This window comes from Xenopus laevis, chromosome 2L, assembly GCF_017654675.1.
Source record: "Xenopus laevis strain J_2021 chromosome 2L, Xenopus_laevis_v10.1, whole genome shotgun sequence".
NCBI classification, from domain to species: Eukaryota; Metazoa; Chordata; class Amphibia; order Anura; family Pipidae; genus Xenopus; species Xenopus laevis.
In genome coordinates this window covers 34,221,439-34,293,527 of record NC_054373.1, presented here as the reverse complement: position 1 = coordinate 34,293,527, position 72,089 = coordinate 34,221,439, and the positions used below count along the sequence as shown (strand labels likewise).

The window sequence follows — 72,089 nt, the reverse complement described above, 5'->3', positions numbered from 1 at the left end:
CTTATCAGCACAGGTGACTTACCTAGCTTGTTCTGGATGCCAACAAAAAATTCCAGGGGGACAGGGGGAGCCGCTGTGCAGGTCCTGCAACAAGGGGCAGGGGGAAACCACTGCTTTAGGGGGGCTTCCAGCAGAGGTAACAGCTGTGCCTCGGGAAGAATTAGGAGCGGCAGCAGAGCCGCCTGCGCCACTATGGGCAGTCCACCTCTCACAGTCATTGGCAGCGCTACAAGGTTTTCTCTAGTCGGCCCTCCTGTCAGTGCAGACGTATGGGTTATGTCCAGGTTCACCTCTGGAGGCAGGACAGAAGAATTGGTCTCTTGGCCCCTCCCTCAGGATATATAGGCTGGCTCCACCTCTGTTCCTCAGTTCTTTTGTCCTGCCTTGGAGGTGAAGGATAGAAATCTCACTACTACTTTTTTATTTTTATTTCTTTTACAGATGGAGGCATGCAGTGCTGTCTCCCAACATTTGTCTATTCCCTCCTTGCTGGCATATTGCAGCAAGTGGAATATTGACCACACATCCTAAGGATATATTCAAGCAATATATCATCACTATACCTGTTCCCTCCTTGTTAGCATATTGCAGCAAGTGGAATCAGAGGGCCACAAGCCATCGGGTTTGTTTGGCTATTTCCTCACTGGTATGCCTATCTATCCTTGCTGGCAGTTTGCAGCAAGTAAATTCAGGAGACTACATTCTCTGATTGTATCCTCCTTCGTTTGCCTATCCCTCCTTGCTGTCATTCCAGCAAGTGGAGTGGTGCTGCTTCAATCAGCGCCCTGGCAGGTAGGAGTTGTGGCTATCAACCCTGCTCATGTCTCACTTGGCAGATCGCATGGTGCCCTTTTTTTCCTAAGGGCGCGCCCTCCACAGCGACCCAGGCCGTTCTGGGATTCCCTGGCGTGGTGAGCGCGCCATTCGCTGATGACGCGATCATAATGCGCCTTTGGTTGGCGCGCCTAGGTCGCGCACATGCGCCTATCCATATATGGCGCGGCGCGATGACGTCATCGCCGCCATTTTGTTTTACCACGAGCGCATAGCTGCAGGGCGCGCAGTATCCTCTACCTATTTTGGCGTGTTTCCAGCTACACAGTTAAGCTGCGCACGCTAGGAGCAGCATCTGGCAGTGTCACAGCAGCAGCCACCAGCTTCAACAGCACACAGAGTCTGGTAAAGGCATCATATTTCTTTAATATGGAGAGGTCAGATTCTTTGAAAGAACTCAGGGAGGATATCCAGACTGCTAAATCTATTAAGAGACCAGCTAAAAAGCCTGTTAAAGGGGCCAAGTGCAAGAAATGTAAGCATACACTTCGTAAGTCAGAATCCACATACTGTACTGACTGCAGCCCCATGGAGCCGCCCATTCTGTCTCCTCAACAACTCACAAATAGCAATTCACCATTGTTGGAATTACACAGTAATGATAATTCCTTGCCTCATACACCAACCACAGGCAGCGCAGCTCCACAAGTTCCTCCACAACTTGGGGACTTCTTAGAATGGGTAAAGACTGCGCTTCAGCCACCCACTTTTCAACACACTAAGCGCAAGGCGCTGGACTCAACACCTGATGCTTCAGATTCTGAGGCAGGTCCTTCCTCCCGCATAGATGCCATGTCCTGTTTGGACTCAATTGCACCAGAATCAGGGGAGTTGAGCTCAGACTCACAGAGTGATTCAGACACTGAACAGCCTACTTTTGCTAAACCTGATATTTCAAAGAAACTCCTGAGAGAGATGATGGCTACTTTAGAAATAAAAGATGAAACTGTGCCAGTCTCAAAAGCAGATAAGGTGCTGGGGGTCCATCAAAAGAAAGCCCGTGCATTTCCTATTTTTACGTCCATCACTAAAACTATTGATACAGAATGGTCACAACCTGACCGCCGTTTTACCTTGTCAAAACGTTTTTATGACACCTACCCTGTTCCTGAGGAACAGCGCAAAGTATGGGATAAGCCTCCTAGGGTAGATTCGGCCATTGCTAGACTCTCCAAACAAACTACATTACCAACTGAAGAGTCCGCATTTAAAGACCCCATGGATAGAAAATTAGAGTCTTCCCTCAAACGAGCATATTCTCAATCGGCAGCAATCCTCAGACCAGCCACAGCGGCAGCAGGCCTTGCTCGCACAGCTAGACACTGGGCACAAGAAATTGCCCAGAACCCTCCTACTTCAGCCCAGGAGTTAACAGGGGACATGAGTAGACTGAACACGGCCCTTTCCTTTTTAGCCGATGCTGCGTTAGAAATTATTCGGCTAGCAGCAAGATCTTCCGCAAATTCGGTGATGGCCAGACGAGCTCTCTGGCTTCGTCACTGGTCAGGGGATACCGCCTCTAAGAACAAGCTATTGAAACTGAGCTATACTGGTGAGTCCTTGTTCGGCCCTGACCTCAAGCAAATCATTACGGAAGTCACCGGTGGGAAGAGTACTTTCCTTCCACCAGGAAAAAGAGGGCGCATGGATCAACCCATCAGATCCACCACTAGGCGGACATGGTCCACTCCTAACCGCAATTTTCGTTCCTTTCGCTCGCCTAACTTTCGTAACACCGGCTCAGACCAGGGTGCAAGACGTAACAAGACGCAGTGGCAACAACCGGGTAGGCACCGAAAGCCTACCACCACTAAACCCACCTCTACTTGACTGCCCCCACCTCGACCCAGCATCCAAAGTAGGAGGTCGATTGTCAAACTTCCTGTCATGCTGGGAAACTCACGTCCTAGACAATTGGGTTCTGCAAATTATCCAGAATGGCTACAGAATTCATTTTACCAAATTGCCCCCAAGAAAATTTGTTCCATCCGTAGTACCTCCACACAAACGACAAGCCTTACAACAAGCCGTCCTGGACCTACAACAATCTCAAGTTATTGTCCCTGTGCCACACCTTCAAAAATTCAAGGGATTCTATTCCAATCTCTTCCTGGTTTCAAAAAAAGAGGGATCCTTCCGACCAGTACTAAACCTCAAGAGGTTAAATCAATTCATTCACAACCACAAATTCAAAATGGAGTCGATCAGGTCGGCCATAGCCTTCATGGAACCCGACTGTTTCCTGACGTCGATCGACCTCCAGGATGCGTACCTCCATGTTCCCATCCACCCCAGTTCTCAACCCTTTCTGCGTTTTGCAGTCAACGACCAACACTTCCAGTTTGTGGCTCTCCCATTCGGACTTTGTACAGCTCCAAGAGTGTTTACCAAGGTGCTTGCACCGTTGATCGCTCACTTGAGAACAATGGGGATTCATGTGTTACCATATCTGGACGATCTCCTGCTCAAAGCTACGACTCAGGAGCAATCTGTCAGGGACACAGAGATCACTCTGCAAACCCTGTCACAACACGGTTGGCTAATAAATCACCGCAAAAGCTCCCTCCTTCCTTCCCAGAGCATAATTTTTTTGGGCCTACAATTCAACTCCCAACGCCAGATAGTACAGCTTCCCGAGGACAAGATCAACAATCTTGTCAACAATACCACCAAACTTCTACAGCAAACCACTGTGACGGCCGGCGATTGCCTTCAGCTCTTAGGGTTCATGGTATCCGCTCTCGAAGCAGTTCCGTTTGCAAGATTTCATCTGCGTCCTCTACAACGCAATTTTTTACAATGCTGGAACAAAGATCATCAGGATCTTCAGCAACCCATTCCCATCTCTCCTCACACCAGGAGCAGCCTTTCTTGGTGGACCAACCGCTTGCACCTACAATCAGGAAAAAGTTGGGCTCCAGTCAAGTGGGAAGTGGTGACGACCGATGCCAGCCTGTTCGGCTGGGGAGCTGTTTACCGCGAACACACTCTGCAAGGTCGCTGGGACCCCCAAGAATCCCAACTACAAATCAATGTACTGGAACTTCGAGCAATTGTGTTGGCTCTTCAGGGCTGGACCAGCCTCCTCCGGGCGCACCCGGTCAGGATTCAGTCAGACAATGCCACGGCAGTAGCCTACATCAACAAGCAAGGGGGAACTCGCAGCAAACAGGCGATGCTGGAGGCTGCCAAGATCCTGACCTGGGCCGAACTCCATGTTCCGGCCATCTCAGCGGTGTTTATCCCAGGAGTCCTCAATTGGGAAGCCGACTTCCTCAGCAGACAAACACTAGACCAGGGGGAATGGAGTTTACATCCCGAGGTGTTCTCCCAGATCACCAACAAGTGGGGAGTACCAGACATCGACATTCTGGCATCCCGACACAATTTCAAAGTTCCATGTTATTGCTCCAGAACCAAAGATCCCGGAGCAGCGTTCACAGACGCGTTAGTGATTCCCTGGAACTTTCACAAGGTATATGCTTTCCCACCGCTTCCGATTCTACCCAGAATCATTGCCAAAATCAAACAGGAAGGGTCGACCACTATCCTCATTGCTCCGGACTGGGCCAACAGACTGTGGTACTCAGATCTGATCAGCATGTCCATTTCCAGACCCTGGAGACTGCCCATGCGGTCCGACCTTCTCCTGCAGGGACCAGCACGTCACCCCAATCTACCTCTGTTGCGTTTGACGGCCTGGCACTTGAGACCAAGTTGTGGTCCAAACGGGGATTTTCCCCGGCGGCTATAGATATTCTGCTGCAAGCACGTAAAAAGAATACAGCCAAAGCTTACTACAAGGTGTGGAAGACGTTCATTGCCTGGTGCTCCAGCCATCACCACACATGGGAAAGTAGCACGTCACAGATCATTACTGACTTCCTGGCTGCAGGTTTTGCAAAGGGTTTGGCACCTAGCACTCTTAAGGCTCACATCTCTGCCCTTTCTGTTCTATTCCAATTGAAGTGGGCGGATCATCCGGATATTCAGCAGTTTTTCCAAGGGGCTTTGAGGGCCCGGCCTCCATTTAGGAACCCCACGCCTCCTTGGGATCTGACATTAGTTTTATCTGTTTTACAAAAGGAGCCGTTTGAACCTCTTCACAGCTGTGACCTCAGATGGTTGACTCTTAAGGTTGCCTTTCTCATTGCGATCACTTCCGCCAAGAGGGTGTCTGAGATAGCGGCATTGTCGCATAAAGAGCCTTGGCTGGTTATTCACAACGACAAGGTCGTACTTCGCACTGTTCCTGGTTTCCTCCCTAAAGTCGTCTCGGCTTTTCATATTAATCAGGACATTGTTCTTCCCTCATTCTGTCCGAATCCGCATAATGACAAGGAGAGTCAACTTCACAAGTTGGACGTTGTGAGGGCAATTCGGATTTACAAACAGCGAACGGCTGGTTTTCGCCGATCGGATTCTCTTTTGGTTTCCTACTCACCTGCACACAAAGGCCTAGCGGTGTCCAAACGCACTATTGCCAGGTGGCTCGTAGAGACTATCAACCAAGCCTACCTGCTCAGCCACCAACAAAAACCGTTCAGAGTGCTGGCTCACTCTACTAGAGCACAGAGCACCTCATGGGCTCTCCAGAATTCAGCTACACCAGAACAAATCTGCAAGGCTGCTACATGGGCTTCGCCCAACACTTTTATCAAGTTTTACCAGTTACACGTTTTTGCTTCTATGTCGGCAGTGTTTGGCCGTAAAGTTTTGCACACTGCAGTTACTGGTAGACAGGTCTGAAATTCATTTGGCTTAAATCAGCTATACCCACCCAAATTATTGAGGGACAGCTTTGGAACGTCCCATACGTCTGCACTGACAGGAGGGCCGACTAGAGAAAAAGGGATTTATACTTACGATAAATATTTTTCTAGTAGGCCCGAACTGTCAGTGCAGTAAGTCCCACCCAGGCTGATTTTAGTATGGGTCTGGGGACTCTATTCTCTTGTCTCTCTATCTCTCTGTGATCCTACTGTTGTCTCTTGACCTTCCTTCATATCTGCTGTCTCTTCAACCACCTCACTGAGCTTTATAACAGAACTGAGGAACAGAGGTGGAGCCAGCCTATATATCCTGAGGGAGGGGCCAAGAGACCAATTCTTCTGTCCTGCCTCCAGAGGTGAACCTGGACATAACCCATACGTCTGCACTGACAGTTCGGGCCTACTAGAAAAATATTTATCGTAAGTATAAATCCCTTTTACCTGCTCTTGCAGAAAATCTAGGCAAAACACTAGTCAGGCTAAACCACAGGACTAGTGGCAAACGTAGACGAATAGAGGATGCTAGTGTGGAGGTTAGGAATCCTGAGGCGTCTGACGACGCATCTCCTGAGCTGCTTTCTTCTCAGTCAGAGGGGGAAATTTGAGTCCCCTGGGTCTGACTCGGCTGATGAAGAAGAAATTCAGGATGAAGGAAAGGATCGTGACAGTCTACATGACATAGACGGCATAATCAAAGGGGTGCTTGAGGTGCTTAATATCTCGCAAAAGCCTAAACACACTGCAGAAGCGTCAAATTTATTTAAGAGACAACACAAATCTTCTGTTTGCTTTCCGGAGAATGACCAGCTTCAAAGTTTGATTCAGAACGAGTGGAACTCACCTGAACACAAATTTCAGACGAATAAAAAGTTTAATAAACTATATCCATTTCCTAAAGAGCTAGTGAATGTTTGGTCTAACCCACCAGTAGTCGATGCACCTGTGTCTAGACTTTCAAAGTCCACCACACTGCCAGTTACTGATGCAGCGGCTTTCAAAGATTCCTCAGACAGACGGCTGGAGGGGTTTTTACGTGCAATTTACTCATCTGCAGGTTCGACGCTGCGTCCATGTCTAGCGTCAGCATGGGTGTCCAGGGCTGTTCAGGCATGGTCAGAAGCTCTGGTGAAAGACATTCAGAATGGTACCTCAAGGCAGGAGCTATTAGAATCGGCACAGGCCATTGCCGAGGCATCTAGCTATCTCTGTGATGCCACTCTGGACACTGCACAAGTCACGGCCCGGACATCAGCCTTGTCTGTGGCGGCACGCAGAACTTTATGGCTCAAGAATTGGTCGGCAGATGTCAGCTCCAAGAAGTCGCTGACTTCGCTTCCCTTTAAGGGGCAAAGACTGTTCGGGGAGGAGTTAGAGAAAATTATCTCCCAAGCAACGGGGGGTAAGAGTACCTTCCTACCGCAGGCCAGAAGTAGAGCAACCACCTCAAATAGAAGGGGAAAATTTTTTCGTGGCAGATTTAATAGACGAAGCAACTCCCCACAGCGATCTCACTTTCGGTCAAAGGCGGGAGACAAAGGTAGATCCACATGGAAGACCAACAGGCCACACATCAAACCCACAGGAGAGAAGCCCGCCTCAGCCTGACGGGGCACTCCCTCCGGAATCGTTGGAGAAAATAGGGGGCAAGTTACTTCGATTCCGGGAGGAATGGATACATCATTCTTCGGATGTATGGGTGAAAGAAATTGTGACAGAAGGATATCACATAGATTTCAATACCATGCCCCCCAAAAGATTTTTCATGTCCAGGGTTCCTCACAATCCGCAGAAGGCACTAGCTTTCCTAGAATGTATAGAAAGACTGGAGCGGTCCGGAGTAATCAGGCCAGTACCAACTACAGAGAGATTCTCAGGTTTCTACTCAAACCTTTTTACAGTGCCAAAGAGGGATGGGTCGGTCAGACCAGTGCTCGATCTCAAGGGTCTCAACAAGTTCATCCGATCGGTGAAGTTCAAGATGGAAACATTGAGATCAGTCATTCGGGGGATGGAACAGGGACAACTGTTGATGTCCCTGGATATAAAAGATGCATACCTTCATGTCCCGATATGGCCGCCCCATCATCGTTATTTACGTTTTGCCTTCAAGAACAAGCACTTCCAATTTGTGGCACTTCCATTCGGTCTGTCGTCCGCCCCCAGAGTCTTTACGAAGTTGATGGCAGCAACAGCGGCCACTTTAAGGCTACAGGGGATTTCAGTGACACCTTATCTGGACGATCTCCTTCTAAAAGCCAGTTCAGTGTTGAGGGCCAAGGAGGACCTGAACAAGGCGGTGCAATTACTCCAGAGATTCGGATGGACTGTCAACTGGTCCAAGTCCAACACGGAGCCCAGTCACAGAATGATGTTTCTAGGCCTGGAGTTCGATACGATAAAACAAACTGTGAGCTTACCCACAGACAAGCAGACCAGAATCAGAGATCAAGTCCGCTGCTTAATCACCAACCAAAGCACAACGATACACAAAGCAATGCAAGTGTTGGGGACAATGGTATCAGCTATAGAGGCAGTTCCATTTGCGCAAATACACCTGCGACCTCTTCAAGCCAGTATCCTAACAACATGGAAAGGGGGATCTCTTTCTCGACCTCTGTCGCTGTCACAGCAGACAAGGACGGCACTTCAATGGTGGTTGAGCCACAAGAACCTAGCCCGAGGTCAATCATGGGCAATTCCGGAATGGGTGGTGATATCCACGGATGCCAGCCTCCAGGGATGGGGGGCGACATGGGACAAGCAGTCGGCACAAGGTCGATGGTCTCCGGAGGAAGCCAGACTACCAATAAACATTCTGGAATTGAGAGCAGTGAAGCTGGCCCTAATTCAATGGGAAGATCATCTCAGAGCATGCCCAATACGCATTCAAAGCGACCACGCGACAACAGTGGCGTACATAAATCGTCAGGGAGGAACAAGAAGTCGGGCCGCGCTGACGGAAGCCAGACAGATTCTGCTCTGGGCAGAAACCAATTCAGTAAAGTTGTCTGCGATACATATTCCGGGAGTGTCCAACACAAAAGCGGACTTTCTCAGTCGGAATCAGCTGGACCCCGGGGAATGGGAGCTACATCCAGAGACATTCCAAGAGCTTGTAGATCAATGGGGGACTCCCAGCATAGATCTAATGGCATCAAGAGGCAATCGAAAAGTAACAAGATTTTTCGCCCGTTGCAGAGATCCATTAGCAGTGGGGGTGGATGCCATGACACAGAACTGGCAGTTCAACCTCGCATATGTCTTTCCGCCGCTTCCCATGCTGCCAAGGGTTCTGAAGAAGATCAAGCAATCTCGGTCAACAGTAATAACAGTGGCCCCATACTGGCCTCGGAGAACCTGGTTCACCGACCTGCAGGAGATGTCCGTAGCACAACCAATTCGGCTAAAATGCAGGCCAGACCTGCTTCAGCAGGGTCCCATAGCTCACCACAACCCGGGTCTCTTCGCTTTGACGGGATGGCTATTGAGAGGTCCGTTTGGCAGAGACAAGGATTAGATGAGAAGGTCATAACCACTATGCTGAAGGCTCGAAAAGCTTCATCGGCCAAGTCATATCACAGGGTTTGGCAGTCCTATTCCAAGTGGTGCGAAGAATCACATTTTCAGTTTCTGGAACTGCAATTGCCTAGGATATTATCCTTTCTACAACAGGGGCTACAACTGGGTCTCGAGCTCAGTTCTCTTAAGGTCCAAGTGTCGGCTCTGTCAATTCTGTTTCAATCCCGGTTAGCGAATGAAGACTTGATTCGCACGTTTTCAAGCCACCAGTTGCTAGCTGGGACCTCAATGTAGTGCTGGAGGCAATGCTGGAACCAATGCACGCAATATCTGATACATGGATAACCTACAAGGTGGTGTTTCTAGTAGCAATATCATCAACTAGAAGAGTGTCGGAGATTAGCGCCCTGTCGTGTGTCCCTCCTTACCTAGTTTTCCACAAGGATAAGGCCGTTCTTCGCACGATTCCTGAATTCTTACCCAAGGTAGTATCGGCATTTCATGTAAACCAAGAGATTGTTCTTCCGTCTCTATGCCCAGATCCTAAGAATGATAAGGAACGCAGATTACATAATCTGGATGTTGTTAGAGCGCTAAGATGGTATGTGGAACGATCAAAACCTTTCCGAAAGTCTCAGGCTCTGTTTGTCATCCCATCCGGCCCCCGTAGGGGTCAGGCAGCTTCCAAGTCAACTATATCAAGGTGGATTAGAGAGTCTATAAAACAAGCATATTCCGCAAAGGGAAGATTTCCGCCAGAAGGACTCAGGGCTCACTCCACCAGAGCGGTGGGAGCCTCCTGGGCATGGCGAAACTCTGCTTCCTTGGAACAGATCTGTAGGGCGGCTACCTGGTCCTCCGCTCACACATTCTCTAAATTTTACAAAGTTAATACCTTTTCTTCCGCCGAGGCTGCCCTCGGACGTAAGGTGTTGCAGTCAGTGATTTCCTAACTCTGCAACCACGTAAACTTTACTGTTAGCTCGTTCCCACCCTGCTGTTTGGGACTGCTTTGTTAAGTCCCCATGGTTCCCTGTGTCCCCCTAAGACGACAGAGAAAACAGGATTTTTTTTGATACTCACCGTTAAATCTGTTTCTCTGTAGTCGTAAGGGGGACACAGGGCTTCCCGCCCTTGACGAGCTTTGACCGGTTTGGTCGAGTTTTTTGTTCAGTTTCACTGGTTGCTTTCTGCCTATTAGGAAAGTTGTTTTTGAAGTTAACTACGATAGCAGCTTTTGGAACAAACTGAAGTGGAATGTACAGTGTATGGGGTAAAGCCTGATGGCCACGCCCCTTTAATTATTCAAGTGTCCTGCCTCCTGGAGGATGGAGCTTAACCCCATGGTTCCCTGTGTCCCCCTTACGACTACAGAGAAACAGATTTAACGGTGAGTATCAAAAAAAATCCTGTTATATGGGGCATCATGTGATCAAAATGATTACTCCCTTATTTATGAGCGAGCTGCCTATGTATGGTATGCAAAGGTAGCTCCCTCATTTGCTGACCAGTGTATAAACTGCAGATGCTTTCCGATGGAATAATCTGAGCCAAGAATTAGCTGTGAAATGTCTCTTTGAAATTTGAGATGTAAATCTGGCCACAAAGAAAACATTAGTAACTACCTGATAGCTGTATGTCTTTCCTTACACTAATACTTAAGTTGCTGTGTTTGTTTATTTATTTTCGGGCCTACACCATTGTATGTGAAACCTTTAGGCAAAAGCGATGTTCACTCTTGCCTTTTAATAATTGTCCTAACTCAAGATTAATTCTGTTTGCAGAATGGCATTGTTCCCATTGTAGAACCTGAAATCCTTCCTGATGGAGAACATGACCTGAAACGCTGCCAGTATATAACTGAAAAGGTGTGTAACAAGAGCTAACAAAAGGAACCCTGTACATAGGAGTTTAGACCAGAAGTAATGCATGAGAGAATGCCTTTTTTTATTGGAAATGCAGCCCAGCTGGATGCCTACAGGCTCCCTTAGGCATTTTTATAACAAACGGCTGGGCTGAAATTAATAATGGGCCCTGGCATTTCAAGTACACAGGCCCAATGAATAGTGACTGTCTATGGCCTCTTACAGCAGCCCTTCAGGCATCTACAGATAACAGTCTGTCTCTGAGAACCAGATTTTTGATAATACAACTTATTGTTGTCTATTTTCTATTTCTAAGCAGAATCAAAGTTGTCGCACTCATAAGCCAAACTTCTATCTCCAACCTGTTTTCAAAAGCTAGTCCCCTTTTCTGTAGGGCCAGATGTTGTACTTGTGCCATGGGGCAAACTGATAAAAACCTATAAATATCACTGGGATTATTACTGCTGTCCTAGACTGATGGATGTGTGTGTGTGTATATACTGTATTCCCAGCTCCAAATGAATAAATATGGGAGTAACACTTTTGTAGCTAAAATCTGACCCCTACCCTCTTTTCTAGGTGCTCGCTGCTGTATACAAGGCTCTTAGTGATCATCATGTATATCTGGAAGGCACTTTATTAAAACCTAACATGGTAACTGCTGGCCATGCTTGTCCTACCAAATACAGTGCAGAGGAGGTTGCCATGGCAACTGTTACTGCTCTGCGTCGCAGTGTACCCCCTGCTGTGCCAGGTAAGGCTAACCTTTGCATTTCACTTCTCCATTGCATGTGGACTGTCTGTGTATCCCAGGCTTCTAAAGATGCTAAATGTGCTAGCTCATTTCTTTTAGTTCATTGTAAAACCATTTCTGTTGGGAGACGTAAGTGCTTAAATGAAATTAAAGTAAATGCAGCATTGCTCGGAGTACTATTCTAAGCACTCTAGCAACTTTACATTCCCTTTTCGCATTTAAAGTAATCGTATACCTTCAGAATGCATACTTAAACAAATGTTTGTAACCGCACCTTTCTTCAAAAGGAACCTTTGTAAGACCGTGTTTCATAAAACTGATCAGCAGGGGACCACATTTTTCTAAAGATCTTGGACTCTTAAAACAAAATGTCAATGTTTTTTTTGTTTTTTTGTTTTTTATTTTGCCCTCTGGTATAGGAGTTACTTTTCTATCTGGTGGACAAAGTGAAGAAGAGGCAACGATTAATCTGAATGCCATCAACAACTGCCCTCTTGCCAGACCTTGGGCTCTCACATTCTCTTATGGCCGTGCCCTGCAGGCCTCTGCACTCAATGCCTGGCGTGGCAAGAAGGACAATGAGGACGCAGCCACTAAGGTGTTCTTGACAAGAGCTGAGGTAAGTTGGGATGTGGAGCATATTTTCACACTGCAGTTTGCTTTTGCTCTTGTAGTTTGCAGTATGGAGCAATCTACACTGTCTTGTGTGCATAATAAGTAGTGTGCATGCTCTTGCTGTGTCTTACCTTACAGGGGGTTCATCTGAGTATCCTCTTGGAATAACTGCACATAGTTATTGCTGGCAGCGGAAACTTTGCTTCCTAGAACCTATTAAAGTGTGGGGGGGGATATATATGACTGTTGTCCCCTCTTTAAATTAAAAGTGAAGATTACAATCTAACTGGTATTTTTTTATTTCAGGCCAATGGTCTTGCAGCCCTTGGAAAGTATGAACACTCTGGGGATGGAGCTGGATCAGCTGGACAGTCCCTGTATGTTGCAAACCATGCATACTGAGCTCTCGCCTACAGAACAGCTGTCCTCCTCCTGCAAGCAGCCTCCACATGGACATCCCCTGCGGCCAAAGCCTGCAATAGCCACAGCCATTTCCTATCTAGCTTATTGCCCTAACCTTATGTTGCTAATATGATCTTGATGTAATAGAGGTGGGGTTGTGAGTGAATTGATCAGGCTTTGCCCATTCTTGCCGTGTAATGTACCTGGTTGTAGTATATTTTCCTAACGTTTTTCTTTTTGAAGATTCTGCTTTACAGCCATAATAAGAGGAGTGCAGATATCTCTGTGGGTAATCCTTCCAAACTGGTTATAGTGTGTCAGAGGAAATTATCCTCCTGCACAATAACAAGCTGCACACTAACATCTACTATTCATCCAATCCATGGCTTACTCACCCAGGCACTGTTCTGTCTTGCACTTTGCAGTACTTCTATAGTTGTTTAGTGTGAGAAGTGTTGTGCTTCCTATTCCACTAAAAGCAGGTCCTTCCCACTTCCCTAGGGCTTTGGCAAGGAATTGAGATACTGAAAGGAGAGAGATTGGGAAGGGTAACGAACGGCTGTGCATCTTGTGAAAGTAGTGTTGTCTGTCTCTGTCTGACTAATGTACCAAATAGTAAGAAAATAAATTATATATTGAAAAGAGGTTTTGGTCTCATTGGAAAAGGGTCTCTCGTTAATATGGGATAAGATGTTACTGACTCCCCCAGCTACATGTGCAATTTTTTTTGTTTCACATTTTTTCTGAAACTGGTGTTCCCATGGGACTTGAATATTAAAGTGATGATACCAGAAAAGATTGTCTAAATACCCATATGTCATTTTTATATTTTTTTAAAAAAAATCAAGGTAGTTCTGATTGGATGGGGGGGGGAACATGTGTAAAGACACAAATGACTCCCCCCCCCCCACCCCTATAATAACCATCCTGCCTTGCTTAGTAGGGTTCTAGTTATATCTATATACCTAGTTTCAATTTCAATCACAGAGGAACAGAAGGATTTCAAGTGAGTATGTAGTGGTTTTCTATTTTCTAGAACCGAACCACTGTTGCATTGCCATTGGCCCAACTTTTTAGGGCATTCTATCCAAGACTCTGGGGATTGCTCTTAAAAGGAGTGTTTCTGCATTCTACAGTAGCCCCATAAGTAGACAAGGTTGCCATAAAGAAGAATTGGATGTGTTTACTCCGGATTTCCAATGTGTTGCAACACTCGAGTCATGGCACTGCAGGACAGGAAAAAAAAAAGACTGCAGCACACAAAGCTTGTACAATTCAAGGGACAGAAATAGTGCAAGTGTTTGCATCAACTGTCCATTCTAGTTGCTATGGGTTCCTGAGGATGGGGCAAGTAATCGCTCACGTTAGTAACTCATCCAAGTTATATGTTTTTCTCTTATGTGGGATGTAGATATGGGCATGATGGTCATAAAACGATTAGGTGGCCATATGCTGGGTAATACGGTTAAAGGTTTGGTCAATTTCTGCAAAGTTAACCTCTCTAAATAGGGAATTTCTGCAACGTTGGCTTCTCTGAATAGCAAATTCATTCTGTTGTCTTCAATAAGGATAGAGGGAGGTAAGCCTCAACAAACTACTCAACTGGATTCAGTTTTCCATGAGTTAGTTCCATATATCCAAATAAATTGCAAATTCCATAGAAACCAGTGTCAATTGCTCATAATATGTAAAAAAAATAATTCAATATTGTGGGCATTAAATACAGTTATATTTCAAGCCCCCCCCCCCTGGCAAAAGGCTGTGTGTAGTGATATAAGCCAATAAAAACAGGTTTGCTGTGAGTGTTTTGGCAATAGCCATTCTATTTTTATTTCATTCCATTTATATCTGAATTACACTGCTAATATATTGATATTGACTGAGGGTTAAAGAACTTATGCAGGCAATGTCTCTGTACGTTTCTTAACACGAATAAGAAAATAAAGGGAAGCTGCCCAAATTTTGTGTAGAACACTGAGCAATTTCTTTTTGGCCTCTCGTTCCCAGGCTTGCGTGTGTATTTTCTCGGCACAATCCACCTGTTTGTGCAGTAACAGGCGGATCCCGTTTCTGTTACCATATTCACAGGGTGGTATTGGCAAATTTCCATCGGCAGAGAAAACCAATCATCCAACATTACCCTTAAAACAAGGAAAGCACCATTCACTGGGGGTACCAATGTCAGGAATTTGAATCCAATCATTATGATTGTTTCATTTTACTTACTTTTCCCATGTATCAAAAGCAAGGACTAAGACTTGTGCATGGGTAGTGCACAAAAACATTACTGCACCTGCCCAAGTCTAAAGCTGGTCATAGACGTGCAGATTGTTAGCCTATGTCAGATGAACGATTGTCTGTGCCAATCTTCCAACCTGCAACTAACCAGATTAATATAAAGTAGTAAAGAGAACAAATCACACAATGCTCAGACAGCAATCATACTTCAAGGGCATGTAAAGGCAAAAAAATAAAATCCCATTTTTACGTTCTTTAATGAAAAAGAAACCTATCTCCAATATACTTTAATTAAAAAATGTGTACCATTTTTATAAGAAACCTGACTGTATGCAGTGAAATTCTCCCTTCATTTACTGCTGTGGATAGGAATTGTCAGATGGTCCCTAACTGCTGAGCAGGGAAACAATCAAACTTATGAACAGCAGGGGGAGCCCCCGCCTTACTTCCCAGCCATGCAGAACTCAAGCAGCTTTGTTTATGACGATCCCTAAGCAGCCCAGACCACACTGAGTATGTGCACAATCTTAGTCTTGCAAAGATGTTTAACAAAGTTACAAGATGGTGACCCCCTGTAGCCAACTTTGAAAGCATAAATTATTTGTGTGATTAGGCTTGTGGTGCAGTAAGTTCATGTTTATATTTAGTATACAAAATACAGCATTTCTAGCTTTATTCTATTTTAGACTTTACGTGCCCTTTAGGTTATGTCTGACAAATAGACAGTTTCCCAGTTTCAGGACCCCCCGAGCAGAAGCATGTGTATGCAGGAAGAAGAAAAGTAGCGCAGGGTGTGGATCTGGGCCGGGCGGGGACCACCAGGTTTTTTCCCTGGTGTCCAGCTGGCCCAGTCCAACCATGAATACATACAGAGATCTCATCATTAGCTCATTCTTTTAATCTGTCCAATCAACTGATTGACCAATTGCCATGGTATGAAAAATGTTAGAACACTCCACACACTGTCCGAAAATCGTACAAAACCTTGTATAGTACGATGGTATCTCTGCGTCTATGGCCATCTTAAGTCTGATAACAGATCCCTGGGGAAGGAAAGATGGTGACACAGTGGTGCAATAGTGAATGAGGCATTCCTTGTCCATCATGGAGCACTATGTCAAAATACCAACAACCCATTCATGTGTTTACTTTAATACTTACCAATGGAGCTTCGGATTAGGTAATGTCCGTGCTGGGATAGATTTGTGGTTGGACTCTCTGCACTATGAGAAGATGTAATATTCCCCTGTGGACTATAATGAATGTTATAAGCCTAGTGTTATTCCCATTCTTTAATATTCATTACTTTTACAATTACACTGGAGTTTACACAGTATCCATATTTGGATACTATTAAATCGAAGCAACAAACCTATCCATAAACTTTATAGTGAATGCAGTACCCCTTCTTGTAAAATATAAGGATATTATAAGTTACTGAGTTCCATGACTATATACAGGTCATGGAACTTCGAGATGATGTCTAATGTCCTCATATTTTGCAACAGGGGATACTGGTATTTTATAATACACAAGTTTCAGTGAGTCATGTGACAGCAATTACATCATTAACCTCCTATTATAACCGATGACCTTACTAAGCACACACACTGGTTCATGGACATGGTTTGGCTAAGAAACCCATATGACTACAAATGTTGCTCCACCACCAACACTGGAACAGAAGAAGAAAAATGCAACCCACCAAGGAAAAAACAAATGCAGTGCCATTTTCTTACCTTTCCCATTTATCCCTCTGCAGACTTTGATTTTTCTTAAAGGTTTCAGATTTGCTTTGTATGTTTGAGACTTTGTATGAGGAACCCTGAGAAAAGTAAGACTGTGGAGATACTATTTCCCAAGGGTGGTTCCTCCTAAAATGAGCATTGGTATAAAATGAATTAACTGGGAGTGCCTCACATATTGGCACCCTCGATTAATTTGCATTTTCCTTTAAGGAAAAATATGGAAAAGGGGAAGCAGAAGGATAGAACATACTAGAGGAAGAAAGATGGAGTTGGGTGATGGAAGGAGAGATATTAGGAATTAGGAAAAAAATATACTGATAGGGAGAAGACAAAACAAATGAATAGAAAGAAGGAGAAAGGTGAACAAAATTTGAGTAAGGGGAAAAGGAAGGCATGATAAGGATAGAATGCAAGATGAAGGAAGAATAAAGCAAATGCTAAAGGGAAAGAAAAAGGCCTAGAGAAAAAAAGGTTAAGGAAGAAAAGAATGAAAAAGATGGAGATCAAAAGAAGTTGGCAGAGGAGAAGAATCAGAGGAGCTCGGCCAATGCAAGCGAATTTCTCAACTCGCCACACAGACAGCGCCCCCCTGGTTCCATATTTCAACGCGAAAATTCGTCTCTTCTAGTGCAGAGAGTGCGATTTCAATCTCTGCACTAGCGTCATGGACCCCCCGACCCCTTCCGGTGCTGAAAAGGTGAGTGCCATGGGGAGGGGGGGGGTGGCAGAAGGAAGGCCCACTCGGGCGGCAAAATGACCTGAATAGAATGAAAGTGGATGTAGATGTCTGTGTCATATTTTTGCTGATATCTTCTTGGATTTAAAGGGGTTGTTCACCTTCCAACACGTTTTTCAGTTCAGTTGTTTTTCAGATTGTTCCCCAGAAGTAAATACTTTTTACTTTCCATTATTTATTTGTTACTGTTTTTCCAAACGTTAAGTTTAAAGTTTAATGTCCCTGTCTCAGGTGTTTCAGTCTCACAGCTCAGTAATTCAGGCGCAGACTCTAAACTGTTACAATTTTGCAACATTGAGTTGATACATTTCTCAGCAGCATCTCAGGAGTATTAGTAACTATTGTATCAATTCTAACAGCTGCCTGTAATGAAACCCAGGGATTCTGCTCAGCAGGGACAAAGATAATAAATGTATCAACTAAATGTGTCCATTTAGAAAAGTTTACAGGGTCGCCGACCCCCCTTCCCCAGAGCTGTTTTAGAGGGAGTAACTATTAATATGATACAGACTGATAATCTGAGACAATTTGCAGTTGGTCTTCATGTTTTATTTTTTACGGTTTTTGATTTATTTAGCTTTTTGTTCAGCATCTCTAGCTTTGGCATTTCAGCAGCTGCAGTTAAAATGCTCAGAAACAACAGAGCAGGGGACAGGCAAATTCTTTCCAAACCAATGTTTTCGTTCCATACGGAGAATTACACCAGTATTACGTGGAAATTAGAAAGAATAGTAGTAACTGCTGCATTTGCATTTCTCTCCAACATTCATTTGTTCAGTGGCAAATGCCATGTCATGTCTAAAAGAAATGTTGGAAAGAATATATGATGTGTGGTAAAACCTTAGTTCCAGCATAACTCTACTCAATCACTGTGTAATTAGGTATTTACAATATATTATACGTGTCCACACCCATCACAGACAGAGGTAAACGCAAAATGAGCCGCGCTTCTTGCCGTAGAGACTGGGTCCCTCTCAGTCTCCTGAGCGTTTGTATGATATTTCGCTGTTATACCTTGCGAGCGTTGATTGGTTAACCGGTAAGTTTCTGTTGCTTGATTGGCTTACACTTCTCCAATGACCAACAAGCCGCATTGACAAGACGGAAGAAGAAAGGCAAAATGGCAGCACCCATCAGAAGCTTTGATGCTATTGGTAAGTGGGGCTAATAATGCGGTGTATGGCGAAGCGGCTGGATTGTATACACGTGTGACAGTAGATCACTGGGTATTTATTCTTATTTCCTTAAAAGAGACTTCCCGAGGGAAGCGAGCGGTGATCGCCATCGCCTTGATTACTGCTGTGCTGGGACTTCCCTTGTGGTGGAAAACTACTGAGACGTACCGCGCCTCGCTGCCCTATTCCGAGATCAGAGGGCTGGAAACCTTACAGGTGAGACCCTGGGATACAACTCTCAACATCCACAGGCAGACCTTGGGCATTCCTTGCATATTATATGGAATATTTCTTGAGGTCTACATCACACTCTTTTCACTAAGGTGGGACTGCAGAATCTTCAACACAGGGGAGGAATGGTGTATTTCCCTGTTGGCACTCCCCCCCCCGTTGACAGGTGCAACTCCCTGTGCTGCCACAATGAGGTGCAGTGAGTTGCTCCTGTTATTATATGCAGTGTGTGTGTAAAGAGGGCTCTCCAGGGCCGGATTTACATAGCGGCACCCCTAGGCCACTGACGTTCATCACCCCACCCCTCCCCCTCCCTTTTATTCAGGAAAATGGGGACTGGCACACTGTAAATTCAAAAAAATGATTGTATCTCCGGTGCATCTCCAGTGGTTCTGAAACAATGTGGGTGTGGTTGGACAGCATGCTGCCTCCCAGGGTCGGACTGGGGGGCTTGGGGCCAACCGGGGCTACTGCCCCAGGGCCCCCTCCGGCCCTTGCTGGCGTTCTAGTGCACCGTGTCGCGTTTCTGCATACGCATGCGGGTGCGGCAGTGGCGGAACTACCTGGGGAGCAGGGGGTGCAATTAGGCCAGGGCCCCCCGGCAGCTCGCGCACTGCCGATTTCTGGCCATATCGGCCGGTTTTGGGGAAGATAATCTGGTATGGAGGGGGGCACGGCACCACGTCAGTGCGCACAAGCAAAATGTTTATTTTCCTGCGACCCCCGCAACACTAAGAAGCGGATCTGGCACGACGGGGCCAGAAACTGCTGCCCCATTAAATCCTGCCGCCCTGGGCATTGGTGGCCCTTGCACAGATCCGAGCCTGGAGCTCTAAAGAACTGCAGAGATAAATGAAGGTCCAGTCAAAGTGGACAAGTTTTTTTTTTTTTTTATATTGAATGTGCCCAGACTGTAAGTATAAATTTATAACTGGAAGCACTGACATATTCCACAGCATGGCACATACTGACAAACCAATACTTTGTGCAACGAGGGTCCTGCTTGCAAGGGCTTACCGTCTATAGGGGCTCTTCTCTAATTGTTGTCATGTTTTCCATCAATTAGCTCCAGCTGACTGTGCCAGTTGAAATAATATTTGGGAAAGCAATACTGACAGCAGAGCAACAAAGAAGAATTCCCTCAACATGGTCACAGGAGACCAAGACTGTAATAAATGGTAAGTGTGTATTTTCGGCAGGGCGTATTACATTTTACCTTTCAAAATCAAGAACTCTCCAGTACAAGTGGACAGCAGTTTAAAGTGATACTGACACTAAAAATTTTCTTTTTAAAATATTAATCTACAAGTTACCTATAGGTCATGTTGATCATTTTTTCGCTGATAGTTGCATTAAATTGTCACTTGAAGTTCCTTAACCTGACTGTTTTGCCAACCTGACTGTCCCATCTCAGCCTGTCAGTTTCTAATGCTAATGGACTCCTGCGAGACGAACAAGGTAGTAAGAAAGGTAATGTAAAAGCATCAGGAAAATACATTTTTGGCAAAAATAGCATTCAAAGTCAATGTTACAATAGATAAAAAAAAAAAAGGTTATTTTCTGATGTCAGTATCTCTTTAACTTCCTCAATGTTCTGTTGCAGTCAGACAAGAAAGTTCAGGTTCCTAAAAAAAAAAACATTATTTGGATATCCTGGAAATATTGCTGGATTTATCTTTCCATAAAGTATCTATTTAAAAGGCAAAGCAAAGACAAGGACAAACACAGAAGAAAGACTCTTTCTACCATACTAGTTACACATTTTATGGTGCATGTAATCTTTAAGGAAATTACTATACAGTTATTTCAGCACAGTCACCAAGACTTCATGTTATTATTAGATCTACATCTGAAAATGCCTACAGAAGGTCTAAAACTGGAATGCATGATTGTTAAGTATTGCTGGTAACTACTGTCCAAACATACTAATGTAACTGAAATACAAGACTAGACAAGTTCTGTTAGATCTTTTACATCTTTAAACCTATGAAGTGTATGCATTGGTCATATAATTGATATTGATTGGAAACTATGTGCTATTGCAATGTATAATCTTTCCAGTTTATTTTGCTTGTTTTAATCTTAGATCAGACAAGTATTACCCGTCATTATGAGTTCAAGTATAGAAGGACAAGCAATGAAGAGGAGGAAGCACTTGGTCTCCAGAGTTTGAAAGGTATTGGGGGTAGGGGGTTTCCTTCTTTATACTAAGAAGAAAGAAAGAAAATTTCTTTTTTTACAATCTGAATGGATGTTTTCAACTGTTCTAACCTGCAAAAGTAAAGACAGACATTAGACAAATCTCATATAGCGATGCATTTTCCGAATCTTGCCACATGATGGCATTGTTGAATATTTTTTGTTGCAAAATAAATATGTTTTGTAGGCATAAAATTTATTAGCAGTTGGCAATAATCTTCATTATTTCCCTGTAATGTAGATGTCACTTAGTTCTTTCTCATATGCCCAGTATATTACCCTTGATAACTAATAGTTAATTGATGTATTCTCAGACATTACATTACTTATCCAAACTGAAAAACTTGGCTCACTAATGATTGACATTAAATAACTAGAAACTGCACAGCCACAACCTTTAAATGGAGAGTTTAAATAGAAGAATGAATACATTCCTATCTTCTTTTAGATGCTGATAATGCTCTCCAGAAGCTAGGTGAAACGGCACAAGGTTCTATTACTATCTTCATTTTACAAGAATCTTCCATTCTTCTACCTAAGGTACATAAAAGCATTGCATCATTTAACAAACAACCTGTTCTTAATTCTGTGCTGGTACATTAATTTTTGTTTTAATTGGACAGCAGCTCTCCAGTGTTTCCCCTATTTGGATTTGTTAGTTGTTTCTGTTATTTGCATATTGTAATGGAAAGGGAAATACTAAATTACACTGGCAGCCATACTATAAATAGTTATATAAATACCACTTTACATGTGTTCTTTTTGGATTGTCTTAACAAAGTGTCCTATCGGTACTTACATCAAAATTCTGAGTAATTGTGCCCTTGAATTTTATCATGATTGTTTATTGGAGTGCAGTACTGTGTGTGCATGTTTAGCTCCCTAATCATCAGTGACTTAACTAGAGGGATGATACGGTCCTTGTGGTGGGAGCAGGGGGAAACAGGGGTCTCACTGGGGTGGGAGGGGGGGTTATAAATACAAATATAACAAATGAAGGCACAGACTATATATATGTGATTGATCCAGTGTAATTCTTTTTTCTAGGGCATCAGTGTTTATATTGGAAAGCATCGCAGAGCACTAGTCAAGTGTACCTTGAGTCCATCCTTGAGTTCTGAAGACATTCTCAACACCGTCTACAAGAAAGTAGAGCATGTCATTCAAACCATGTCATTTACAGATGAAACTGTCACTGCAGCGTTGTCTGATAGGATTCCCACTGGCAAGTTCAGCAAAGAAGACTTTGAAAATAGCAGGCGTGCATTTAAGTCGAGCGCAGGTACATGCATCTCTTATAAGTACAATTCCTGTCAGCCAAATGTGGTTTTGAGGGATTTAATTTATAGAGCAGTGAGTGACACTTCCTTCCTGTTTGTCATCCGCTTTATATTTTCAGTAAAGCTGCATCTTTCTTCTACATAACAGCATAACATATCTTGCTCGACAGGAAGCACACCTGTAAAATGGATGAAGTGATTTTGAGCTTTGCATTAAATACATTACCCCCAAAAATGGATGCACCACTTGTGCTTGCAGTGCTATTTGGAGATGTTTTATGGGCTATTGTACATTCAGATATATATAGACAGAATGTTTCATTGTTTTGTTAATGTATAGTGGCCTAATGACCTGCTTTCTGTTTTTCAGGTTATGAAATTACATTCAGCTTGCTCAATCCAGATCCTAAATCCCATGACCTGAGTTGGAACATAAGCTCAGCTTCAGACCAGTTTATTCAGCCATTTTTAGACAAGCTGCAGAACGTGGCTAACTTCTCTGTGGATTCTCAGGTTAATAACGTGTGAATACAATATTAGCTGCGCAGAATTGACATTATTTATGTTTCTCTAGCCTTGATGGTAATTGCCATTTACCAAAGAACTTAGTCCCTAATGTCTCCTCAGAGTAAGCATTAATGACAGCTTTTCCTTGCACACCTTCCTTTGCAACCCCAAGTTGCATGGAGCATCTTTCTGACAACATGTTGCCCTTTGCTCTTGCTCTAGGCCCTGAAGTGAACAAGTATATCCAATTTTTTTTTTGTTACAGGCTGTAAAGATGGCTATACATGCAACAAATACTATCTTTGCCGCTATCATTAAAGGGATACTGTCATGGGGAATTTTTTTTTTTTCAAAATGAATCTGTTATAAGTGCTGCTCCAGCAGAATTCTGTACTGAAATCACATGACCAGGGGCAGCTGGGAAATTGACAAAATGTCTAGCCCCATGTCAGATTTCAAAATTGAATATAAAAAAATCTGTTTGCTCTTTTGAGAAATGGATTTAAGTGCAGAATTCTGCTGGAGTAGCACTATTAACTGATGTATTTTGAAAAAAAAACATGTTTTCCGATGACAGGATCCCTTTAAGATTGTTCTATTTCTCTACATACCTTAAGAGCTGAATCGTCAGATATGCAGGTAGAAACAATAGAATTCTACCTCTGTTTGATGATTCAGCATTAACATTTTGCCAGTGTCCGGGCACCTTATACAAATTTTTTCCATCCTCTCCAATGATATCCAAGGCTTTTGCCGATATTGGAAACTTTGTTTCATATGATGAAATATGTTTCTTTTTCTGTGTTTTACTTATTATTTCTCTTTAATTGCTGTAAGACAAGCTTAATATACCCTGATCAAACAATCTTGATTATTAGTAATATAAAGCAAAAATGAGCAGAGAACTGTGTCCCTTCTATGTTCTGCTACAAAAGTAATTTCCCACATCACCAAACAACTCTCCGAGGAGAACAAGTCAGCCCCTGTCTTGACTCATAAACTTACCTTGTTCTTCCTTTAGGGCGTGCATCTATAGCGGATTATAATGAGGATAGTTGGGTTTGGAAGCTCAAACCCCAGAGAGACCAATCTTTGCAACAATTTTCAGTTTAAACTGCAAGCGTGTACAGTATGTATAGCTTACGCCCCTGTGAGCCCGTCTCATTAACCCAAGACTGTGGCTAGCTAAAGAACGGGACAGACAGAGTAATTGTTCAATAGATGAATATGCTTCATCTGGTGACCTGCCAAGCCTTCTTGCATCACATGGGAAAAATAGTTTGGTGTGGGTTAGGTATGCAATGAGCAATGGGATGGCTGCTAACATTAAGGGTCAGATTTATCAAGGGTCGAAATTCGAGTCCATGGGAGTTATTTAATACTTTCCAACAGTCCTTCCAGTTGGAATATGAAAGCAAATATCTGACTTCCTGTGCTTGTAAGTGAGAATTCAGATTAGTGACGAATATGTGTTATTGCTTTGTTTTTCAGACTTTATATTATGCCATGCTCGGGGTCACACCTCGCTTTGAGAAAACAACATCAAGCTATATACTGAACTTGCACAACCTACCTCATGTCATTAACCCAGTGGAGGCTCGGCTGGGTAAGGGTGCTGATCATCATTTGCCCGGAGTTCAGACTATTTCTGATAAAACCACTAAGCTGCCCTTATTAGATGTCTCATATATATAGATAGATAGCTAGATAGGTAGTTAGATAGATAGATATCTATATATATATATATATATATATATATATATATATATATATATATATATATATATATATATATATATATATATATATATATATATACATACACACACACACACACACACACACACACACACACACACACACACACATTTGTACTATACACACTTATGGCGGACTTTTCTATTCTTTTGCAGGCTCCAGTGCTGCCTCACTCTACCCAGTGCTGAACTTCTTGCTATATATTCCAGAGTATTCCCACTCTCCTCTTTACATCCAGGATAAAGATGGAAGCAGAATTCCTACAAATGCATTTCATAGTCCCCGCTGGGGAGGGATCATGGTAAATTCTGCTCACAGTTGTGTTTCCTGCAGTAGAATATTATGTTTGTTTAGACATTTTGACTATTGATTGTTGATGCATTTATACTATTTTTCATTATAACAGCAGTTGTAGTTATTTTATAGCTGATCACAGCTGGCCCATTCTTAGGATACCCTACAGGTGAGCCTACGGACAGCTCAGATATTTGTAACATTTGGCTATGTATGTGGATGCTGCAAATCTATGTTAGCCAATAAACCCACATTGGTCAATAGGATTTTTACTTTGGTGTGTCTACAGTACTATTAAATTGGCCAAATCACAGGGCAGGGGGACCAGGCATAGATTGATATTTATACATTTACAGTTGGAAAATGGCTGTATGCTGTATAAATATGCTTTTCTGGCACTATGGGTAGTCACAGCTGATTTCATTTCTGGTTGGCTGCTTCTGAATTAACACTCCATAGTTGCATAGGCTGGCTTGGGATGAACTCGCCAAGACATATAAGGGGGCCCAGGTGCACATGTCCCAAACCTTCAGCCTACAGAAGTTTTAGTCTTTGTAAATTCCTGTAGTGTGAAGGTTTGAGGCATGTGCACCTGGGCCCCCTTATATGTCTTGGTCAGTTCATCACAAGAAAAATTGTTGGACTCTCTCTCTCTTCCTCTCTGTTCTCTCTCTTCCTCCCTCTCTCTCTCTCTCTCTCTCTCTTGCTCTCTTTCAATCTAATTTTTCCAGTGTGGAAATCCATTCAAATAGCCGAGTCTGGTGGAAGGTTTTTGAAAAATGTTGCCAACAAAGTTATAGTTGCCTAAAAGTGTGCTTTGAAAATCATATACAATTGATGGGCCTTCTTTACAGATTCTGAAGTGACCATATCCTTCCTGCATATTTATAGAACTACATTTACATTTATAGAACTACATTTCTATATAGGAGACAGATCGAGCCTAAATCTAGTCTAGTCTAGATTATGACGGCCAAACTAAGAAATAGAGATTTCAAAGAAATAAGCTCCAGGTCATAACCATTTATTATGTCTGTGTTTCTAGATATATAATGTTGATTATGGAAACGCTGGAGAGCTGCAGTTCCCAGTACACATTGATATTGACATGGTGCGAGTGATGGAAGTTTTCCTGACACAACTGCGGTAAAAAAAAATTGCTTACATTGAAGCTACCAGTACTAATTAACATTTCCCCTACTGAAATATTTTGGTGCATACAATCTTTTTATTAAAGCAAAACATTTGTTCTTTTGTGTAATTAGAGGGTTGAGCAGTTGTATATTACTGGCTCAGTGTTGAGCTAGAGTTGGTTTCCCCTTACACTTAGGCAATGTACATTGTAACCACTGCTGCTTTTTGCTTTCCAGCTGATGGGACAAAGGTATATTTTAAAATCATAATACCTCTACAACTGCGCCTGAATTCTTACTATTCTTCCTACAGCTAAAGGGCAACTGAATACTATAAATGCCTCCTACCATAACTATTATTCTTAATTTATATATCACAGATCTTTACAGAGATTGTACAACCCACTGCAGCATAGACTCATGTGAATGATATACAATGGAAATCCCTATCACGTTCATGTACATTATCGTCACTACTGCCAAAAGCCAGTTAAGCTGCTGGTATGTTTTTGGAGTGTAGGAGGAAACTGGTGTACCCGGAGGAAACCCACACAAGCATCACATACAAACTCTTTGTAGATAATGTCTGACTAGAATAAAATCTAGTACCCCAGCATTACAAGGAAGCAACACTGTCCCTAACTGAATACACCACCTTGCTTTCTTCTCTTCCATGTGTGAGATGCCTTAGTCCATGGCTTATGTTATCACAGCTTTTCCTGAGGAAGACACGGCTCTGTTTCAAGGGGAGAAACTGTTAATTTTATAGTTGAAGAAAAAAAAAAAAAAAGAAACAACCCTAAGCAATGGTTTCTCTTGATGCTTCCCTGCTCATTTCTAGTGTTTACTGTTACAGAAGAGGCATCAAAAGATGCTTCCTGCTTCAATAAAAGCTTTTTGCTGTTCTGCCCATGCTTAACAGCAGGTGATGCTCAAGTTGTACATTTATGATATTATCAGTTTAAAAACTTCCATCTTATTATGCTTAGTGTACATGTCTCCTTTAATACACAATATGTGTTTAATTTTTTGATCTAAGGTTTTTGTATATATTTATATTCCCCCAGATTACTATTGGGTATCACAAAGGCCACTGTGCCTGAGAACTACCAGCTTGAAAGCCCAGGAAACGAGGGTCTGACTGACTGGGAACTAGACCGCCTCCTTTGGTCCAGAGTGGTAGAGAATATTGCAACAGTGGCAACCACATTAACCTCTTTGGCTCAGCTGCTTGATCAGATCGGCAACATAGTGATAAATGATATTGTTGCTTCGGAGGTAAGTGCAGTAATCTCCTTCAGCATTAGAGCTTTTTATATAAGTGAAACATACACAGATTGACTACACTGGACACAATCCGCCTGTTTGCAGAGCATTAGCCGCAGTTTTCAAGGAAAACTTTACCCCCAAAATGAATACATAAGCAACAGATAAATCATATTAAGTGGCATATTAAAGTATCTTACCAAACTGGAATATATATTTAAGTAAATATTGCCTTTTTACTACGACAATAGGATAAAGTGAGTGATAGATGCCAATAAACAATAATACAATTATGTATGAGAGCCAATGGGCCAGGGTGTCCACCAACTAATATGTAAATCTGTATGCGCAACCAAATGGGACTTTGTATGCTGTATATGCTGTGTATGCTTAACCCCTTGCCCATATAGTTCAAATACACTCAATTGCCCTTTTACATCTCTTGCCTTGAACCACCATTTTGTGATGGTCTGTGTGCTGCCTCAGAGATCACCTGACCAGAAATACTACAACTCTAACTGTAACAGGAAGAAGTGTGGAAGCAAAAGACAGATCTCTGTCTTTTAATTGGCTCAAGAGACCTTACATGTATGGTTTGTTTGTGTGCACCGTCAATCCTAGGATCCCAGGGGTTAGCTCTTATTTTTTAAAATGGCAATTTTCTATTTAAGATTACCCAATGGCACATACTACTAAAAAAGTATATTATTATGAGAATGTCCATATATTGCAATATATATTTAAGCTGGCCAACTACATCAAAGTTAACCCATATATGGCCAGTCCTATGCTCAATTTTCATCTGATTCATTAAGAATTCAATTGCTTCATTATACATTTTACAAAGGGACTAAGTTTTACCTGCAACTTACTTGCTGCTTTCAAAGTAAAACTCCCAAACTTGGCTGCCCTTTTATTAGACACCAGTGGGATCACCTGACTATAGTTGGGAAGGGTGGGAGCTACAACATGGAGCTGGTCACTGCTCCTGTATAACTATAACAAACAAGGGAAAGTTGTGCTCAAGTTTGGGAGTTCCATTCTTACTGGAACTCAAAACTTGGATACCTGTGATCTTCCAGATATTTCCCACCTTTATGTGAGATACAGAGCAGTTTTTCGTACCTGTCTGTATGTGTGCATTAATTTGTTTTCTTGCCTAGGTGTACCATGCAGTGTCCTCTGTTCAGATTGCCTTGTCTGAGCTGGAAGCAGGTCACTTGGAGTCGGCATTTCAAGCAAGCAAGGAGGCAATCAGCTCTTCTGAGAAGGCATTTTTTGACCCCTCTCTCCTTCACCTCTTGTACTTTCCAGATGATCAAAAATTTGCCATTTACATTCCTTTATTCTTACCCATGGCCGTTCCCATCTTTCTGTCTCTGATAAAGATTGCCAAGGAATACAAGCAAAGCAAAAAGGAGCCCATGAAAACGGACTGAGGGTTTTACCATTACTGAAGATAACTACTTTGACTTGTAGGAAGCAAACACTCTTGCCTGTGTTCATTCAACATTATGGAAATTGTACCGCTGCCCCTTTTTTAAAGCGGTAGAATCTCATGGGCGGTGCTTCATTTGACTTTTGGTTCAATTTGGTTTTTCCCTTGCCACTTGCCTCTGCTTGTGAGGATCAGTGTCATTGCATGCTAATTTATACTGCATGGAATTCACCTGTACCGCCACCAAAGCTGGTACTTGCTTCACAGTCTCTCATTTACGTTTAATCCCACAGAGAGGCTTGGAAACGAACAACAGAATCTCAGGGAACCAAGCCTTGTGCATTTATTTATTAATTTCCTAGGGAAGATAATGATGGATTTGTGACAATGAGTTTGCCTTTGGATAAAGCCAGAGCCTTAGTTACCCTTAACCTTTCTAACTCCTGTATTATATTTGAAATGTTTGTAAATTCTGTATTCCATCAACAGATTTTGTGTGCTGGTAAATACTTGGCTCTGAGCAGAATGATCAAGGTTATTTATAACCAGCTCCGCAAACAAGAGCAAACCAGTAGGCCCCACTAACTGGAATAAAATGCACTATTATGAATACACAGAGGCACGCAGGCTTGTCCCCCAGAACCTAAATAAATGTCATTTTGTGTGACTGTTAATAAATAGGTTAAACGTCCTGTGCATTGTGTGGCTCCTGCTTTCAGCATACTTGTGCACATTGTTAGCACACCAAGCATATAGTTTACACACTACGTGAACATTTCCAGAAATTGTGTGCAAGGACTGTACTGTACATTGCTGCAGTTCCAGGGTTTTCATCCCCAATTCCCTTTAATAATAGTTCTCGGCTGTGGATCTGAATGTGGTTTAGTGGAGCAAATATGTAAATGACAAAGGACTCCCATTGGTCACATTGCAATCCAACAACTACTAGTGCACCCTCTGGGTAAAACTAGCTTCATTTATGAATGCTGACCAGTCTCCCTTCCATATTTTATCCCCCTGCCTGTATATGGGCTTCAATGACCTGGGTATTACTGTTTGGTACCTGGTGCATGAGTCTCATAGTTTTCCTGTATTATCTTTAGCAGTGATGAAGTCACCGGCCAGTAATCAAGTTACTCTTGGATCTTCCCATTGCCTGGAATTTTTTTTCTTTACAGTCTTCAATTTCTATAATTCAATTTCCTCCACTTTCAGTTTTCATTTTGGATTGTTCTTTTGATGATGCTTTATTAGTGTCCAGGACATACTTTAATGCCTGTATGTCACTAAAATGGTCAATATGGGTAAATACTTTTAAGATAAGCAAGTGTATGACCTTTTTATATCACATATAAAGTTGTCAGTGGCAAGTGGATCCCTATGAAAACAAGCCAACCTTTTCTCACTTTTTTAGAATTCATACCCATACATTGTGCAGCCATTTCTTTGGCCTGAACCTACCACTGACATCACAGAAGGTTGGCAGGGAGGTGTATAAAGGTTAACAGCTAAGGGGGAAGGGCAGTTCCAAATGTGGACCCTCCCCAACACAATTAAGACTGAGGTCTTGCAAGCATCTCTGTGCAGATGGACATCTCCAATCAACTATTTGCATATTTAAAGGACAAAGGAAGGTAAACTCACTGGGAGGCTGCCAGGTTGCTTGGCATAATTCAGTGATTCTACTTGCTCACCTGTTCCCTTGGCTGGTGACCCTCTTGTTAAAAAAAATCATGGTGCAATTCTCTTCCACTCTTCTGTGGTTCCCGGTTAGTAGGGATGCACCGAATCCACTATTTTGGATTCGGCCGAACCCCCGAATCCGCCAGAATCCGTCAGAATCCTGAACCAAATCTGAATCCTAATTTGCATATGCAATGTAGGGGTGGGAAGGGGAAAACGTATTTACTTCCTTGTTTTGTGACAAAGTCACGTGATTTCCCTCCCCACCCCTAATTTGCATATGCAAATTAGGATTTGGTTCGGCCAGGCAGAAGGATTCGTCCGAATCCTGCAGAAAAAGGCCAAATCCCAAACCGAATCCCTACCTGTTAGTTTGGGTGGGTGCAGCACAGAACTTTTCCCGAAACTTCTGCACTACACATGTGCCCTGCTAGAATTGCTGAAAAGGTGGCTGGGAGAAGATAGAAGATTGGCTAATTGCCCTCCCCAACAGTAACTCAGGCGTACCAGGCCATGGTAAGTGACTAGAATAATTGGGCTGACATTACCTCCCAGTAATTCTACCTTTCCTTCTTCTCAAGCTGATCAAATACAGCAGGAACCGCTTATTTGGCAACATCATCATTAAGCCGGTTTTTGCCAGTCAAACAGAGGAATGGAGTTCTGTGGGGCCAGACCCTATGCATGTCCAAGTGTGGTTCCCATACTGGCCAATAGGCAGTATGGGCCAGTAACACCTCTGTGGAAGCAAGAAGAAACAAAACCTTAGGAGTAGTCAGACCTAGGCAATACAGCTACTGTATTGTTAGGTTTCAAAATGGATTATAAAAAGGGGAGACAGTAGATTTTAGTAGATTGAAGTCATGTTGCTCCAAATTATGATGAGACCCCGAGTTTTAAGCATTCTGCATAATTGATCCTATACCTGTATATCTCACTTTTGGCTTATACAGCCCTGCCATAGAGTTTCTGTTGAAATGAAAGCCTTTCCTTTAAACCAGTGATCCCCACTAATCCCCATGAGCAACATGTTTCTCACCAACCCCTTTGGTGTTGCTCTCAGTGGCCTCAAAACTGGTGCTTATTTTGAACTTAAGGCAAGTTTTGGTTGCATTAAAACCAGGTGTGATGCCATACAGAGCCTCTTGTAGGCTGTCAATCCACATAGGGGCTACCAAACAGCCGATCACAGCTCATATTTGGTATTCCCAGGGACTTTTTCATGCTTGTGTTGCTCCCCAACTCTAATGTGGCTCAAGGGTAAAAAAGGTTGGGGACTGCTGCTCTTAACTTACCCTATGGAAAATCAGAAAATGAATGCAGGTTATATAAGTGAAAGCAAGTGCAATATAAATAAACCGTGTTGTAAAACAGGTGGAGTTGCTTCGCTTTTCCATTTAAATAAGCACCTAATCTTTAAGGGTAGTGCACACGGGCAGATTCAGGGAGATTAGTCGCCCTGGAGACAAGTTAAAGATTTTATCTCGGAATCCTTGTATGTCCTTCTCTAGAAAAGATGGAAACATTTCCTCATTGTCTAGTGTACATAACTAGTTAACACTGCGGCTAATTATTTTATCCATGTTCCTAAATCCCGCAAAGCCATGGGAGATGAGGAGGGGGCTGGGTGCATGTTGTGATGTTGTTGTATCTGTGCTCTGAAGTTAAAAAAGACAACCGATGACACACATGAAAGAGTCATTAATTAACCAGCTAAAGAAAGAAGCAAATCTATTTTTACTGCTCGTGGTATAAAGAATTAATGGGAGTTGCGCCGCAAACTCTGATATAGAAACATGTTTAATTCATCTCGAATGCACCTGTTGTTCGGCACTGTAAAGGCAGCGAGTGGGGTAAATAAACAAGATATCCGCAGGGTGCATTTAATAGACCTCTTCAAGAACAGGAATGCAGATTGTGATGTTTTTCATTGTATTTTTGCAACTCGTATAATTTGAGGCCAATTGGATATAGTTTTAAATATGCCTTGTAAATAGCATAAAAGTGATGTAAATATTCCAGGCATTGCCACTAGTCATTGATTTCATGTGACAGCTGTTCCCTTGTGTAACAGAGCAAGCTCCGGCCTAATTATGCACTCATGCTATTGGAGCCTGGACGAGCACAACACCACACCATCCAATAACTGTCACTCACAATGAGATCTCAATGTTTTGATGGAAATGCAAGTTTCTGCAATTATAGTAACACACCCCATAGTACAGTACAATCCCCTTGTGTAGTTTCTGTACTCGCGGGACATAAGTCAAGCTTGCTGAATGCACATAAATGATTCAGGACTCCCGCTTCTGCATATGAATAAACAATATGTAAAATAGCTGGGAAAAAAAACAGTTTAAGAGAATTCTGTATCCCACATTCATGTTAAAAGATTACAAATAGCATTATTATGTGTTTAAAAAAAACTTTTGTAAAAATAGACAAAGGGTGTGTTTATGCACAGATGTAGTGCGTAGTAGCGGATTTGAATAGCGAATCTGTCCTGTTTAGCTTTGCCGCAAAATTTGTGAAACGTGAAAAAAATTTAGAAAACCATTGAAGTCAATTTTGACTTTAAACACGTGACTATTTTGTCCAATTGCATTAGTCAATGGGCGTCTGAATAAATTTGACAAAAATTGTCGCGCAGCTATTTTTTTGTTGCAACGTATTTTTTGTCTCTCCGGATTTTTGCTGCAGTTTCGTGAATTATTTAGCGGGCAGTGAAACGTGGAAATTTGCAGCAAATCCATGCGTTCTCAATTTATTCGCCCATCACTAGATTTGAACCTAGTACTTGTGAATGTGCATAGTTTGTCCACCTAAAGGGACAGGCCTCAGGAAGTCCCCTTAGGAATCAAAAACAAACACAGATATAGGTATACTGCTATACTGCTATAGAAACAATGAAAAAGCATATTACACTCAAGCCAATACACGGATCGGTTAAACACATGGCCTATCTAACTATCTAACAATCCCTAGACAGTCTCCAACCTTTGGTTGCCTTGCTGTCTAGCCCAGTCCCCCTAAATTAACAGACACTTTGAAGAGACAAATTAACGGACACTTTCAAGTTCAATATCAGTCATTTATAGGCAAAGTTCCATCTATAACTTTTTATAGACCAAAAGGCAGAATTATCAAGGGTCAAAGTGAAAACATAAAGTAAAACAATTCGAATTTCGAGCTATTTTTGTGTACTTCTGTGGACTATTGAATAGGCCACAATTCGATTTGAATTTGAAAAAAAATTGACTATTCGAATATTGAAATTTATCATGTACTGTCTCTTTAAAACTTCGACTACGACCTTTTTTGGGGCAAATACTTTGTTTCGAATTTGAAAACTTGAATTTGTTAAATAAATTTCGATTGGTCTTTTTTTATTGGAATTTCGAAGTTATGGGAGTTCAAAAAAACTCCCATTACTTCGAAATTCGACCTTTGATAAATCTGCCACCAAATGTAGTGCGACAATTCCTCAGTAACAAGGCTGGTCCCATATACTGCACATGCTTAGGATTTTATTGTAGCCATAAAGTACAAATGAATTAAAGGCTTTGACACATTAAAGGGGAAGTACACCCTTTTACTTATTAATATTATGTTACAGGTATGGGTTATCCAGAAACCCATTATCCATAAAGATCCAAATTATGAAAATGTCATCCCACACAGACTCCGTTATAATCAAGTAAATCTATTTTTTTTTTTTTAAAAAAAAAACTTGTCATTAAACATTTTGACAGCCAAGTGTTGAGTCCACTTTGTTTGTTGCATATCACATTATTAGCAGAAAATACAATTTTCTTTCAATCATGCAACAATCTTATATTTTCCATAGGCTGTATTATATAAAAAGAATGAAGGAAAAAATAAGGGGGAGGATAGTTAGGAGAAAGAGTAGGGGGGTGGGGTATAGGGCTCTCACCGGTCTTGTTAGACATTCGTTGTCTATATAATTCTTATATAGTAAATCAAATTTTTAAAAATGATCTCCTTTTTTCTGTAATAATAAAACAGTACCTTGTACTTGATTCTAACTGAGATATAATTGATCGTAGTGCTATAATTATATACTATAATTAGGTTTCATAAATGTTTAAATTATTTTTAATAAACGTATGCTATGGAGATCCATATTACGGAGAGATCCCTTATCTGGAAAACCTCAGGTCCCAAGCATTTTGAATAACAGATCCCATACCTGTTTTTGATTGGCCAGTTTGGCAACTTTATCATTGGTTTTATTTAGGAATGCACCAAATCCACTATTTTAGTATTCAGGAGAATCCTATGTGAAAGATTTGGCTGAAAACTGTACCACAATTTGCATGTGTAAATTAGGGTAAAGAGGGGGAAAGGAAACTATGTATGCAAAGCAAGTTTAAAACATTTTACACTTCCTTGTTTGTTTGACATAGGGGGGAATTCACAAAAGTGTCGGTAAAATAAGTCACCCAGAAGTGGTGGTCAACAAATTTGTAAAATGACGTACGAACGGCAAATTCACAAAGGCAGATGTTACCATCTCTGAATGTCTCGTAAGTCTGTCAATTTTCTAAAATGTCGTATATCTTTTCATCGTACAAACGACATTTACCACGACTTTTTAAAAGACAATTTGACTGACATTTTCATTTTGGAGAGCCTAAAGTGTCTGAAAAATTGTCTGTAAAAAAAAAGGAGTTTACGAGTAATTCATAACAATGTCGGGAAAAGTGGCGCCGAAAAAGCCACGCCCACTTTTAACGACACTAATTCAAAAGTGTCGTACATGTCGGGAAATTGGCGGAGAAATGCTCTGTGAATTTGTCGGCTGTTGCTACGACACTTTCTACGACATTTTAAAGACATTTTTTCGTTCCCGACACTTTTGTGAATTCCCCCCATAAAGTCACGTGATTTTTTTGGATTCGGTTGGGCCAGGCACTTCAATTCAGCCGAATCTGAACCCTGCTGAAAAAGGTCAAATCTTGGCAGAATACCGAAACAAATTATGGATTCAGTGCAATTTTTTGTTCATCACTTTTAACTTGTCTTCTCCTGACTCTTTCTAGCTTTCAAAAGGGGGTCACTGGCCCCTACAGCCAAAATAAAAAAGATTGCTCTGTGAGGCTATCGTTTTATTGTTACTTTTTATTCCTTCTCATTATTCATTTTCCAGCCTCTCATTCAAACCAATGCCTGGCTGCTATAGTAATTTTAACCCTTGCAAATTAGTTAACCAAATTAATAACCAAAATGGGGATCTGAACAAGCTAAATAATTCAAAGAACACAAATAATAAAAATTAGACCAATAAAATATTGTCTCAGAATATCAATCTCTACATCATACTAGATAGATAGCTGAATAGGTGATGACAACCCCCGGTCCCCAGTCTCAATTACTATACATGGTTGTGGATGTTCTTCCCTTGCATGCAATCAGTGGTAATGCAAAACCTGTGCGTGTATTCGGGTGGTGCTCAATTTGGAAACCTTGGTTTCAGTAATCCGTATATAGTAGAAAATCAGATGGCACACGCTCTGGCAAATGTGCAAAAAAATTGACGTTTATTGAGATCCACATGACGTTTCGGAGGTACAACTTGAGAAAGGAGGTTGTACCTCTGAAACGTCGTGTGTGGATCTCAATAAACTACAAGTTTTTTGCACAATTGCCAGAGTGTGTGCCATCTGATTCCCTTGCATGCATTATTGTTTCTCTCTTCTATGTGCATCAACTGATTACCCTGCCCCCTACATGTGCTAATCCTCTTATAGTGTAAAGCCCTTGTGTCTGGTTCTTATGTTATGGGCATTAGGTTTTTAGGTACTGTATTTATTGCCAGAGGTAATGATTGTGTATTTCATTTCTTTTCACTTGTTTTTTTTAAACTAGGTAAATTGGCTACAAATATTCCAAATGTTATTTTTTTTGCTTCTTCTGTCTGTATATTTGGATCTCAATCAGAAAATGTAGTTCTCTCTGCTATGGGGCTACAAATTATACTCTCTTCTGGCCCCCCAGTGGTAGCCCCGCTGGTAGCCCCGCTGGTCCATTTCACTGCTTATTTGTGTCCTGTGTGGTGTGAGTTAAATTATCAATTGGTTGGGTTGCCATTCTCTGCCTTCTTCTGATTTATCTGTGACTTTCAGCATCCCAGCCCTGTATGTGGTCTAACTAGTTATTTTTATTTACAGTAGTAGGTATCATAATTCTTGCATCCTTCAGATCAACTGCTCTTTTTATACTTGCTGGCCTCATTGGTACCCAGCATTCAATCCTGTCCCAATCTGAATATAATTATAATTAACACACATTTATATAGTGTCAGCATATTGCACAGCTCTGTACAGAGAGTGAACATCAAACATACATATTACATACAAATACTAACCATTATACAAATACATTCCCTTACATACCAGTTTCCTACGTATATAAATGTTCTTTAATATACTGTAACCCTAGTGTCCCAATTTTATATAATATTCTTTGATATAAAACAGTATCGACAGCTTTATCAAAATATTATACATCAAAAGCTTTGCCTTGATCCTATTTACTGCTTACATTGCCATATAAGCAAGTAGATATATTGGTACAAGAAATACTGCATAACCTCATGTTGACTTTCTGTAAAAAATTTCAATATGCTTGACAAAGGGGTTTGCCCCGAAATGTTGCACCTTCGCAAAATAAACTCAGCAAGTGCTTGTACCTGCTTGAATTGAACCTAAGTGCCAGTGAAATTCTTCCCACTTATGAAATTTGAGGTTTTCGAGGCCTCCTTCACCGAGCACCAGGTATTCATTTTCTGGAGAGCCAGGGTGTGCCAGTGTGGTAACCTTTTATCATTCCTAAAGATGGGGTTGCCACCTGTGTGGTTTTGAACTGGGCATCAACACTTTAAAACATTGAAAATACTGGATAGAAATCCAAGCAGTTGCATCTAAAGGTGGCCATACACTATAAGATCTTAACCCGATATGCCCAGTAACGGCTGGGCAATATCTAATTGGGGCTGATTACAATGCTATGAATGGGCGCCGACGGGTCAGGGGACCTTGGATTGTTAAAAAAGCAAACTTGTTCGATTGATATCTGGAGAATTTTTGGCCTATCGATTGGGAGGACCCATTGGGAGCCCCCACACATGGGCAGATAAGCTGTTAAATCCGTCTAAAGGGCCGATATTGGCATCTTTAATCTGTCCGTGTATGGCCACCTTAAGTGATGCAATAACCTTGCCCTGGTGTCATATCTCCACCAACATCATTGTGCCCAGCTCTGATGTCATCATGTCTGTTCTTACATCACTGCCCCACCCCCAATGTTATCTGCCCTGCCCCCCGTGTTCGGGTAAAGCCATCAGCAAAGATGGCAACCCTACTTCCTATATATTTATCCTTTTTCCCTATTATTAACATTGGGATCAACCATCATCTTTACCAGCCAGGTGGCAACCCTAGTCACACAGAATACAGTTTAACCATGAAAATGTTTTAAATATGTATTTTATATATTTTTTCAAAAAGCCAATTCATGCTGATTAATGGCTGACGCACACACTAGCTGGTATATCTGAGTTTAAGGGTTAAAGCACACGGGGAGATTTAGTCGCCTGGCGACTAATCGTCTCTTCTGCGGGGGGATAATCTCTCCGAACTGTCTTCCCCCTTCTATAATGACAAAACGACAGCGCCTATGCACTCGCGGCGCTTCGATTCCCGAAGTTGCCGAAGTTTCCTCATGAGGCAACTTCGGAAATCGAAGCGTCAAAGTGCATTTGCGCTGGCGTTTTGTCATTATAGCAGGGGGCAGGCAGGGGAGAAGGCAGTTTGGGGAGATTGTCGCCCCGCAGAAGAGGCGATTAATAATTCTCCCCTAATCTGCCCGTGTGCTTAAACCCTAAGGCTAGGGCCACACGGGAAGATTCAGGGAGATTGGTCGCCTGGTGACTTATCAACGCGTCTTTGAGGCAACTAATCTCCCTGAATGGCTTGCTGGTATCTCGCACCTGCTAGCGCTAAAGTCGCCTGCGCCTATTCACACACGGCGATACGTTTTTCAAAGTCGCTTTTCGAGCAACTTTGAAAAATGTGTTGCCGCGTGTGAATAGGCGCAGGCGACTTTAGCGCTAGCGGGTGCGAGATACCAGCAAGCCATTCAGGGAGATTAGACGCGGCAACTAATCTCCCTGAAATCTTCCCGTGTGGCCTAGCCCTAATAGTCTGTAAGGCAGCAGGTAAGGGACATAAATATATAGTTTCTTCCTCATAACATATTTGCTAATGGACCAAGGCCTTCTGTTTAAGCTACTGGTTTCTCTCCTGTCAGCTTTATTAACTGCTCTGCCTGTTTGTGTCAGGGATAACTACTGACTGCCTAAACAAGAGAGCCGGTAGAGAGTGCAGCCATTATTGTTTTATTCAGTAGCTTGTTGCCAAAAGCAGTGCTTCCATGAGCTTATTACAACGACACCATTGTTCTACCTTCTCAGCCAATCAGAGGCCTTCCGGGCTATTCCTGTACATCAACAGAAAGACAGATCGCTTTTCAGTTTATAGAGTAACCCCCGCCCCCTCATATGTCCTCGTTACTATGTAATTACATGGGCACTGCCCCTTTACAAAATCCGATGCGGAGGGGCGCGTGCTACATTTCATATTGATAAAGCCTCAATTCCGGCGCAGGTAGTCGCCAAAGCCAAAAGCGCTTGTCGTTCTTATGTTTGTGGCACATCAACTAGATCAATTGTGAGTTGGGCGGGTGGATCAGTCAGTCCCACCTCCTCCTCCGCCACTTGTGCGCTCTTTCTTTCTATCGGTACGTGTCTCTTTCTCTCTCTGTTTTAATTCCTTCCTTCCCCCCGGCGCACTTTCAGTTCCCTTCTCGGAGAATGAGCTCTTCCTCCTTGGGCACAGACACTCTCCCAGGCAGCAGGACGCAGCAGGAAGGCGGCATGAAGGTGAAGCAGAGCGGGGGGCAGGTGGTGGCCGCGGGCATTACAGAGGAGCAGCTGCATAGGAAGCCCCATATCAGCCCGGAGGATGCGCTGGGGCTGCAGAAGATCACATCAGGTCAGTAGCATCGGCTCCTACTTTTATTGCACCGCCAGAAAAAAATGTCATTTATTAGAGAGAGAGGCTGAGGATGTGCTACAGGCATAGGCAGAACCTGTTGAGAAAAGAGGATTAAAACGTGGACGGGATCAACCTGTTTCAGTGTCCGGGAACCATTTCATGGATGGGACTATATTGTCATATTCCTCCTCGGCCCTTTCACTCTGGGCGCAGGTGTATCATGTGTATATGTGACTGTGCAGGTGTATTAGTACAGCCATTAATATATGTGTATGTACAGACATGTCTGTGTATGTATGTGCTTATAACATTTACCTAAGAGCCATAACCAAACCATGGTGGACTGTTAATGAGATGGAAGCCTGTTTATTACTGTACTTAGTGCCATTGCTGTGCTGATGCTCTCTAAAGTGCTGAATGTGCTGGGGGGCCGTCCTGGACACAGGAACTTGCATTCTACAGAGGCTTGTCTTTCTTACTGCTATCTGAGATCTTGCTTTGCATTGTTTTCTGTGCAGATAAAACACATAGGGAGCCCCTGTAACATGAATTTTGTGCTTCTGGGCCTTTGTGATAATAGAATATAACTCTAAGGGCAGAGACACACTGCTTTTTCGGGAGATTAGTCGCCCAGCGACAAATTGCTTTTTCTTCGGGCAACTAATCTCCCCGAACTGCCTTCCCGCCAGCTAGAATGTAAATCGCCACTGAGATGGCACTCGGAACACTTCGGCTTTTCGAAGTCGCCCGAAGTTTCCTCGTGAGGCGACTTCAGAAAACGAAGCTCTCAAATTACCATCCCGCTGGCGATTTACATTCTAGCCAGCAGGAAGGCAGTTCTGGGAGATTAGTCGCCTGAAAAAGAAGCGATTTGTCGCTGGGCGACTAATCTCCTGAAATAGCAGCGTGTGTCTCTGCCCTAAAGCTGATTGAATTTGATAATTCGCCGCACACGTGTAATACACTTCTCTGCACTGGTGGTGCTGGCTCTCTGACGACCTGGCCGGGTCCCTTAGCAACAATCGTTCAAAGACGGATCTGCACACACACACAAGTTGATGCAGTCGGGGGGTTGACCCATTTTATTAACCCGGTTTCCCCCCCCTCCGAAACGTTGATACTGGTGGCATAATAAAAGGAGTCAACCCACCGACTGCATCAACGTATGTGTGTGTACGGATCTGTCTTTGAATGATTCTGTCCTAAAGCTGGCCATAGACGTGCAGATTATTAGCCTATGTCAGATGACTGATCGTTGATGCCAATCTTCCGACCTGCAACTAACCATTCAGATAATATAAAGTAGTAAAGAGAACAAATCACACAATGCTCAGGCCATTAATTGACAGGCAGCAATTGTGCAAAAGTTATGTACGACAAATAGTCACCGTTTCCCATTGATATCGTCAGATAGGCAATACATGCAGAAATATTATCGTTAGCCTATATAAATCTTTTAACCTGATGATCGACTAAACAACCTATCGCCATGGTACAGGCCCAGACTGGCAATCTGTGCGTTCTGGAAAATGCCAGAGGTGCTGCGATAAGATGCCATAGTCACTATTTAGTGGGCTAGTAGGGAGCTGATTGGGCCTCTGTGTACCTGAAATGCCAGGGCCTATTTTGACTCCCAGTCCAGACCTGCCATGGTGTGAAAAATTTCTGGGGCAATCCACACACAGCCTGAAAATTGTACAAACCTTTATTTTGCATGATGGTATCTTTGCATCTATAGCCAGCTTACCGTATATACTCGAGTATAAGCCGAGTTTTCCAGCACCCAAAATGTGCTGAAAAAGTCTACGTCGGCTTATACTCAAGTCAGTCAGGTCAGAATAACCCAAACCGCATCAATTGCGCTCATTAAATCTCCTCCTGTGCCCCACACAGCTGCCTCGTTCCTGGCTGCCGGCAGCCATTTTCCCTGCATTACCGTACATTGTTCCTGCTGTAAATGGGCATGCCCCTCCTACTTGACCTCTCAATTCAGTTTGAGGGGGTGTCCAAACTACAGCCCGCTGATTTTTATTGGGCTGCAGCCAGGGCCGGATTATCCAGCAAGGCATTTGGTTTTAGCGGCACGGTACAGGGCCTGCCTAGCTGAAGGGGCCTGGGCAGCCGGGCCACCATTGAGGAAAGGATCACCTGCCCCCCTGCTGGCCTGGCGTCAAAATGATCAGCAGCCTCCCGCATCTTGCACCCTGCCGTGACGTCCAGCTGCCGACACACTTTTGAGGTTAGTTGCGCAGTAGTTTCGGCAGTTAATACTGTGCCGATACTACGGGACTCTAGTCCCGGAGGGGTGTGTGTCTCTCTCTCTCTCTCTCTCTCTCTATAGCTCTCTCTTCAGCGCTCTCTCCTCTCTTTAGCGCGCTCTCTCCTCTCTATAGCTCTCTCTCTATAGCTCTCTCGCTATAGCTCTGTCTCTCTCTCTCTCTCTCTCCTTTTATTATGGTATATGCAAGCCATTTCAGCTACTGTTTAAAGCCTTTAACATTTCCAAGCTAAAAACAAGTAACATAATCTTTGGGCATATTAAAAATATAAAAAACTAGTTCTGTAGATGGCTGAAGTTTTACTGCTCCAAATCTAATGTTTAACATGTAGTGGTGTACACACTCAAAATATATGATAATCATATAAGCTTTGCTGCTTGATTAGATTTTTTTTGGTGGCCAAATTTAGGAAAACTTACCAGCACCATAGGCTTATACTCGGGTCAATAAGGTTTCACAGTTTTTGTAGGTAAAATTAGGTACTTTGGCTTATACTCGGTCCGCTTATACTCGAGTATATACGGTAAGTGATAAGGTTCACATCATATGTAACACCCCCTGAGCAGTAGGAAGGGTTAGATTTGTATATAGATTGGTGGATAGAAAAGAAACATGGAGATGTCCAAGCTAAAATGGATAAAATTCTTGCTTACATGCAAGTGGCTGCACCATTAAGGCCTACCAATGATTAGGCACCTCCCAACATGTTTATCTGTCTGTTTCAGCTTGTGGCTATAATAAGACATTAGAAATAAAGGCACATATACTGCTTTTCATATGATAACTGCCTCCAATAATATGATATGAGCAATGAATGAGAAGCTGGATGTACACAAAAGGCAGGATTATCATTACTTTAATTTTGCCACTAGCCATGGAGAGTTGGGGAAACATTTTATTGAACAGTGTTGCTTTAAGAACCTAGAATCAACACTCTTTTTAAAGGGGATCTAAACCCATAAACTAGAGTGATCATTTGAGCCTTTTTTGCAATGTATATGATATTTTTTTTCTGAAATGTTAGCAGTTTTAGACTCTTAATGCCAGGCTTTAGGCTCAACAGCTCTCTTTGAAGGTCAGAGTATTACTATTCACCCGGGCAACAGGTGTATTATACATGTATTATGGGAGTGCACTCTTAGCAGATTAGTAACCACATACAATACTTAGAACACTATTTCCTCCTTGTGGTCTCTGACAAGACATTTTAGGGCTAAAATAAAATAAATGCTATGAAGTAGCACCAGGCACATTGTAGTTCTGTGCAGTCTTTCAGTAGAGAGAGGAGCTGCTTCTGTCAGGAAAATGACACTGTGACACAATGTCAAACTATAAATTCTGGGAATTGTGTGCTTGTGTATGTGTTTAAAGGTGTAGTTCAGCTTAACATGATATGGGATCTGGATCGGATTGGAGGGCCACAGAATACATTTTAAAATGTCTTTGTCTGGATCATACTAAAAGTTAATTTTAAGGTTCACTTCCCCTTTCATTTTTTTTTACTGATTGCATTTACATCCCTGTTGGAAATTCATGTTGTTAATGGGGTTGTTCACCTTTAAATGAACTTTTAGTGTGGTGAAGAGATGGATAGTAAGAGATAATTTGCTGTTGGTTTTACTTTTTTTATTTGTGGTTCTTGAGTTATTTAACTTTTTATTCAGCATCTCTCCAGTTTGCAATTTCAGGAGTCTGGTTGCTAGGGTCCAAATTATCACAGCAACCATGCAATGATTTGAATAAGAGACTGGAATATAAATAGGAGAGGACCTGAATATAAAGATGAGTAATAAAAAGTAGAAACGGCAATACATTTGTAGCCTTACAGAGCTTTTGTTGTTAAGTATTTTAGACAGCTTTATAAATGTGCCCTTTAAAGGAGAAGGACTTGTATAATTACTGGGGGTGCCAAATTGGTAAGCAATTCTAGTTGCTCGCTTCGGGAAGTGTGTGGTGCTAAGAAGAAAAGTACCCTGGGCCAATGCATGGGTTTTAAATTAAGAGATCAGATTTTTTGTTTGGGGGCCAAATTGTTGGGGACTACCAGTGACCAAAGCATGGCAGATGCCCCTCATCTTTGAAAAAGAACATTCAATAAATCATTACTTTTATTCAGAGCACTGTTTTCTGCCAGATGTCCTGTATGTTGGTCTTGGTTGTTCATTGTGCGGTGTACAGACTGGGCTTAAAGGAACAGTAACACCAAAAAATTAAAGTGTTTTAAAGTAATGAAAATATCATGTACTGTTGCCTTGCGCTGGTAAAACTGATCTGTTTGCTTCAGAAACACTACAATAGTTCATATAAACAAACTGCTGTGTAGCAATGATAGAAATTGAAAAAGGCTATATGGCACAGGTTAAATAGTGGATAACAGATAACACCATTATGTTCTACAGAGCTTATCTGCTGTGTAACCTGAGCCTTTTTCTCCTTTGAATGACTGCCCCCATTGCTACACAGCAGCTTATTTATATAAACAATAGTAGTGTTTCTGAATCAAACATAGTTTTACCAGTGCAGGGCAACACTACATTATATTATCATTACAATATGATGTTACTGGTTTTATAACCAGTTCAAGGTATACTTGGGAGGCATACCTGCCCAAGGAAAAAGGCATAGTGATTTTTGGCACTGGGTGCTTAACAATTTAGAAGCTCCATTATTTTAGCTTTACCTCTCTTTACAGCTTTTAGTTAATACACCTCAGGCTGAAACAGTAAATCAGTGAATTTTGTTACCAACAATGGGCATTCCTAAATTAAATGAGTAATTTCAAGCAAAGCAAGGGTCTGGTTAAAAACTTGGGCCCTTCTCCCGAACTGCACCTCTCCACAGACAAAACTGCTTAGTTTGCTGTGTTTGGTCCTAAAAAGCAGAGTAGCACAGCAGTGTTTAGGAAGGCTATTTTGAGCCTCTTCAGGTCATCCTTCTCTGCAATCACCAAACAAAACCTGGCTCCAACTGTGCATGCTATATATAAAAATAAAAATATACATGCATATATTCTCCTATTGCGAGATGCTTTCTGTTAATGATTTCAGAAGCGGCTCATTAACAAATTGCAAATTGTTTCACTGTTAGAAAAAATAGGCTCAGAAAGGTGACTATGCTAATGGGTGTCCATTCCCATATGAAATGTAGATAGAGGACTGGTGTAGACTGTGCAACTCATAGCGGGCAGGATGTGAACAGTGTGATATCCCCAACATCAAAAGAAATTTGGGAACATCTTAAATTCGGAATTATTTTTGCCTTATCCAAGGAAGCGGAGCATGAATATTAAAAGATAAGTGTACTGAATAATCTCTCTCATTATCCTGTGTACATCCTCCAGCAATTACATTGTCCTACATGTGCCTCTGCGGTGTCAGGTCTGAAATTATTGGTGAATGTTTACATAAATATTATGCACACATTGCAGTGTGTTCTTCTCCCGCCCTATGATCTGCATCTCTATATTCCTACATCCGGGGTCAACCCTCTTCATCCTACATGGGGTTGCTTGGCTATTTTCCATGCTCCTTCTTGCATCATTCACCTTAAAGGAAAACTATACCCCCAAAATGAATACTTAAGCAACAGATAGTTTATATCAAATTGAATGACATATTAAAGAATCTTACCAAACTGGAATATATATTTACATAAATGTTGCCCTTTTACATCTCTTGCCTTGAACCACCATTTCGTGACTCTATCTGTGCTGCCTTGAGAGATCACCTGACCAGAAATACTACATCACTAACTGTAACAGGAAGAAGTGAGGAAGCAAAAGGCAGAACTCTTGTCTGTTAATTGGCTCATGTGACCTTACATGTGGTTTGTATGTGTGCATAGTGAATCTTACGATCTCAGGGGGCGGCCCTTATTTTTTAAAATGGCAATTTTCTATTTATGATTACCCAATGGCACATACTACTAAAAAAGTATATTATTATGATAATGGTTCATTTACATGAAGCAGGGTTTTACACATGAGCTGTTTTACTCAGTATCTTTTAATAGAGACCTACATTGTTTGGGGGGTATAGTTTTCCTTTAACCCTAACTCTGCTGCCAGTGGATGGTAAAGGCCTGGTCGCAGAGGTAGAAGTGCAGGTCAACTGATGCAGGTTGCAGGGAGGTAGTAGAATGGGTGACAATGATTCACATAAAGATGTTACAATAACTTATCCTAGACATTGCGTAAGACACATATAGGACAATGTTATTGCCAGTGGATATCCTAATATGTACACTGAAACATGTTTGTCAGAGCAAAAGAAAAGGCCTCTGCTTTCAAGTTTGAACAGACCAGAGGTCTTTAGACCTATTGGGTTCAACCTTCCTTGGTCGTCCCATGTTGGGCCGGGGATCCTTTAACTCTTTACAAGTCACCATGCTGTCGTTCATCAGATAACCAACTGGCATTTATGTTCTGTAAACATTTTGAAATTTATATTCAAGGAGAAGTAAAGCTATAATTCCCGGGGGGAATTCTGACAGAATGCAGTGATAATTAGATGGAGTGATAAGTCTAGTAAAGGAGCATGGTGCCAAAATGTATAATAAACATGGCTAGCTCCAAGGGAGAAGCCAGAACTGGAGAACCTACAGTGTCGGCATGATGGTTTATGCATTCTCTGTAGAATGTGGTATTCAAAGGCTTAAATAATGGCAGTTGCAATACAGGGATATGACCTTGTCCATTGGCTGCTCTCTCTGAGTTCATGGTTGAAACACTTTGTTATTATTATTATTATAATTACTCTTCTTCATACAGAATGTTCGGTCATTCCTATCAATCCCTGACCAAGCTGAGCTGACCGTGTAATGTCAGTTTCACAGCCACACAAGGGTCAATTTCCAATTTCATCTGGAGCCTGTTAACTTGCCAGCACTGTGGGAGGAAAACCCACTCAAAACTGGTTAACATATAAAGGCTATGCTGGCAGTGCCCGCTGCAGGGCATCATTGCTAAACACACAAACATTAGATTTGCATGAATGTTCTTATAGTATGAATGCATAATAGAATATTGCTGGTTTATTTCTAATATCTAAACAAACCCCTTCAATCCTGTAAAACATTATTTTCTTCCCATTCGTTCGCAGTCCTGTTGGTAGCTGGGGAATGGCTATTGGCAAGTTAGCACAGGTGTTTTAGTATGCACAGGTTGTGATTTCCATGTTTGCAAAGCCTGACACGCATGCCAAGATCTGCTTGTCTGGGGAGGTCACCAACAAACTGATACTTGCCTGCTTTGGCCAACTGTGGGGTAAGCCAAATTGAACTGCTGGGCCATAAATTCACTTATAATATGGGCCTATACATACTGGTCAGGAGAGGACTGTGACAACAAGCTAAGGCCATCCTTGCCCAACGGGATAGTAATGCCCAAGAGGTATTTGACTAATCCTTGGCCAGATATTGGTTGGATTTGTGATTTCATATGCAGACATTCAGCATTTTTTGTAATTTAATGTGTAATTTCTGTAACACTGGCACACAACCTAGCTTACCATGCAGTGTGCACAACTGTATTGATTGGCATGTAAGAGCTGTTCTACTGCTTGGTTCTGCTGTTAAATTTCCATAATATAACAGAAGAATACAAGCAAATTTGAAGTGAGATGCTTTTATTATTTTAAAAGGCAGAAATAGAGAAACCCAGTTCACACGAGATGTGGCTTTAGTTATGCTTTTGCTGCTTTTGGTTTAAAGAGTTGTAATTTTTGGAGCAGAAACTTTTGGGGTTTATGTATCTATGCATCTGTTTTCAAAAAGTCTGTAAAAATCCCCCCCCCCAATAAAAACTGAATTTTTCATAAGCTTGAATTTTCACGTCCTACAGAAGCTAGCTGCCACATTTTCAACTGATAAAATCTCAAATTCCAGATCAGAAAACTCAAATTTGAAAAACCTGAATTGCGCAAAAAAATAAGAATAAATCCAGCATCCTAGACAGATATGAGACAAAAACCACCCTACCTACTTAATGCCATGTCCCCTTAGCAACTGCAAGAAGTTTGGATAGATGATACTGGACTGTGCTATTGCTTGTTAGCCAAGACACTAGAAATGTGTGGGTTGAAAAATATCGCAAGTATATAGACTGCCCTGACACTTTTGGGGCTTGCCGCGGAAAGGTTGTTGGCAGCTCTCTCTGTTAGATATCCGGCTATCTGGTAGGTTTAACATTCCAATCAGACAGGAACCAAATTGGTGCTTTGATGCAATCCTTTCCTGACGGGACTGCAAAAGCACCCATTATAATGCAGTTGTTGGCCAAGTTTATAATAAAGTATAAGCCCCCTATAAACTAATTCATATTTGCTTGTATGAGCAGGAAACTACATGCAGGTATTATTTCTAAAAATTGGGTGGGTTTCAGTTAACAGTGTTAATTCAGTGCAAAACTTTGTCCTATCGTTGATTCAGAAGTAAAAAGTGAATCCCCTTAAGTACTCCAGTGTATTACTTGTACAGGTATGGGATCTGTTACCCGAAAACCCGTTCTCCAGAACGTTTCAAATTACAGAGTCCATCTACCATAGACTCCCATTTTATCCAAATAATCCAAAATTTTAAAAATGATTTCCCTTTTCACTGTAATAATAAAACTGTACCTTGTACTTGGCAAAACCAGCCTATTGGGTTTATTTAATGTTTACATGATTTTCTATTAAACCTAAGGAATGAAGATCCAAATTACGTAAAGATCAGTTATTCAGAAAACCCCAGGTATTCTGTATAACTGGTTACATACCTGTACTGTTGAGATTAAAGGGCATGTAAAGTCTAAAATCGAATAAGGCTAGAAATCCTGTATTTTGTATACTAAATATAAACATGAACTTACTGCACCACAAGCCTAATCAAACAATTTATGCTTTCAAAGTTGGCTACAGGGGGTCACCATCTTGTAACTTTGTTAAACATCTTTGCAAGACTAAGACTGTGCACATGCTCAATGTGGTCTGGGCTGCTTAGGGATCGTCATAAACAAAGCTGCTTGAGTTCTGCATGGCTGGGAAGTAAGGTGAGGGCTCCCCCTGCTGTTCATAAGTATGATTGTTTCCCTGCTCAGCAGTTAGGGACCATCTGACAATTCCTATCCACAGCAGTAAATGAAGGGAGAATTTCACTGCATACAATTAGGTTTCTTATAAAAATGGTACACATTTTTTAATTAAAGTATATTGGAAATTGTTTTCTTTTTCATTAAAGAAAGTAAAAATGGGATTTTATTTTTTTGCCTTTACATGCCCTTTAAGTTTATACAGTATTAAATTTTCATTTTCACAATAGCTTCCCTTTAAAGGAAAATCTAATATTTTGTTTGTCTTCTAATCCGTACTTCCATACATGTTGCTCTGGGTTATGAGTTGCAAGAACTGGAGAAAATAGTGGAACAATTTATCCAGTATTTGCATGTATTTTGCATCATCGATTTTTTTTTTTTCTATTAAGATGCCCAGACCCTGTGAATAAAAAACACGGCACTACTGTAAAAACAGATTTTGCATTTCAGTGCTTTGAAATAAAATATTACAATTTGCTGTTCAGTAAAAGGAGAGATCGTTGACCAAGGGTGTGAATACTTTTCCAAGCCAACTTTACATTGGTCAGTATTTGGCTAATGCCACACGTGACGTTTTTAACATTGCGTTTGTAAACCACACAAAGTCTATGCGTGTGTTTTTAGGCCTTTAATATATGTGGCTGTATTGAATACAGGGAGCTTTTATGTAGTCATAATATCTGTATACATTCATGCTGTCTGCTCTAAATATTGTGCATTGTTTTCCGTGGTGCACATTATCTCTTGTTAACGTTGGATTGTGACACATTAATATGTTACTTAATTAATGCTATAGCGTGGGTGGTAATAGGAAAGGCATTCCCAAGACCTATATGAGTAGGAGGTGGGAGCGCTCTTTACAAGGGGCCCTTGTGTTTTAGGAGGCTGGCCAAGACAGGAACATGTATGTCATATAATAGGTGGCACTGTATCCAATGGTTTTTAGGGCAGTGTTATAAGGACTGCTGTATATGAGAAATTGTGGAATTTCCCTTTATTTTAAATCTGTAGAACCACTGCAAATGTAGAAATAAGCTTCCCCTTCAGCACCCACCCCTACCATATGTGCTGGCAGAATTGTGTGTCGTATACTGGAATTTTATCCCAGTGCAGTAACTCTGCACTCTTAGGGGTATAGTTATCAAAGAGTGAAGTTAGAGATCACCAGTCGCCAGAGTGAAATGCCGCCTCTCTCCATTCATTTCTATGGGATTTTTAAAGGCGTATTTATCAAAGGGTGAACTTTCACTTTCACCCATTGATAAATACTCTATTAAAAATCCCATAGAAATGAATTTCACTCTAGATGACTGTGGTGATCTCTAACTTCACTCTTTGATAAATATACCTCTTTGTTTAGACGAAGTACAATGTACTGATTCTTGATTATAGAGAAAAAGGAAATAAATTTTAAAAATCTGAATTAATTAAAATGGAGTCTATGGGAGATGGACTTCTTGTAATGCAGAGCTTTCTGGATAGTAGGTTTCTGGATAACACAACCCATACCTGCATTACAAAATCCCTGTAGCAGGCCTGGATTGGGTTTCAATTTCATTCAAACAGAGGCCCTGGCATTTCAATCACACAGAGGCCCAAATAACCCCCACCAGCCCAATAAATAGTCACTGTCTATAGCAACTTACAGCAGCCCCTCAGGTATTTGCCAGAATTCACTGATTGCCAGTCTGGACCTGGCATACTATTGCAACAAGAATAGCAAGAAGTCTTTGTTTTTTGGCCCTGAAGCAAATACAATTACGTTTATTTCAGTAAATTGCAAGATCCATGGAGCAGGGCCCTCTTTATTTCGTTTATTGGTTGTGTTTTTGTTTTCTCTATGCATATACCCATTTATTGTCCAACGTGTCTGGATATGTTGCAGCTTTATAAGTATGTGTTAAAGTAATAATAATAGGTTTGTTTGGGAAAAATCATACCTCTGCTGCTTGTTTTTGTTGTTTTTGTTGTGTAATAGTGATGCACAGTTTTAAAACAGTGACTGGATCAGGAACCCAAAGCTTTAATTACATGTTCTGATTGACCCTGGAGGTTGCAGCACACTGTACATTGAAACCCTCTGGTGACAGTCACAACACAGTCACTGGCACTTTGTGTCTATAGCCACAGCAGCAGGAACCTCTTATAAAAAGGGAACATTTTTTGAACCAAATTGTCAGTTTTTAAAAAAAGAATAATGGAGCTAATGATGATTTTTTGCTGATATGCCTTTATTAATTTTAAGGCCTGCCAGGGTCTCTTTAATGCTGTCCCATCAAGTCAGGAGCAAGGACTTCATGTTAGAGCTGTTTTAATTTAAAACGGTTCTTTTTTTTATTGTAATTATTTCTGTGTGTGACGGTTAGACAGGGCAATATAGGCATCTAACCTTTGTCCTGGTGCTGATTACAAAGGTTTCTAAATCTTTTCCTCTGTGTGCCCACAGCCCCTTCTTGTGACTTATACAACTGGATTAAGATAGGATTATGTAAAGTAATTTGTAGCTCATTTTAGTTTAATTAATTAAACCGGTATTAGTGAGCAATAGAACTGTGATTTAATTGTGAAGTAAGCAACATTCATTCTTGTGCCAAAAGTAGCACAATTTTAATAGAATGAAATGGGCCGCGATTAGGCAGGATTCTAAGTAACAGTACAGAGATACTAAGGTCAGTTAGTCTATACAGACGCGTGTGGCTTAGTTTATACAGACACGTGTGGGCTAGTGGGACTTATGCTAAGAATAAGGGTTCACTTACTGACACTGCTGTATTACAGAATAATTGTTCTTGAACTTCATTTTAAATAAGAACTAAACCTAACAATGAATATGTTTAATGTTTAATATATTGACTTTACTGCACCGGCCTAAAGGTTCAGCATCTCCATAACCGTAATGATCCAGACCTTCAAAGTTGCAAACAGTAGCTCCACTGCACATGCTCGGTCTGCTCTGTGCAGTTGTTGAGAAATCATCAAGCAGAAAATTAGGTTTCACTGCAACAGAAGCAGATGCTACACCTCTGATTATTACATTCTGATGTAACTTGCATTGATTTCTGAGCTGCGTTGTAATTAGGATTTAATTTAAATATTAATTAGCCTTGTGTTGGGACTTTTATATTCTCTACATACACTATATTGTGAGTCAGTCTCTAAGCTCAGCAGCACAAAGTATGTGCTGTGAATAAGCAGAAAATAAGAATTTGTTTATCTAAATTATGTAAAGACTTGTTACCTAGAACTGCCCCCCCCCCATTCCAAGCATTCTGTAAAATAGACGCCATACCAGTACAGTGGTATGTTATGATGCGAAAGAAACATGTAAAAGCTGACCAAGTGAAATTTTTAGTTAGGCCGGGAATGTGAAGCTCCGAGCATTACATATAGGACAGCCAAATGAGTTAAACTGTGGCTCACCTGATAGGGAGATTGAGCTGGGTGTGTGAACCCCAGGTCCGTCGCTTTCAGGCACAGTTTACAAAACGTGATTCGTGTAAGTAAAATCAGTCTTTTTTGCACTCACCGGTAGCGACAGGTGGCTCGGGTGCCCTGCCCCAAACCCGTAGCTTGGGGAGCAGATACAAGCGAATGAAGAAGAAACGAGCACGCACTCCGGGAGCCAGCCGGTGAAGTTAAAACTTGAGTTTATTCCATATAACTAAAAATACATGTATTTTTAGTTATATGGAATAAATTCAAGTTTTAACTTCACCAGCTGGCTCCAGGAGTACATGCTTTTTTCTTCTTCATTCCACTGTAGCAGTAAGAATGCTACCTGTGTCAAAGACCTTAGCCATGGTACTCCAAGATCTGGAAAGTTTGCTAAAAAAACCCATAGAGCTCATACACAAATGGCAATGCTGGGTGCAAAGTGCTGTTTTGTCTTTTGCATCCTGCCCCATGGGTGGTGGGGTTGCCACCTCTTCCTGAAAAAAAATACCAGCCTTCCTATATTCTTGTCGTATTTTCCTATTATTAACATTGGCATCAAGCGTCATATTTTCAGGCCGATAAAATACCAGCCAGGTGGCAACTCTACCCATAGGTTATGCACTTGGGTGTAGATCTTTCCCCCCCAAGTAATCCATGAATGGGTTGTAATGAGGAGCTCTTGTTTGCAGCATTAGTACATGAGCCCTTTGGTCTTATGAATTCTTCGAAAGTAATGTCCTTCTTTGTGGAAGAGTTTGGAGATGTTATTTTGCAGGCCTAAATGTTAGGGCTCCCAGAGAACCTTTCCCTGAAACCAGTGTTTCTTAACCCTCTTTCTGAGAGAACCGAAATTAGAACCCTTTATGCCCCTTGTTTGAACAACTGTTCTCTAATTATGGGAAAAATCTCATCGTCATAAGGGATCACAAGAACCCACCCAAAACTCCATGGGGACCAATTTTTGTGATGACACATAGGTTAGGAAATCCCTGCACCAAACAATTGTGTACAGTGGAAAGACCGTAGTGTGACGCACGAATACATCTGTAAGATCTAACAAATAAAGGGTCACAGACTCGCTGCCATATCTGATTACAGATTTGAAATAATCGCATCAGTTATATTTCTGTGATAACCCAGGGAAGGCAAAAGACTGCCACACCACATAGCGCATGCCTTTTTGCTCACAAGTTAACTTCCTTAGGCCTGTGGATTTTGGAGAGTGCGTGAGGCTGAACAACATTTTGTTTTTGTCAGTCACAGAGCAAAGCAGAGCTTTTTTTTCTCTGAGTGATCTCTCCCCGAGGGGAAAGACTGCATGCCCAGGCTATGTATGCAGGAGGCGCATCCTATCTTTCCATTCTGTGATCCACCAACACAGTTGCTATGACAACAAATACTGCCAGGGTAAGGGACTAAGCTGTTGCTATGGTGCCAGGAAAGGAACATTCTGTGGTAAAACACTTAATAATTAACCTGGGCACAAACAAATATACTCACATTAGCTATATATTTTCCTCCTATACAAATACAAAGATATACAAAATGATACCAATATACAGAGCAATCTTTTGTTCCATATTGTTACCTTAATGTAAGTCTATGTGCTGCAGGCCTAACATATGCGGATTAGTTTTACACTGAACATATTTTCCTAGGCTGCATCCTTCTTTGCCCAATTGTGATTTCAAATAGGATTATGACACTTCCCGACAGCTTGGCTATTGAACAGAAATCTTCTTATTTCTTACTTCATCCCTTATATGCCTTAATGCAGACACATGCATTCTGTGAGGGGAAAGCTGCTGGTTTAGTATAATTAGAAGATGGCAAAGTACAAGTGTTGTGGTTGCTAACTCTATGGACTTCAGTGTAAAGGGACGCCAAACCTGAAATATAAAGAGAGAAAATCTGATTAAGATTTATTTACAAAACCCATACCTACTGTCAGTCAATCCAGAAGCCTCGCCACTCTTCTCATTCACTTCTGCATAGCCTACAGTCTAATACACATATGAATTTCACTGAGTGGTATGGCATATATTTCCCATAAGTTTTCAGTCTATTACTGGGACCAAGAGCGTGATTCTGTGTGTTAAAGTATTTCTGAAAACCGTGCATAAAAGCTCAGGTACTCTACCAGGAGAGCAAGTGTTTAATGGAGTTGTCTTGTCCTTTAATAACCTGCAACAACTCTGCAGAGGGTCACTGTAGTAAGCATTTCTGAGCATAAAGTTAAAGGTGGTCTTTCCATAAGTTGCATTGCCTCTAAAACAATGAACAAACAATAAAGCACTGCTTTGAAAAAAACCCATATCATTGTACCACCATAGATTTATTTATTTACTTAGTTCCGTCAAGTGAAACGTACTGTCTTTTTATTATAGAGAAAAAGTAAATCCTAAAAAAAAATTGGAATTAACTTAAATAGGACTCTATTGGAAATTACTTTCCTGTATTTTGAATCCCAACATCCAACATGATAAATTCCATAGTTGTACCATCAGCTGCCTATTTGTGGGGGAAAAGGGATTCTGAGTTCCTGAGTATTATAGAGGTTAGTAAGTGAAGTAGATACCACATATCAAACAACCATCTCTCTTTGCTGAATCAGTTGTATTTTAGGCTTGGTGCCCCTCAACAAAAGTTATAATGTCTAAATAAATGGCAAACACTGTTCAACTTAAGGAGGCCATAGACCTGCAATATCGGACGAACAAACAGACATCCCCATCTCCTTATCTGCCACTAATCTTCAGTTTAAATAAAATAGTAAAAGAACAGGTCAGACAATGTTCTGCCCCTGACAGCAATTGTACGAAAGTTTATGTCTGACAAAAGCTGGTGACAGTCTCCCACTTAAAATTGTTAGATTGCCAATACATGCAGAGACATCGGCAGCTGACAGAAATTTTATAACCTGTCCAATCGGCTGAACGACCGATCGCCATGGCACGCAAAATGTTGGGACACTTGAGGATTCGTACATTTATATCTGTACGTCTATGGCCAGTTTTATTCAGCATTTGTCCAGATTTACCAAAAAAGTATGTTTCTTGGTGTTTTCTTAAATCAATGCCCATAAATAAAGACTAATGGTGGCCATAGATGCAAAGATCGCCAAACGAGCGGATCTTTCCCCGATATGCCATTAACAAACATGGCTATATAGGGGTAATCTGATCGGCTGTATGGCCGAACGATCCGATTACGATGTGCCGTGGGCTCCGGCGGGATCGGTCAGGTTAAAATCAAACCTAACCGATCGACCAAATGACCGATCTCCGCCGGACGAAAGATGTCGGCACACGCCACACACGATCCGAAAATCGTACGAATCCTTGATTCGTATGATAGGATCTGTGTGTCTATGGCCACCTTAAGGCTGAGCCACAAGGAGCATTGGCTTCACTGCTCTCAGCCCGCATTTCTTTGTGAGAAGCGGATCAGCTCCTTTCCCCCAGATCCATTCATCTGCACTTAAAAGTAGGCACACAGAGTAGAGATTGGCACGAAAATGCCTGCTTTTGCGTTATTGGCCTGACCCCCCTTTCCCTGTGCTTGGAAACTGAGCTGTGGAAGGGAGCAGATTCGCTTCTCTCACCCGGCAAAAAACAGCTGAGAGAAAATGGAGGCTGAAAGTAGTGAACCAGCACTCTGTGTGCTCTCCGCCTAAAGCTAGCTGTGTACACAACTACTCCTCACAAGGTAAAATAGACTCCATTGTTTCCTATGGGGTAAAACTCATGGACTACAAGCTGTATTGCTAAATGTCCTGACAAAAAAGAGCATCTGTTTTCAGCCTACTTCATGAATTCATGATTTTCAAAAAATGCAGGACAGTTTGATCTGTATTACTTGATTGACAGAGTAGACTTAATGTTTTAAGTTTTTAAAGGGATGGTTCACCTTCAAATAACTAGTTGTTTTCAGATACAGTAGACCACCAGAAATAACGACTTTTTCCAATAAATTTCTATTTCCTATGTGTGACTGTTTTTCTAATATTGAAGTGTTAAGTGTCATTTTTCACATTCTGAAGCAGTTCTGGGAGGGGGGGTCGCCGACCCTGTAAACTTCTAAATTGATACATTTAGTTGATACATTTCTTATCTTTGTCCCTGCTGAGCAGAATCTCTGGGTTTCATTACAGGCAGCTGTTAGACTTGATGCAATAGTTGCTAATACTGACTTACTATTGACCAAAACTGATAATTTTGAAACATTTTCCTATTTGCTTAGTTTATTCTACTGGCATACCAAGATCCATTTTAATTGTGTAATGCCACTGAACTTGCCTGCTATAATGACTTCTGCTAGTGTAAAAAGCATATGCACAAACTGTAAATAATCTCCAAGTGCATTTATATATTGCAATTTACAGATTAATATTTTCAGTGATGTGGGCAGCATGAAGGTGCAGTGGTTAGGCATTGCTTTCAGCCGTATGTTCTTCCGATATTTGCATGGGTTTCCTCCTGGTTAATTGTCTCCTAATAAAAATGAGCAGTTTATGTGAATTTGATGGGAACCTTAAATTAGGGGCAGGGACTGATGTGAACGATGTGTAATCTATTGTATATAAAGTGCTGCAAAATATGCACTAAATAAGTAAAGAGTAAAAATTATGCAAATGGAAAAGGCAGTTTTGAACTGTTTAGCAGATCTGGCCATGTTAAAGGGGTGGTTCACCTTTCAGTTGATTTTTAGTATGTTATAGAATGGCCAATTCTAAGCAACTTTTTCAATTGGTCGTCATTGTTTTTTTTTATATAGTTTTTAAATTTGCTTTTTTCTTCTGATTCTTTCTAGCTTTCAAATGGGGGTCACTGACCCCATCTAAAAACAAATGCTCTGTAAAGCTACACATGTATTGTTATTGCTACTTTTTATTACTCGTCAGGTCTCTCCTATTCATATTCCTTTCTCTTATTTAAACTAATGCATGGTTGCTAGGGTAATTTGGACCGTAGCAACCAGATTGCTGAAATAGCAAACTAGAGAGATGCTGAATAAAAAGCTAAATAACTCAAAAAACAGAAATAATAAAAAATGCAAAACCAATTGCAAATTGTCTCAGAATATCACACTCTACATCATACTAAAAGTTAATTTAAAACTGAACAACCCCTTTACCGTTTTAATTCTTCTCAGTTTTCTCTAATGCAGGGCCATATGTGCTTCTGACACCAACACGTTTTTACCAGCATCTGTTAAGTTAGAACTTTTATTGCAAAATAAACCCAGAAGCTGCAGCTCTGCTATATAAAAGCCATAAAAAGATATATGTTATTTTGCTACTTCCTTGTAAATGAGAGCAAGTGCTGCCATTGTAATACAGGACAGAAGCATCCTCTAATCTAGCGGTTTTTGAAGGTTTTAAGCCTGTTTTATATTTCTGCACTCGCACTTCATTCAGCACATTGGTGCCAACACAAAGGGCTGGATAATCTGCCTTCCTGGTTTATTTGTACAAACAGTGAATGATGGATGCAACTGTAGCTGCTGTGAAAGCAGAATGGAAGCAAAGAATTAATCAGGGGCTCAAATCTGCATCGGACAAGCGAGGCTGTGTGCCATCATGCCGTAACTCTTAAGCCACTTCTATTTCAGGAATGTAGGTTTAGTGAAGCTGCAAAGCGGCTTACTATTGGCTTGCCCACAGTCAATCAGCATTTGCAAATAAAAGGATGAAGAGGCCTCTCGATGCACGTGGTCACAAGTGCCCAGCTGGAGCAAAAGGAACATTTTTCTACTTTCCTGATAGCAGGACACTGTCAATAGCTTATCATCAGCATCTTTTATTTGTATAGCTTATCGGCTCGGTGTAGGCTTTCTGGATTTTTTTATATGAATATTTTTGTGTAAATAACCAGAAATTCAGCATATGCCTTCATATAAATCATTGTGTGTGCTCACTGCAAAGAACCTTTGTGCCAAGTTCCCTTTATATGTTATGTGACTGAGCAGGCTCATCTTGTTTTCTAATCCTTTTTAAGGTCTCTAATTATTTCGACTAATTAAAGTGCAGTTTCAGTGTTTTGTTATTTTTATGCTTCCGCAGTTCTTGGTGTCCTGATAATGTTAAGCCTTTATGTATACAGTTCAGTCGGGGTAATTCGTTTAATCCCTCAGTACTCTGTTTTTATTTTGATATACAATCTGCTTCTATATATTTAACCTAATATGGTATTCTTGGAATAGTATCATCGTCGTTTTAAATTAAAGCTGCCCCTCCCCAAAAAAAATCATTGTTAGGTTTCCCTTGTAGACATGTAGTCAGGTATTTTATGTTTAAAGTGCCGAAGCTGGTACATGTAAGGGACCTGTTATACGGAAACCTGTTATCCAGAGAGACCATCTCCCATAGACTCAATTTTATCCAAACAATCCACATTTTTAAAAATGATTTCCTTTTTCTCTGTAATAATAAAATAGTAACTTGTACTTGATCCAAACTAAGATATAATTAATCCTTATTGGAAGTAAAACCCACTTATTTGGTTTATTTAACGTTTAAATGATTCACTTGTGAATTTTCTAAGATATCTGATCTCATTATCCAGTCTCTTCAGTCACCTTGAGATCCCACCTTACATTATGAATATAGCAGATGTCTAGAGACTGCATGATAATGCTCTTATTTCTGTAGGCTCAAGCGATACAACCACATTAACACTTGCTGGGTATATATATATATATATATATATATATATATATATATATATATATATATATATATATATATATATACACACACACACATTCCAAGGCCACTGCACACAAGTTATAAACCCTGGTGCTCCCAGAATTTCAAATATATAGGTAAGTAGATGCCGGTGCACACAGGGAATTTTTTCAAATCAATAATCCTTTATTGTATCGACGTTTCAGTCCTCTATCGGGACCTTTCTCAAGATAAAAACAGAAGTTGCTTACAAACATTTAAACACTCACCCCCCAGTGAACCACTCCCACACTCCGCCCCTCTCTTTCCTCATAGAGCATTATGGGTAATGGAGGCAAACTTTAAAATTGTGTAGAAAAACCTAAAACATAATAGAAAAAGGAGAGAAAAAGACAATATATGTAAAAAACAGTATTGCACCTATTGCACTACATAAAATATTCATAAATATTAAAAATGAAGAAATTCATCTAGGTTCTAGAAATGGCACAAATGAACAGTATTCATTTAGTCCGCGTGGGGACACTGTATCCAAACACTTAATCCAGTAAGTTTCTCTTTGCATCAATAAGCGATCCCAGTCTCCACCCCTTTTAGGTTTAGGCACCATATCAATCGCCATAAATCTAAAAGTTGGTAATCTATGTCCCATTGCTAGAAAGTGTTTCGCTAAGGGAATATCTGACTGACCCGATTCAAAAGCTTTTTTGATGGAAGATCTGTGATTGCCCATCCTTTCACGTATCGTGGTTTGGGCTTTGCCTACATACATCAAACCACATGGGCATAAAATCATGTATACAACGTGTGTGGATGTACATGTGATACGTTGTTTGATCATGATATTTCTCCCTGAGTGGGGGTGATGAAAGGAAATACCTGTTATCATATTATGACAAGTAGTGCACCCAGCACATTTATAGCACCCTTTCTTTAATGTCCCTTGGGACCCTTCCCCAGATTGATAGAATTGAACAGGGTCAGATTTCATTAATAGATCTTTTAGATTCTTCCCCCGTCTATAACCCCAAGTAGGTTTAATAAATTTGGACAAGGTTTTATCACTTTCAATTATACTCCAATGTCGGTTTACAATTCTTTTAACATCATGGGAACCTGAGTCGTATTTTGTGGAGATCACAAATTTGCTCTCATTACTCTGCTGACTCTCCTGGCCCTCCACAAATGACCTTGCTTTGATGAGAGATGCATCTAATAAACTATGTTTGTAACCTCTCTCTTCAAATCTTTTGCCCATGTCTACTAGTTGTTCCTCACAGATGGCCTGGTCCGAATTGTTCCTCATTGTTCTCAAAAACTGGGAATAGGGAAGGGATTTCTTGGTGCCTGGTGGGTGAAAGCTATTAAAATGTAACAAATTGTTACGATCTGTATCCTTTCGATATAGCTTGTAACCTAATCCGCTATCTTTTTTAAACACTTCTACATCCAGAAAGTGAACCCTCTCTCTGTCTGCAGAAAGTGTAAAGCGGACCGGGGTGTCTAACCCATTTAATTCAGTTACCATCTGATTCAAAGACTCTAGCTCTCCCTTCCAAATGACAAAGACATCATCGATATAGCGCAAATATATTGCCAGGCTATCACCATACTTAGGAATGATGTACGTCTGTTCGTAACATGCCATGTAACAATTGGCATATGCCGGGGCCACCGGGGCTCCCATCGACGTACCGCTTCTCTGTAAATAAAACTGGTTTTCAAACCGAAAATAATTACATGTCAAGCATAGATGTAGCAGTTCACAAAAAAATTCTACAGGGGGGCCATTGTAAGCACTAGAGTTTTGTAAGGCCCATCGCACTGATTCCACACCCTCTTGGTGTGGAATTATTGTATATAAACTGCACACATCCATGCTTGCTAGAATCCAATCATTATCTGGGATAGCCACCCCAGATATATGTTGTAAAAAATGGCTAGTATCTTTTAAAAAGTATGGTAATGCTTGGACTGTTTGTTGTAAATGGTAATCCAAAAAAAGACCTATAGGATGTAACAGACTGCCCCTTGACGAAACAATAGGCCTGCCTGGTGGGTTTGTAATGCTTTTATGGACCTTTGGGAGGCATTACCCATAATGCTCTATGAGGTAAGAGAGGGGCGGAGTGTGGGAGTGGTTCACTGGGGGGTGAGTGTTTAAATGTTTGTAAGCAACTTCTGTTTTTATCTTGAGAAAGGTCCCGATAGAGGACCGAAACGTCGATACAATAAAGGATTATTGATTTGAAAAATTCCCTGTGTGCACCGGCATCTACATATATATATATATATAAATATATATATATATATATATATATATATATATATATATATATATATATATATATATATATATATATATATATATATATATATATATATATATATATATATATAAATACAAGAAGTCCTCTGCACTCAGCCCATTATCAATATATTTAAGACAAAGACATTTTGTGCATACTGCTACTGAAAAATGCCTTACCCTTTAAACAAAACAGGGATTGTTTGTCCATATATTGCAATATATTTAAGATGGCCAACTACGTCAGTCATCCCATATCTGGCCAGTCCTATGCTCAATTTTCATCTGGTTCATTAAGAATTCTATTACTTCATTATACATTTTACAAAGGGACTATGTTTTACCTGCAACTTACTTGCTGCTTTCAAAGTAAAACTCCCAAACTTGGTTGCCCTTTTATTATTTATTTATTTTATATTATTATTATATAATTATATATTATTTTATTAGAATGCTCTTATCGCAACCAGGGGTTTTCGGGATAACAGATTTTTCCATAATTTGGAACTTCATACCTTAAGTCTACTAGAAAATCAGGTAAACATTAAATAAACCCAATAGGCTGGTTTTGCTTTCAATAAGGATTAATTATATCTTATCTGGGATAAAGGCAGTATCCCATAGACTCCATTTTATCCAAATAATCCACAAGTTTTTTTTTGTTTTGTTTTTTTTTAAGGTGGACATCCCATGTAATTTATGTTGCAAGCAGGGGCATGAGGTGAGTTGAGAATCTTGCTACAGGCGCAGCGCCCCTGCATGCACCATAAATTACATGAGATGTCCACCTTAAAAAAAAAAAAACTTGCCCCACAAGATTTTTTTTGGCCAACAAAGTTATAAAGTGTAAGTAGGGGCCACATGAGGATAGAGTCACCAAGACATTCAATTCGAACGATTTAATCTTTCGATCAAACGATTTTTATTCGACCGCAGGATTGCCAAATTTGTTGAAAAAACTTTGAATTCAATATTCGAATTCAAAGTGTTTTAATTCGATGGTCGGATTTCAATGTTTTTTTTACTTCGAAATTCGACCCTTGATAAATCTGCCCCTAGGTGTTCATGGAGTGAAATCACCAATCTCATGAATTGATAAGCACAAGCATATTATAATTAATACATAAGTGTTAAGAATCAAACAAGTATATAAGAGAATATAATCCAGATTTGGTGGGGTATTGATGATCCCAAGGAGGAAACTTTCCAAGTTTTTAACATAAATTGGTTTATAAGTGGATTTTAATAACTTTAAGGTATAATAAAGTCACAAACAGGGTTTCTTTCTTTTATTTTTAAACTGTTAAAGGGCCCAAACCTGGCCCAAAATTGTTAAAGGGGCTCAAACCTGGAGAGGCTTCAGATGGGGTTTTTTGCCTTCCTCTGGGTCAACTGCCAGGCAGGTTAAAAAAAAAGTTCAAAAGTTTGAACTTGATGGACGTGTGTCTTTTTTCAACCTAACTTACTATGTTACTATGCCTGTGTATGGCCACCTTAACAGTCATAGTATCCATGCTCTACATTATATACAAATTAAAACATGCATTTAAAAGGATATAATTTACAAGGTGGTTCATAGTAAAACACTCTGGAATCTGGGATTTATCTGGATAAAAGGACTTTCAGTAATTTTAATCATCATACCTTAAAAAATCGAATATAAAATTGTTAACAAAACTAGGTTACATAGCAGATAAAAAGATAAGCCTGGTAAAACACAATTCTATTCTATATAGGGCTTATCTGTTTTGTGCTATGTAACCTATTCCTTTTCCCCTTTTTTTCCAGCTTGAATAGCTGCCCCGATTGGCTTCACAGCAGCCTGTTTATATAAACTATACTAGTCTTGTTAAAAGAGACTCTGAGGACAGGAGGTTGTAGGTCATGAAAGGATCTCATTGAGTGGTTTAGTGGATACTTGGGTGAAGGAAGCGGTCAAGGGGTAACTATTTAAAGTATTTAAAGATGTTAAGTAAAGACAATGAGCAGGCTGGACAAATTCTGCTTATTAATGGAAGGTCAAGCAGGCTGGAAAAGACTAGTGTATGTGTCAAAGATGTAAAGAAGTATTTTAGCTGGATTCATGGTCACTGCAGCCTACTAATAATTCTCCATTAACGAAAGAACATGTCATTGTAAGCAAGGCTCGAATATACATTGATTAGAAATTATCAGCAGAAGAAGAAGTTCTTTATTAATGTAATTGAAATTATACTTCGGCAATGTTCTCTCTGACTCTTGAAACAATGTAATAGAATGGTATACCCCTCCAGGTAAGAACCAAAGTCCCACAATACCCTGCTTGCTTCTGTTTTCAGCTGGCATCTGCTATATTGTTTTTAAAGTCAGAACCAGCAGTACAGAGAATGCAAAGGGACAAATACTGCTTTTTAAAATGACTATTACTATATAACCTGTGTCTTTGTATCCCCCCCATCACTCAGTGTTAAAGAGACTGCAACACCAAAAAAATGGAAGGGGTTTAAAGTAATTAAAATACAATGAACTATTGCCCTGCACTGGTAAAAACTGATCTATTTTCTTCAGAAACACTACTATAGCTGCTGTGCAGCAATGGGGTCAATTGAAATAGGGCAAAATGGCGCAGGTTAAATAGTGGATAACAGATAAACTCTGTAGTACACCATTGTATTCTATAGAGCTTATCTGCCATGTAACCTGAGTCTTTTGTCCTTTGAATGACTGCCCCTATGGCTACACCGCAGCTCATTTATATACTACTATATGTTCATGTTTATAAAGCAAACACACTTTTTTACCAGTGTTTAAACACTCAAATTTTTTGGTTTTGCTGTTTCTTTAATGCAGTCTCTGTCCTTTGCATCTTGTATGCTGCCTTCCACCCGCCCCCTCAAATGCTTCCTTTTTTTTTTTTTTTGCCCACTATTTCTTTCTATTTTTGCTGTTGATATATCATTATGTCCTTTGCTATTTTTTGCAGTTTCAGTCTCTGTGGCAGTCACATTTTTATAAATATTTATATTTTTAATTTTATGTACAAAGTTTGATGTCAATTCCGGAAGGTAAAAAGACCACAAGTTCTCCTTTTTGTGAATTTTGTATGTAACAGATATTTTTGGAAAAGGGTAAACCTACTGTTACACAGGTACCAAGAAAAAAAGTAACATTAATAACTTGTGGGAAAACAATTATAGATGGTAAAATAGTGTAGATTGCAATTGCTTGTGAGTATTGTACATAGGTATGATATGCCCGAAAATCCATAGGGAAAAGGGTGTTCTTGTGATTTTTGAGACAGTGGGTAGTTCTCTCTGGGGATTTTCATTGATTATTATGAGAAGCAATGCTTGGCAAATGTATTTCATTTTCATGGCAATAATTTTCCTGAATAAAGACCCAAAATGAAAGCAAAATGTTACAAACCACAAACACACATCTGTAATAATATTAGAAACTTAGGGGGTTATTTAATAAAACTCAAATCTTTCTTGCTTTTTTTTATTTCAATACATTTTTATTGAATATAACAAATACGTTGTACATAACATTATTACCACAGAAGCATCTCTAATACACATTTGTAAACGGAGCATATCAAAGGAGACACAGAAAATCACAGTTGGTATTGAGATATTAACAGTAGAACAACTACAATTAAATGTACCATAAAATACACAATAGTGAATGTCTGTTAAAACAATAAGAAAATAAAATCAAATAAAAGAAATAATGAAATAAAGAAATAAAATCGTTTCTACACTGACATCAAAGTAAAACCCTTGTTACTATAGAGAAAAAAGGATGCTAGGAACACCAGGCCCAAATCTATACTCAATCCAGGGACTCCAGATTACTAAAAATTTCTGATGTGTGTCTAGTAGAATGCTAGTCATCTTCTCCTGTGACATAATCCAGTCGACTCTTAACTTTTACAGGGTCAAATGGGATGCACTTCTGTTTCCAGGCATGAGCTAGGGTCTTTTTGGCAGCAGACATAATAAATGTAAACAGTCGGAATTGGGCATGGTTCAAACCCTCAGGTTTAACCCCTAATAACGCTAATGCAGGATCCCTAGGTAAGGAAATGTCAAATATAGAATAAACTGTATTAAACACTCTGATCCAAAATCTAAGTGCCATAGGGCAAGACCACCATGTATGATACATCGTGCCTATTCCACCACAACCTCTGAAGCAACCAGGGTCAGCTGAAGGAGAAAATTTTGCTATACGAGCTGGGACAAGATACCAACGAAAAAGCACTTTATAATTGGACTCCTGCAAAGACACATTATTGGATGATTTCCTAGCCGTAGTCCATGCCCGGTCCCAATCCTTAGGATCTAGGTCTCGCAAAAGATCCTTATGCCAAGCCAACATGTATGGTAACATCAAAGGCTGCGGGGAATCAAAAAATAAATTATAAATATACGAAACCGCCTTGCGTAATCTAGGGGAGCGAATGCACCAGGTTACAAAGGCTGTTGATGGAACATCCTTAGGCTCAACTTGACCATTGGGAATGTACAAAGTGAAGGATTTGTTGAAGCCTAAGCTGACCCACTATATATATATATATATATATATATATATATATATATATATATATATATATATATATATATATATATATATATATATAAAAAAGCAAGAAAGGCCCGTAACTCCCATCTTTAGGAATCCACAATTTAACCCGGGACTTCAGACTGCTCAATTTGTGTGGTGGACCGAAATATATATATATATATATATATATATATATATATATATATTTCGGTCCACCACACAAATTGAGCAGTCTGAAGTCCCGGGTTAAATTGTGGATTCCTAAAGATGGGAGTTACGGGCCTTTCTTGCTTTTTTATTAAACCAAGCTCCACCAAACTCCCATCCACAGTTGTGTCTTATATATTAATAAAATAGCTCAAAAAAGTTGCGTCAGGAAAAAACTCAATAAAATCAAGCAAAAACTCGAAATCGTGCAAATTTTTTGGATTTGCTTGGTTATTTTTGGTAATCGCACAAAACCCTGGATTTTTCAGATTATAAAACAAAGGCCAGCGCAGATCATGATTTCTTTAAATTGTAAAAAGGACATCAGCCATTGACTTCTACATGACCTTGACAGGTTTGAGATGGCAGATTTTCAGATTCAGACTTTTTGCAGCTTCAGAGTATAATAAATCTCGAAAAATTCGTTTTTCCCCCCTCTAAAAATGTGAGTTTTTGACCAAAAAAACTCAACCAGTAAAAAATGATCTTTCGTAAATAACCCCCTTAATAGCTGAATTAGAAGTCAATATAGTCCACAAGTACATTCAATATACATATATCAATGGACCTTCAAGATATACTTCTGATATTCTCAAATGTAATAATCAGAGGTTCATTATTTTTGATAATCCACAAGTTTCCATAAGTCATGTGACACAAAGGACATCACTGATTATTGATGATTATAAATGATAACATTCCTAAACACTATTTACAATGATATATTTTACAGGATAAATGGGGCTCATTTATACACACTATAACCCATGGCAACCAGTCAGAAGATTGCTTTTAGCGCTCAACCTGCAGCTGGCTGAAAAAAGCTAATCACCGTTTGGTTGCTATGGATTACTGCCCAGGAGCAAATTTTGGGCCCGTGTTTTTAAATTAGTTCCAGTTGTGTTTTACCATGGAATTAAATGGCAGTCATCTGTTTTAGGAATCTTCTATTTTTTTCTCACAGCAACTTATCTTAAATCTTGTTATTGATTAAATAAATTTTTCTCCTTTTACCCCCCCCCAATGCAGATTACCTGTGTACCCCTGAAGAAAACATTTACAAAATAGACTTCACCAGATTTAAAATTCGTGACATGGAGTCTGGCACCGTGTTGTTTGAAATTACCAAACCGCCAGCATCAGGTATGTACAGAAGTGATGTCTTTAAATATACTGATTCTAGCAAGTGCTAAAATCTCCCATGTTTCAGACACAAAATGCTATGGACTTAAAGGGACAGTATTCACTCCTTTTCGACAGCTGGATGAAGAAGTCCTACTTTTTGTGGTCATTTTTAACAACCGTGTCTTAGGTGTATGTGGATTCTTTAACAATCACATGAAGTATGTTTTCAGGCACTTTACACTGTTTGTTGAAAGGACAAATGGGAGCACTTCTACTCGCTCACCTGCACGTGTAATTCAGCAAACCTGTGTGCTTGCACGCAGCGTGCCCCCGGTCCAGGCCAATATCACATAGAAACAGAACAGAAGTTGAAGAGCATATCGGCAGCTGAATCATAAAATCTTCATTTATTGTAAACGGTTAAAAACATGAATATCACAGCAGTGACATGTACCCCTACGCTTGACGCGTTTCGTGACGTCTCGCCACTTCCTCAGAAGCATGCTGGGGGCAGCTGGGAAACTGACAATATATCTAGCCCCATGTCAGATTTCAAAATTAAATATAAAAAAAATCTGTTTGCTCTTTTGATGAACTAATTTCAGTGCAGAATTGTGCTGGAGCAGCACTATTAAAGGGCATATAAAGGCAAAAAAAATAAAATCCAATTTTTACTTTCTTTAATAAAAAAGAAAACTATCTCCAATATACTTTCATTTAAAAAATGTGTGCCGTTTTTTTTTGTTTTTTTTAAGAAACCTGACTGTATGCAGTGAAATTCTCCCTTCATTTACTGCTGTGGATAGGAATTGTCAGATGGTCCCTAACTGCTGAGCAGGGAAACAATCATACTTATGAACAGCAGGGGGAGCCCCGCCTTACTTCCCAGCCATGCAGAACTCAAGCAGCTTTGTTTATGACGATCCCTAAGCAGCCCAGACCACACTGAGCATGTGCACAGTCTTAGTCTTGCAAAGATGTTTAACAAAGTTACAAGATGGTGACCCCCTGTAGCCAACTTTGAAAGCATAAATTATTTGTTTGATTAGGCTTGTGGTGCAGTAAGTTGATGTTTATATTTAGTATACAAAATACAGCATTTCTAGCCTTATTCTATTTTAGACTTTACATGCCCTTTAACTGATGCATTTTGAAAAAAAGCATTTGTTTGCATGACAGTATCCCTTTAATCTGGGACTTTATACAATAGACATGACTGTCCCACAGAGACCTTAGGTTACTTTCTAATCCCTGTCAGAAGTGAGTCATAAATCCTTGAATTAGAACATCTAGGGGAGTTAAAGTAATAACATGAGGGACAGTTTGCCATATTGTAACCATAGCAATTGTTGCGAGCTGGTTGGCTTCAGTATATTATTTTTCCAGCTAAAGCTTATGCCCATATTATTATATAATAATATTATTATTATAATATATATTTTTAATATTGCATGCCCTACACCCTAACCACAAAATAAGTATCTTAGAAGTTGAGATTAATAAAAACAACAACATACTAATAATTTTAATTGGTTAAAAATGGTCTTGGTGGTGTCTGCAGTGAGGTGGGGGTAATTTCTTGCGATTTCGTAACTGAGCATCTAGCTTAGTGCTCTTAAATTGCTTTTATGCTTTAGAACATGGCTTAAACAGCTCCTTATTTTATGTTTCAGAACGTGACCAGGGTGATAAAAAGGATGGGGATCCCAATGCTGGCAGATTTGTTCGGTACCAGTTCACTCCCGCTTTCCTGCGACTACGCCAAGTAGGAGCAACGTAAGTGCCTACAGATCATTCTTAGACTAAATAAGCAAATTTTTATATTCTGATATGAGATAATAGTTATTCTTGGGTAGCTATGAGCAGAATACAATGTACATTGTACAATGTAAATGCAAACTATGGGGGAATGTACTATTGGTCGCTAAGGCAAAAACCTTCACAATGCGAATAAATGTTGACAAAATGAACTTTGCGTTTGCAAATACTTTACCCCTCACACGACAGTAGGATAGCAATTGCGATTTTTATAGTTTACAATAGCGAGCGGTTATGTAAACTTCTTAATGAAAACGTTGCTACGTTTGCTCCAAAAGTTTATGCCACCTTCAAGCAGGTGTTAAAGGTTTGCAGTGTGCAATTAAGATTCGCAATGCAATAAAAGCCTAATGAAGAATATTACATTGTGACATCCAAATTTTTATTCACAAAGTGTTGCTCTTTGCGAATTTTATTACATTTACCCCTACGCGTTCTGCGACAGCCTCTGATTGATCGTAAAGTCTGCATTATTTATCTGATCTGTATTTATTAATTTGGTGATAAGATCTATTTAAACATATACTTACATATTCTTTAGGGATGAAGTAAATGTATACTTTATATTAATATATATTTATTTATATATGTATATATTTTATTCCAGAGTTGAATTCACAGTTGGTGATAAGCCAATTAATAATTTCCGTATGATTGAAAGGCATTATTTTCGTGAGCAACTATTAAAAAGCTTCGATTTTGAGTTTGGCTTCTGTATCCCCAGCAGTAAAAACACTTGCGAACACATTTATGAATTTCCACAGCTCTCAGAGGATCTAAGTAAGTTATTTCATCACTTAAATATATGGAAATATATCTTTATTCAGTCTTTATAATATATTTAATGTAATGAGTGCATTCTGATTTTCAGTGAAACCGTTATTTTTTAGGAACAGTTTTGTATATCCTGATAAAAATAACTCTGTTCTCAGTGTATTTTTTATCAGCCTGGTTAAATATTGAGGGAATATGCTGCCACCTGTTTTGGTTTAGATATTAAAGGGTGCGTAAACTATAGGACTTAGAAACCGAACACAAAGGCACAACATGGGTACTGCTAGCAGGTATAACCTTGCTCGTTTATTGCAAAACTGCTAGCAGTACCCATGTTGTGCCGATGTGTTCTGTTTCTACGCTTATTTTGAGATTGCCAAGTTCCTCTATCGCCGAGCACCTGGGATGCGTGTGTGTCTGGGCGGCCAGGGTGTGCAAGTGTAAGTTCTTTTCTTTCTAGACTATAGGACTTGTCATTGAACTAGATCAGCCTGCTCTGTGTCTACCCTATATAAGGATGGTGTATCCACCATTGTGTAAAAGCTTCCAACCTGAGACTGCTGAATAAAGTGGCTTATAGTACAGGTATGGGACCCGTTTATCTGGAAACCCATTATCCAGAAAGCTCTGAATTACAGAAAGGCCGTCTCCCGTAGACTCCATTTTATCCAAATTTTTCAAAATGATTTCCCTTTTCTCTGTAATAATAAAACAGTACCTTGTACTTGAACCTAACTAAGATATACTTAAAGGGCATGTAAAGGCAAAAAAATAAAATCCCATTTTTACTATCTCCAATATACTTTAATTTAAAAATGTGTACCGTTTTTATAAGAAACCTGACTGTATGCAGTGAAATTCTTCCTTCATTCTTCCTGCTGTTGATTGGAATTGTCAGATGGTCCCTAACTGCTGAGCAGGGAAATAATCATACTTATGAACAGCCCCCTGTAACCAACTTTGAAAGCATGAATTATTTGTTTGATTAGGCTTGTGGTGCAGTAAGTTCATGTTTATATTTGGTATACAAAACACAGCATTTCAAGCCTTATTCTATTTTAGACTTAACATGCCCTTTAAACCTTGTTGAAATCAAAAATTGTTTTCTAGTAGACCTAAAGTATGAAGATCCTAATTACGGAAAGATCCATAATACGGAAAACCCCAGGTCCCGAACATTCTGGATAACAGGTCCAATACCTGTACATCTTTGCCAAACTAAATCTTTACTCCTAATATGTCATTTTTCTTCAGAAGGTTGGAGTTTTTGTGGTTTATTCTCCAGTTTGGGTTTTATGCTGCAGCCTGCTGACTGGCAGGATCTTTCTTTAAGGAAGTTTGTGGGCAAATTTATGTTTCATAATCTTTGAAAAATAAAAATTTTGTTTCTCTTTTCTTTTTTCAATTCTCAGTTCGTGAAATGATTCTGCATCCATATGAGACACAATCGGACAGTTTCTACTTTGTGGACAACAAACTTGTGATGCACAACAAGGCAGATTATTCATACAGTGGAGGACCGTGATCCCCGAAAATAGCACGAGCGAGAAAAGCATCAACAGCAATCCCCTTTCCCCATAGCAATTATGTAAGGGATAACACCCATTTTCCGTAGGCAAACAATCCAGGAAACAATATACTGTTATCGAGTAGGAATTTTTTGACTGTACCCCAGTCTTTGTAGCACATACAGATAGTGCAAGAATCGTCAAAAACGGAGGCAGTGGACTTACAAACCTTCCCAACAAGATTGTGGCTTTTGGGTGTTGCAAAAATCAAGGATATACCTAAAGAAATACTTCTCTCTTGCTACGTATAAAGGGTTCCTGGAACATTGCATTCTTATCAAAGTCTTCTTAGGACCAACCTTTATCATATCACAGGCATGTCCTTTTTTATCAATATTCTTGTTCTTTAAGAAAAGAGAGGATAAAAATCACTCAATAGTTTTTTGTTTTTTTTTAAATGAGCATCAGATTGGGGAAAAAAACCAATGTGGTCAAGGAAATACAAGCCAAAGATTTAATCAGTTCTTCCTCTTTGGGCTTGCACTTGTTAGGATTCATGTTATTCTCTAGGCATTAAAGGGCATGTAAAGTCTAAGATAGAATAAGGCTAGAAATGCTGTATTTTGTATACTAAATATAAACATGAACTTACTGCACCACAAGCCTAATCAAACAAATAATTTATGCTTTCAAAGTTAGCTACAGGGGGTCACCATCTTGTAACTTTGTTAAACATCTTTGCAAGACTAAGACTGTGCACATGCTCAGTGTGGTCTGGGTTGCTTAGGGATCGTCATAAACAAAGC

At 40.5% G+C, this 72,089-nt stretch overlaps 3 protein-coding genes across 3 annotated transcripts in view; all 3 read left to right on the top strand.

Moving 5' to 3' along the window:
* The window catches only part of aldoc.L (aldolase, fructose-bisphosphate C L homeolog), a gene marked incomplete at its 5' end in the record, with an annotated part of 21,169 nt that extends 7,766 nt beyond the window's left edge, over positions 1 to 13,403 (top strand). Inside the window, 4 exon segments of the mRNA NM_001086918.1 lie at positions 10,910 to 10,993; positions 11,570 to 11,744; positions 12,164 to 12,363; positions 12,666 to 13,403. Of these exon segments, the coding sequence (NP_001080387.1) occupies positions 10,910 to 10,993; positions 11,570 to 11,744; positions 12,164 to 12,363; positions 12,666 to 12,761 (555 nt within the window). The 3' untranslated portion in view covers positions 12,762 to 13,403.
* A 5,329-nt stretch (positions 13,404 to 18,732) lies between these two features.
* Positions 18,733 to 29,456, top strand: pigs.L (phosphatidylinositol glycan anchor biosynthesis class S L homeolog; the record flags this gene model as incomplete). Its single annotated transcript, NM_001093961.1, is given in 11 exon segments — positions 18,733 to 18,874; positions 19,956 to 20,067; positions 20,976 to 21,065; positions 21,537 to 21,628; positions 22,136 to 22,370; positions 22,739 to 22,881; positions 24,367 to 24,481; positions 24,789 to 24,934; positions 25,973 to 26,073; positions 27,128 to 27,338; positions 28,490 to 29,456. Coding segments are annotated over 11 exon segments (1,663 nt in total), but the record flags the coding sequence as incomplete, so codon positions are not given.
* A 9,603-nt stretch (positions 29,457 to 39,059) lies between these two features.
* Positions 39,060 to 71,837, top strand: unc119.L (unc-119 lipid binding chaperone L homeolog). The gene is made up of 5 exons (XM_018246122.2): positions 39,060 to 39,521; positions 67,088 to 67,201; positions 68,857 to 68,959; positions 69,609 to 69,781; positions 71,188 to 71,837. Exons 1-5 carry the CDS (start codon positions 39,341 to 39,343, stop codon positions 71,298 to 71,300), a joined length of 684 nt encoding a protein of 227 aa, XP_018101611.1. The 5' UTR covers positions 39,060 to 39,340; the 3' UTR covers positions 71,301 to 71,837.
* Positions 71,838 to 72,089: the final 252 nt, after the last annotated feature.

Bases quoted from the DNA above. Each gene is read 5' to 3' on its own strand.
- unc119.L (XM_018246122.2), top strand. From the start codon at position 39,341: ATGAGCTCTTCCTCCTTGGGCACAGACACTCTCCCAGGCAGCAGGACG. The intron at 68,960-69,608 runs GTAAGTGCCTAC...ATTTTATTCCAG, and splicing joins CTACGCCAAGTAGGAGCAAC to AGTTGAATTCACAGTTGGTG. The intron at 69,782-71,187 runs GTAAGTTATTTC...TTCAATTCTCAG, and splicing joins ACAGCTCTCAGAGGATCTAA to TTCGTGAAATGATTCTGCAT.